The sequence below is a fragment of the Mytilus edulis genome, chromosome 5, assembly GCF_963676685.1.
Source record: "Mytilus edulis chromosome 5, xbMytEdul2.2, whole genome shotgun sequence".
Lineage (NCBI taxonomy): Eukaryota > Metazoa > Mollusca > Bivalvia > Mytilida > Mytilidae > Mytilus > Mytilus edulis.
In genome coordinates, this window is record NC_092348.1 from 65,488,170 (window position 1) to 65,549,117 (window position 60,948).

The 60,948-nt window shown below is 32.9% G+C and overlaps 3 protein-coding genes across 7 annotated transcripts; 1 reads left to right on the top strand and 2 right to left on the bottom strand.

Moving 5' to 3' along the window:
- Positions 1-2,790: 2,790 nt before the first annotated feature.
- LOC139524308 (uncharacterized) lies at positions 2,791-14,131 on the top strand. Its single transcript, XM_071319048.1, has 7 exons — positions 2,791-2,931; positions 3,941-3,997; positions 4,105-4,171; positions 4,664-4,807; positions 12,100-12,275; positions 12,654-12,717; positions 13,616-14,131. The coding sequence occupies exons 2-7, from the start codon at positions 3,971-3,973 to the stop codon at positions 13,642-13,644; spliced, it is 507 nt and encodes a 168-aa protein (XP_071175149.1). The 5' UTR covers positions 2,791-2,931; positions 3,941-3,970; the 3' UTR covers positions 13,645-14,131.
- A 377-nt stretch (positions 14,132-14,508) lies between these two features.
- Positions 14,509-18,303, bottom strand: LOC139525193 (uncharacterized). The gene is made up of 2 exons (XM_071320384.1): positions 15,870-18,303; positions 14,509-14,528 (listed from the first exon to the last, which is right to left on the bottom strand). The coding sequence occupies exons 1-2, from the start codon at positions 18,301-18,303 to the stop codon at positions 14,509-14,511; spliced, it is 2,454 nt and encodes an 817-aa protein (XP_071176485.1).
- Positions 18,304-30,984: 12,681 nt separating this feature from the next.
- LOC139524310 (carbonic anhydrase 2-like) lies at positions 30,985-58,587 on the bottom strand. 5 transcript variants are annotated; one of them, XM_071319053.1, is made up of 8 exons: positions 56,697-56,860; positions 47,679-47,736; positions 40,640-40,834; positions 39,762-39,880; positions 39,124-39,216; positions 33,638-33,755; positions 32,143-32,252; positions 30,985-31,667 (listed from the first exon to the last, which is right to left on the bottom strand). In XM_071319053.1, exons 2-8 carry the CDS (start codon positions 47,704-47,706, stop codon positions 31,560-31,562), a joined length of 771 nt encoding a protein of 256 aa, XP_071175154.1. In that variant the 5' UTR covers positions 47,707-47,736; positions 56,697-56,860; the 3' UTR covers positions 30,985-31,559. The 5 variants fall into 5 exon arrangements, with proteins under 5 accessions (XP_071175154.1, XP_071175153.1, XP_071175156.1 ...); XM_071319052.1 differs by lacking the exon at positions 56,697-56,860 and adding an exon at positions 52,771-52,906; XM_071319055.1 differs by lacking the exon at positions 56,697-56,860 and adding an exon at positions 58,499-58,587 and having other exon boundaries at positions 31,396-31,667.
- Positions 58,588-60,948: the final 2,361 nt, after the last annotated feature.

Genomic DNA, 60,948 nt, shown 5'->3' on the forward strand with positions numbered 1-60,948 from the left:
TAGAATGGAAATGAGGAATGTGTCAAAGAAACAACAACCCGACCAGAGAGTAGAAAACAGCCCAAGGCAAACAAAAAAAAAGTTGTTAACACAGCGAAAAAATCTTGCAACAGGAGGCGGGCGGAAGCTGACTCCCAAGGAAGCAATAATTTAACTTCAAAAAAGGGGGTGGAGGTTAGAAGTTATATGACCATTTTCTGAACAAAAATGTGTACTAGTTCATATAAAATAAACGTGACAATACAATCCGAAACATATAAATGAACCAAAATTTAAAAAAAACAAGACTAGAGCAGAGGTTCCAGACTTGGTACAGGTGTAACAAATGTGGCAGTGTTAAGCATGTTTTGTGAGATCTCAACCCTCATCCTATACCTCTAACCAATGTAGTTCATTTCTGTCTCCTATTTATAGTGTATCCTAAAGTTAACAGCCAGCACTCCTCAACCAGCTAAATCCCTGTTTTATTTAAAAGTCATCCAAACCCACCCAAGCAGAAAGTATTGATTTATCTTCTATATTAATATGCTCATATGCACTGGTAATTTTAAAAGTATTTGTTTTGCTTTCCATATATATATGTTACAGTGAATTTGTATAATCAGGGATTATGTAGAATCCCTAAAACTTTCAGGGATTATGTATAATCATTGGTTAGTTTCGGTATTATACATTATCACTAAAGTTTTCAGGGATTATGTATAATCACTGGTTAGTTTAGGTATTATACATAATCACTAAAGTTTTCAGGGATTATGTATAATCACTGGTTAGTTTAGGGATTATATATAATCACTAAAACTTTTAGGGATTATGTATAATCACTAGAAAAAACGTCAGGGATTATACAGAATAACTGAAATGATACTAAAATATATAACATATTGAAATATCTTAAAAGTTAATCTTAATATATCATAATAATAACCTTAATATTGTAAAACGTTAGGCATAATTTATTAATATGAAAGACACAAAAATATTGAAATGTTATACACAAAGTAATTAAATGATAAGCACAATATATATAGAATAATTGATGTTTTGTTTTTAATGCTGACTTTATCAGTAATAATATCAAGCAAGCCCTTTTTGATATTGACTGTATTAGTATTAATAATATCAAGCGAGCCCACACGGGCGGGTTAATGAAGTCAGTATGAAAATATTAAATTGCATAATGATTATTCTTTTTATCGTATTGTTTTAGCAATTGTTTTTAGGTGGAGGATATGAAATAAAATAAAATTGTCATTAAAACTATTTTTATGCGTACAGTCGTTTTGATAAATGTTAATGTTATGTATAATATTTTAATATTAAACATTTTATTTACAAACTAAATTTGAATGGCATCGACTATTACACATTTGCCCTGATTTTCTACAGGCATATCTATCAAATTCACATCTGTTTTTACCACGATATCAAATTTAAAAAAATAAACCTTGTCCTCAACATCAAATCAAATTTTACGACACGTCTCAGAGAAATAGAGTTTTCAGCACAAACATCTGAAGGTACAAATTGTACCAATGAAGGGAAATCAGCAACCTCAAACTGATTTCTTGTATAAAGATCCGAGCAGGATTCCATGCTATATAGCAAGGTGAACCACTAGTGTAATTGGTTTGAGATATCATCTTTGAAGCTTTTAATTATTGATAATCCCTGAAATCATATTAGGGAATGTGTAGAATAATAATTAAAATTATCAGTGATTATATAAAATCACTGTCATTTTCAGGGAATCTATATAATCACTAATGTTTTTAGTGATTCTACATAATCCCTAAAAAATCAGGGATTCTACATAATCCCTGATTATACAAATTCACTGTAACATATATATGCTCATTAGCATTGATAATGTTTTTTGAAATGATCATAGATTTCAAAATTGAACCAATGAATATTTTGTTTACATTGTTTTTCAACAAAAATTCTTGTTCCTGTTTCTCATTAAAAAAAAGTTTGTTTTGGAATAGGTCAAAAAAGAAAGAAAAGAAAACAGATATTTAATAAAAATTCTGTTTAAGAATAGGTTTATTAACTTCCAAATTTCCTCTTTTGAAAAACCATACCATACTTCATACAATGGTATAATAATTTGTACCATGGTATAGTAATTTGTACCATACCATCATACCATACCATGGTACCATTCATGCATACCATGGTATCAGTGGCGGATCCAGGGTGGGGTTCCGGGGGTGCGCACCCCCCCTTTATTTTTGCCGATCAATGCATTTGTATCGGGACATATGTTTTGCACCCCCCCTGCACCCCCCCTTTGCCCTGGGTTAGCACCCCCCCTTTCGAAAATTCCTGCATCCGCCCCTGGGTATGATGGTATTCGTACCATACCATCATACCATAACACATACCATACCATCGTACCATACCATGTTTTACAGTATGCCCAAAAAAAATACAATAATAAACAAAATATTTTTAAAACAACAGCACGCAAATTGTAAGGTAACCCAGGTGCTTTGGATTCTTTGAAGGCTTTTAAAACAAGACAAAAGTAGAACTGAAGGTAACCCAGTGCTATGGATCAGAAAACAGTTCATATAATATAACTCTCCTGTTGAAATATATGATAAAGCGTATAAAACATCTACATATGTAATATAACGTAATCAGAGATCAATATTTTAATTAGATTGAGCTTTCCCATTGCGTTAATCAGTGTTGCAAAGTAATGTTATCATCTCTTTGAAGATCCACTGCATGTTCTTATTAATGATAAAAGAAGGCGAAGTTGAATAAACAGACAAGGAATCTGTTATCACATGTGTATTTTGTATAAGTAACCTGCTAACTGATTGATATATTTGATGTGTGTAGACAGCTAGATGAGTCAGGAATTCTTTACACGCGTGTATCCCATCACGCAAACGAGATGCATGTTGACCCAACAAAATGGTGAGTGTTTGTTTACTTTCTTAAAAACATTTGTGAAAAAAACCTCCAACTGTATATTTGTAATCGATCAATTCACTTTTATGCACATGTAAATGATATTTATATTGAATTGTGAATGACTAAAACCATTTGAAAAGAACAAAGTCATTTTGGGGGCTCTTAATTTATAGCTTGCTGTTATGTGTGAATTTGATGGAGAGTTGTTCATTGTGCCACATCTTCTTAAATCTATATCTCGAGATCTATATATAGGAAAGTCACATGGTGCAGATAGTGTCGATTCAAACAGTGAATTATCAAATCATGGTCACATCTTAAATTCATAACACTAGAACTAAATTAATAAAATCATCAAGATTACATTGTGTGATTTAGTAAGCCGAATATCTCTTTTTGTCAAATAGCATTCCAAACTAATATATATATGCCAAGGTGACAAGAGTATTACTAAATCTGTTATGTCATCTGTACCAATAAAATATGTTAAAGTTGAAATCTATATAATTACGTAATACAAAGATTAAGTTACTGCATAAAATTAATTTATATCGTTATTTTGGCACGAATTTCGGTTATTCATCACACGAATCTTGACGAATAATCTTTTTTAAGTTGGCTAATTATTTATACATTTATGTAGTATAATTTTGTACTTTTCTCTATAATTAAATTATTTGATTCGAGATTAGCTGTTTTAAATAATCCATCAACGTTTCTTTTTCATTTTCCATGCAGTCTTACGAAAACTGAATTTATTTTAAGGCATCTTGTAAAAGACATGAAGCAAAGCAAATTTTTTTTATCATCATTAATTTGTAATATGTATAAATACGTGCATCTCTTATTTCTTTTTTTTCTTTTTTCTTTGGGGGGGGGGGGGGGGGGGGGGGTTCATGTGCTTACCAAATGGTGAACTTTACAATTTCTACTTACATAATTTATATCGTTGTCAGACGACACACGTCTTTTTTCAAAGACGCACACATTTTATATTTATTTTTTTTTTCAGAGATAAATTAAAAAGACCACTACTGATAGTATGGACAGAAGAAACCGTGTTCATGGGGTGAGTTAATGACTTATCTATAGAGGTTACAAAACTTATTTCAAAGTTATGTATATCTATTGCACTGGTCTTTTGCATGTTTTAAAGCTTTGGCATTTTACTTTCAGGTTGTTTCACGGAAACAGGCGGAGATGGTTGCGAAGAAGGTTGGCATGACAACTGAAAAGGTGCAAGGTATATTTGATTTAAATAAACATTATGCGCGTTATTTTAAAATATTTCCGTACTTAAAAGTGTAATACTGACCACAAAACATGCACAAAAACTACACACATCTTACTATTTAGAAATGGAATTAAAGACCGTAATAATTACACATTACACTACCCAGACCATATTTGAAATTAAAAGAGTGATGTCGATATTCGTCTTTCCCTCTCAATTAATTCGAATTCATATTTTCACATATCCACATCTAAAAAAAAACCGAATAGTTTTCAGAGGGAGCCACCAAACACCGTTCTATAAAGGAGCTGTCCAATTATTATTTCCCAAGTGCATTTGTGCGAATAAGCTAAAGGGTCTTTGAAAATATAAACCAATCCGAAACATTTTATTTGTTGAACTGAATTTGTTTCTGGCTTTCCCCCCAAAAAAACTTGATTGACAAGTATCAAAGTAATAAATATAAGATTAACTATTCGTAATTCCTTGTATCACTTACAGAACTGCAAGATACATTTTACGTGTTTGATCAAAATGGCGACGGTATGATAACAACGGATGAGCTAGCCACCGTGCTCTTCAAACTTGGCCAGAGACCTACACTGAGAGAAGTACAGGCCATGATCAAGTCAGTGGATGCTGACAGTACGTAATTAGTATTAGTTTGCCACAATACACCAGTTTCCCAATAAACTGCGCATGTGTAACCTTATTAGCAAAACTATATACCATCTAACGCATGTATAGAAAATGTAGCTACACGCCACCTTGCGGTAATCAACCATATACGGATAAAGACATAAAAAAAAGTTATAAAACACTACATACAGCATCATAAGAACTGCGTCATGTATATTTGGAAAACCAAAAACGTAAAACTAAAAAAAAAAAAAAAAACAAAGTTGTCGAACTGGTTTTCCACTTGCACATACAGTTTGTGATCCGGATAAACATGTATGTTAGCGGCCTATCTTCTCACTAGAAGGGCAAACACATTCAAAGAAATGGCAAGGTACAAGTAGTTCGTATAGTACCGTATAGTATATTTGTATATATGCATATAAGTAAAGCTACTTACAATCCCAATTTTCGTTGATATTATATCACCATCTTCGTAAGGTTTAGATAACGAAAATATGTTATCGATACTTTTTTTATCATGTAACATTATTTTTTTTAATTATTTTTTTTCGACATGCTATACATTTATAAAAAAAACCATGTGGAAACACAGGTGTACAAACGAAATATCAGATATATAATAAATGTGAACCTGTTGTCATCTATCAATTTAAAAAATATTCGGTTTGACCTGTGAATTGTTTAGGCATACTATACTCGTCAACAAAAGAAACAAAACAAGTCAATGTAGTTTCCATTTATATTAAAAATTGGATATTCTGTTCCGAGGTAAATAATTACCAAATTTGTCTGTTATATTCTTGTCAAAATCATTGATTTAGGCAAAATGCGAATTTTTGTGTGTGCACTTTTTGTTATTTCAAAATTCGTATTTTCACTTAAAACGCACGGTATTAGAACTGAAAACTTTAGAATTAAACATGGTCTGCTTGAAATTTTGAATGCCTTTAGTTTGTAGATATTTTAATACTTAATTCTCATCTTCGAAACTAAGTAAAATAAATTTGACCCTTGTGTTCAATAATACGAATTTTGTCACTTTCCAAGTTGGTCAGATTCTTTTAATCATATGCATTTCATTTTCATTGGATAACTTAACAGTTTTTCCTATTAATCCTCATATTAATCATATGTTATGATAAATTGGAGTTCACACTTGTGTATCGTTACTTTTGTTGACAAGCATATAATCTATATTTAAGTACTAATACTAGTATTTGAAGTGACTTCCTTGTAAGAATAATATTTCTTATCTCATACTATACAGAAAGTGTAACGTAGAAAATAAATAATATGACATATTCATAAAGCTGTTGCATAATACATTTACAGAAAGTGTATTTCAGAAAATCAGAAAATAGATAAACTACATGTTTATAATCCTCGTACAGGTTTTTGGCATATTGCAATTAACAAATGTATCTGGTTGTTTATTTTATAAACATATGTCTCAGATATGCTCATACTTAATTGAGAATTTTGTAATAGGGTCTTTGCGCCAGATGATGTCGGTATGAATGAAATTTCACAAGAAGGATCAATACCACAAAAGGAAGGTTGGGATTGATTTTATGGGTTATGGTACCAACAGTTTAGGAATTAGGGGCAAAAAACAAGCATTTTTTTTTTGTTTCCGGACAATTATAACTTGTGTGTAAGTGTATGGATCTCTCTGACATTTTACCGCAAGGTTCCATATCACACAAGGAAAGCTGGGATTGAGCTTGGGGTAATTTCCCCCCAGTATGCAAGAATTAGCGGCAAAAAAGGGGACCTAAAACGAGCACTTTTCTAGTTTCCAGACAATAACTTGTGTGTAAGTGTATTGATCTCTCAAAAAATGTACTACAAGCACAGGAAAGGCTGGGATTCAGTTTGGGGGTACTTGCTCCAAGAAGGGGGGGGGGGGCAAAAAGTTTTGGTGGATTTATGTTTTTATCCAATTTTATGGGGGTGAATAATTTTTTTCAAAATTTTTCAATTTTCAAATTTTTTGAAAAGTTTCAAGAAGAAATCTTCAATTGCACACAATAAATGACCACAATGCACTATATATTTTAAAGATTATTGAACATATTTATTTTGTGTCAGAAACCTATATTATGTCAAAAATTTGATCACAACCCCCGTGTAGAGATTGTACAATCTACATTTTCCAATAGGACCAAGAACATTATACAATATTATGTACATTTCAAATTGTAAGTGTTGTCTTATTACAAATTGACTTACCATACAAACAAGCAGTATATTTTATGTAGATATCAAGTGTATGTACAAATGTGTGGTTTTCCTTGTTACATTGTATAGAAGAAGATTTTTATTTATATATGTATAGTTTACAATGCGTGTTTCCCGTTTTCTAGTGCTTACTGAATAATATGTGTATATTTGCGGAAACGATAATGTTATTTCATCAACATAGGGAACATGATTTAAGTTGCAAGTGGCCTTGAACTAGCATCAGCGCCTGAGAATACTCCTATATATAAAATAAATCAGTCCCTCCCTGTGATCGGCACTCCGACTAGCAATGTACCCTTGCATCGTAGAGCAGCGCAATATAAGTACTGGATTATTCGGATATAGATTATCGCTTTGTGTCTTTTGTTAATTTGTTAGGTGTTTTTGTGCTTTGTGGTAATCTGGTGAGTCAATTTTGGGTCAATGTACGGTCTTCGACACGGAGCCTTAACTCACTCAGTAATCCTGTTAACTGACTTTACAGCTTTTTATTATCTTGTCCTGCAACACTACCGTCTAAGGTTAGAAGAGGGCTAAGCCATCACACACATACTGAACCCCAGGTACATTATTTATGTACCTATCCAGGCCAGGGGCCTGTAGTTCCCTGATAGATAATTGTATCATAGGCAATCATACCACATATTATTATCTATGCAGATTGCTTCTTGTAATGCACGTGTCTTTGCTATGACTGCACTAATGTTTTAATGTAATGTGAAAGTAAAATACCTAAATAATTGACTGGCTACGAAGAGATTTTTTTATAATATAAATTTAGACAATGTGGTATGTATGCCAATAATATAACTCCCCACTAGAGACCAAAAGACCTAAAGTTTACACATACACGTCATCAGGCTTGTGACCTTCAACAATGAGCGAAACACATACCGCATAGTAAGTTATAAAAGCCACCCCGAAATGATAAATGTTAATCAATTCAAATGAGAAAACTATAACTGAGACTTTTATCTTGAAGCCAAACACATAGGAAAGCCGAAAAAAGCCAGCTGCATATAAGCAGTGGGCTACCTGAAAAGAACCTCCGCTCCCTCCAGTTGAACTTTTGCAAACGACGCTTTCTCTGACAGTTTACGTAAATACCGGTTCCACTTCCCTCATTCTAGAAGGGATAGATAAATTATGTGTTTCACGGCAAACTTCTGACAAGAGTCCACACGTAAGAAAATCCAATCCGCCTTCCTACCTTTCCGTATGGTCAATCAAACTTCAACCTTAATTTTTTTATTTTATTCCATTTTTAGCTCAAACGCCAAGTGATTTTTATCTCATTAATTGGCGTCCGTCGTCCTTCGTCGTCGTTACATTTTACAAAAATCTTCTCCTCTGAAAGTGTTGACAAAAATTTAATCAAACTCGGCCACAGTCATTAGTTGGGTATCTTATTTTTAAAAAAAAAATGTGTCCGATCCCCGCCTGTCAACCAAGATGGCTGACATGGCTAAAAATATAGCATAGGAATAAAAGGGATGTTTTGTCTATTATTTTGAAAATCGTTTTAAATAGAGAAAATCTGACGAAGCCAAAAATGTTCAAAATGTTGAGCTCTACCAATTGTCCATTATGTCAAAACAACGACTTCTTTAAGTATTATTGTCCTTAAATGACACATTTTACGATTTATGTTTATTTTTGCCTATTATCTTAATAGATGGAGAGTAACTTGAAAATGACAAAATGATCAGCATGATAAGTTCTACAAATAAGACATAGACAATTTATGATATACCAGATGAAAGGGATTATATAAGTAACAAATATACAAGGATCATCAGGTGACGTAATGTATTTGACGGATGATAGATTACAATACATGTAGATATAAGAAGATGTGGTATGAATACCAATGAGAAAACTCTCCAACCAAGTCAAAATTTATAAAAGTTAACCATTATAGGTTGTATTACAAGTTCACATAGAAGTAGTCCTATTACCAAATTGTTAATGTTGTAAAAATTCTTTTCCTCCGTAAAAACATAATGACGTATCTTTTTTAAATTTCTTCTTGGGCAACGACTGCCTTGATTCCTATGACCAACAACCATTACTAGCGGTACATCTGACGGTAGTGACAAATGATAGATGAGAAAAACAATAAATTCGATTCTTATACAAGTAAAATAAAAAGAGTATATTTTTTATTGTCCCTCTGGTATCCCTTGTCTTTTTCTCTGGTAAGACAGGATTTCACAGAAAAAAGCAGTCCGTTTAAATTTACAGAGGCATTGTCATTATCTATATAGTGTATACATCTTTCATCAACAAAGTCAAACGCAGTTATGTCACCTGTTTTGTTAATTCTAAACGTAATGACTTTAACACATTTTTACGATGTTCATCCCCAATACTATGTCATCTACACACATAACAGTTATTCATATTATTGTCATTATAAAAAGTTGTTTTATATATATAATGGTCACAAGAACAATTTCATAATCTCTGACAACGTCCCTTAATGAAATTTGCCAACTAGACACAGAATCTATGATCTTAAATATACCAGATTTTTTTTTCTTCATAATTTAGAAAGTTGGCTCATCAGCACGTATGGACTTCGCCTTAAGCATCGACTCTTAGGCGCTTACTGCAGATATGTCATACTATCCTTTATTCTATGAGTCAATGTCAACACAATACTAATTGAATTATATAACATTTTGCTTTTATTTTGTTATACGTATTGCCTGTTCTATTTTAATTTATTACACGTTACATATCTATTGGCTATGCATTGCTCAAGGGCGGATCAGGGGCGGATCCAGGATTTCCAGTTAGGGGGGGGGGGGCGCAAAGTTTTATTTTCGCCGAGCGGAGCGAGGCGAAAAATGTTTGTAGGTTTTTTTTTAGGTAAAACTATTGAAATATTCTTCTAAAGGGGTGAAATGTAGATATCTCGAACTATTGTGTGGTAAAATTAGCGAGAAATTAAAGTTTCAAGCTGAAACTGCCTTAATCCACACCTGACAACAATCTACAGATAGACGGGCGGACAGACGGACGCAAAGTGAGACGAGACAGATCACAATTGCTCACCTGACCAATATAATTTTCAAACGAAAATTTCTACTTTTACCAGCGATTTTTAATTGTCCTTTCATACTATCTGTTTTTTACTTTTATGATTTTCGGAGGTCGTGCCAGACTTCACTGTGTTCGCCACAAACAACTAAAACCAGAATGAGATGCATTTACGCAGTATATTTATTTTCTTGGGATCCCAAGCATACACTAATACGGTACAGAATTCGGCTAAATATTTAGGTTGCAAGTGAGAGATAAATATAGACACAGAGAAACAAATTAATAAACTAACCTTTCGCTTGAAACAGTATTTCTATCTTTCATTACGCCGGGATATTATAAAAGAATCTCACTGTTTTCTTGACCGTGTCATGATGAAATTGTGAAAGTGAGTAAGGGATGTTTTGAACTTCGATTATCAAACAAATTGATTATAAAAACCGCAAATGCAATGTAACATTTGTTTTTACTTTAACTGTTAAAAACCTATTATATTTGTCATCAAACGCAGCTCCGCGTTTGACACCTTCCTTTGAAGTTATTTATAGAACTTTAATAAAGCGCAGGTCAGTTGATTAGTAATAACGTTGATTCTGTTAAACTGACTGTTTTATATACTTTGAATGTTAAAAAAAAGATTGAATGGTCTCTTCTGATACTTAAATATGTTGAAGTCAACCCATGCTTTGCAAATTTTTTTTTGGGGGGGGGGGGGGGGGCGCACGCCCGCCACGCCCCCGCCTAAATCCGCCCCTGCGGATCCAGGATTTTGCAAGGGGGGGGGGGCGAAGTTTTTTAAATTTCGGACCTTTTTTTGGCTAAAAAACATAAAATAAGTGTAAAATGCGAATAAAACCAGGTTCAATCCATCATTTTCTACATTTGACAATGCCTGTACCAAATCAGGAATATGACAGTTGTTTTCCATTCGTTTGATGTGTTTTATCATTTGAATTTGCCATTTTGTGTGTCGCTTCTCTTCCTTCTACAATAAATTAATCATCATGCCTCTGTATTCTATATAGGTATGGTCGCATTTGTCATATTTTCTTATGATTATTCAGTTTTGGTTATTTTGGGAGGAAAACGAAAATAAAGGTGTCAGACCACCAATTAAAAATCCCAATCTGTTCAACCAAATCTTGCAGTTTTCACAGCTATCTAAATATTTTACCTTAAGTTTAACTTCAAGGAAACCAGGTATATCCTGAATTGTACATGTATCACCTTTCTACATGCCAATTTTCAACCAATGTTTAAAGTCTTACATGAAATTTCTGATCTTGAAAACACAGGTACTACCAAAATAACTCCCGGATTTCTGGAAATCTTAAATTAGTGTACTATGTAGCGCATTAATCCTGAATTTTTAACGCAAACTCATAGACAAGTGAATTTTGACTCAAAATGGTCTAAATATATTTCCCTTTCACTAAAAGTTGCATTTCTGCATATTTGTTGGTTAGTTTAAGTAAACAATGACATCAAAAGCACTATTTTTTGCCAGAGTAAATGCTATTAGTTTAAACATATTTATTTACTAGTATTGTGGATTTGGAAACAAGTTATTACAACCTGTATTAATCCCTTTCCACTTTGCTGGTGCGAGTGCTGCCTTGTAGCGGCATTGGTTGCTCTTTTCGAAATCAGTACAAGGGTGTCTTTAACGTTCAAGATATATTGCTGTATCTTAACACGGGTCCGCCATTTATCGTCCTCTTCCAACGTACTATCATCGTTTCTCAAAACCGAACTCGCAAATGGTGTCAAGGAACAGCCAAAAATTAAGTACCTGAAATTTTCTCCCCAAAACGGGGATCGACCCAGGAGCCTTTGTGTTTGTAGTCTGATGCACTAACCACTACACCACGGCTATTGTTTATACGGATATTGTGTATGTGCTATATGCCCTCCTGGGACCCTAATTTATTTTTTATGTTCAGTAGACCGTGAAAATGGGGTAAAAAATCTTATTTGGCACAAAAGTTTGTTTTTATTTTCAGAAAGTGGTACAATTGATTTTGATGAATTTGTCAAAATATTTGCCCAAAAAATGTCCATAGATCCAGAAAAAGAACTTCATGAAATATTTTGTGTTTTTGACAAAAATAAGGATGGATTTATATCTTCAGAGGAACTTTATGAAGTGTTGAGCAAACTTGGCGAATCAATAACCAAGGTATGTATTCAAAACATTTGCCCAACATTCAAATCAAAGAAACAACACTATTTTGTGGATTTTTCGTTTTAAATTGACATTCAGGCCTTCAACATCGAGCAAAGTATCACATCAACACGTTACCGTAGATCCAGTTTCAGTTGATAGTTAATTGTTAAATCTGACGGAAGCATACAATTATACATTGTTATCACAGAATGACAACATTTCAAGTTACAATATATTTATTGAAATCAAAGGTTGATGTCACTCTGATTTTTAACCGGCGCGTTTTGCACTTTTTCATAGGACATTTGCGCTTTTACAATATTTAAAAAAAGATTTTTATTGGTTTTAAGTTAATAATTTTCAAAATCTAATAGCATCAACTTATTGTAGGACGAGGCATATTTGATGATAAAAGAAGCTGATCTTGATCGAGATGGTAAAGTAAACTATACAGGTACATTTGTTAAAGAGAGGCAAAATATACTAAACAGATATTCAAACTACTTATGAAAGATGCCAAAAGAGGGACGAAAGATACCAAAGGGACAGTCAAACTCATAAATCTAAAACAAACTGACAACGCCATGGCTAAAAATGAAAAAGACAAACAAACAACAGCACACACGACACAACATAGAAAACTAAAGAATAAACAACACGAACCCCACCACAAAACTAGGGGTGATCTCAGGTGCTCCAGAAGGGTAAGCAGATCCTGCTCCACATGCGGCACCCGTCGTGTTGCTTATGTCAAATATTAAAGGGATATTCTAAATAATAAAAGTTACTCAACAGATCATCACAAGGAGAATAGAGATTTTATATACTAAACAGAGAATTGGGAGGATTTGCAGACTTAATACACACTCAAATGAAACCTACACACGGCGACTTCTACACTAATGTGTTGTTTTCCCAATCCTCCCCATTCCGCGGCGGTTGGGGAAAAGTTTTAACCCTTTCCATATGTTCGTCCCATAATAAGTTCCTATTCTATATAACTTCAGTTTTCCTAAACCAAATTGTTTGAAACTAATACACAATGTTTATGACCACCAAACACAGATCAAGTTCGAATTTGGGAGTCGTCACTTATGCCGTTTTAAGGGTTAATATGTCCGTTCGTATAAAATTGAAAAAATGTAGAATTTGCCGTATATTTACAAGCGTGCATATTTTCCCTATGAACGCATTTTTTATTTCTTTTTATGTTTTTGTTTCTTTCAAGTTTCTGTCGCGTTGACATATTCTCAAGATCTCAGTTTTTTTCTTTCAAAACCATTGTATATGCCCAAACCGCTAAGCACTGCTCAATCAACGATTCATTACGTTTAATTTATTTTATTTTTCAGATTTTAAAGCAATACTTAATTTTAGATGATACACCAAAGGCAAGTGAGAAAAATAATTCGTTGGAACCATTTTCATTACCTCGTAGGGTGTGTAAAAATAACAATATAAACATTAACCTTCTTGACCATTGGCCGTTTAAGAATCTAAAGAATCATGGGTAATTTCATTGTTCGTACCCCAAAATGAAAATAACGTCACGTCATTGGTTGAATTTCCATTGTTTATGACATTTTTAACCAATCACGACGTTTTGGTGTACACTTTTGAAAATATTACCCAGGATGCATTAGATTCTGAAACGGCGAAATGATGAACATCATCATTATTTGTTTCAATGTTATACTATATATATAATAGATTTAGTGTATAACGTTAACCATTTTTATTTTTATAATAATAACAAATTGTATTTTCATATCTCAACATTTTTTGTACTAATAACATACATATTTATATATGTAACTGTATTTTCTTAACCTAATTAGTTTTAAATAAATACTGTTTTGCACTGTTGTGATATGGAGTTATCTCTCTTGGAACATTTGTCATTCACTGTGAAACTGTTTACTTGCGCAGTGGTTTTGACCATATTGTTATGTGGATTCAAAAAGCTAAAGAACTTCTGGATAATTTTAAATCTCGGATCTTTTTCTGAAATTAGTTCTATCAAATATTTTCAGCCCTGTATACCACCATTCCTCATGCGAAAATAAAAAATCGTCAGAAGAAATAATCCACAATGCATTTCATAAAAAGGGTAGCATACGCTATAAATTTATCACTTAGGGATACCATACGACATATTTTGGAACAAAAAGGTAAAACATGCTACACAAAGGATCAATTGATCAGTATGCTGTAGTGTTTTATTGACAAACGAAGGAAAACTTTTTCAACAAATTGTCGGCATGCCTATAAGATAAGATAAGATAAGATATTTTTATTTCCAATTATGGGCCCAAAGGGCATAAACATTACAACATCAATATTTTTTTTCATAATACAATACAAACAATGAGATAAAAAAAAAAAAAAAAGTTAAACGAGAACTATTTAAGTTCTTAAAGAATACGTAGATAAAGAATCTATAGTATGTTGGTTTTTTTTAATACTAATGCATTTTATTACAAGTGTGGTTGATATAGATAACAAACAAGCAGCCCAAAAAGAAAAAAAAAGAAAAATAGATATCCACATATGTATAGTACACAAAAAGTTGGATCAATTAAATATATAATAATTAGCCAAAAAGAAAGTAGAAATTAAACATGTCCATGACTCATCCTGTGTCAGCAGCAAATAGGAAAGCATTATGGTTTCCTAAAGGCAGCTGACACCAGGGGACGATACCTTATGGGCCATAGGCATGTAAAATGTGTGTAAATGTCTCTTTCCTACCTGTATCAAAAGCAAACAAGGAAGCATCATAGGTAACTTGAATGCAGTTGATACCAGGGGACGATGCCTCAAGGATATAAGAGAACATTTGAATAAATAATATATCTTAACAATTATTTTTTTATACTAATCGGCTAGTATGTTTGTGATATTCAGATGAATATAATTTTCTATGTCCAATCAAATGTATATACACACATAGATTTCCTTTAACTAATCTTCACTAAGGAAGATGTTTGTATATAAAATTACATATTATTTTAAGTAACTCAACATTTTCTACACTAAATAACCAGATAATTTTGCTTTGACTGTTCATATGATTAAAATAAGAATTATATTGTGCAATACTAGCTAACATACAATTTCTATCATCCTCAAATTTGTTACAATTAAATAGAAAATGAGCCTCATCTTCGACAGTATTGGAAGAACATTTATTACATATTCTGTTAATTCGGGGAATACCCTGATATCTACCTAATTCTATTTGTAATCTATGAGAAGATACACGTAATTTAGTAAAACTTCTTCTAAGTTCAAAATTCTTGATCAATGTTAGATATTTTTCAAAACCAAAATTTGTTTTATATAAAAGGTAGGTTTTCAGTTTACTGTCTGAAAATTTATCTATTTGTTTTTTCCAACAGCTAATAAACAATATTGATAGCTTGGTTTGTATATATTTCTTAAATTTGTATAAGGATTCACAAAATGGAGCATTTATGGCATTTGTATAGTCAATACCAAGTATTTTAAAAACAACATTTATTGAACCATACCATGATGTTATATTCATGTGATGTAGTGTCTTTGATTGTGTATATGCCTCTTTTAATAGAGGAAAACTATTACCTAAATTCTCTAATCTATACCAGTACAATAACATTCCTTTTATAATATTAAAATATATTGGAAATCTTCCAAGTTCAGATAACACTGCAGCATTTGTTGTTTTCTTGTGTACCCCAAGTATAAATTTACAAAATTTTATATGAAGTTTCTCACAGGGTAAACCTGAATATAATTTTTCAAAAGATATATCTTCCTTCTTACATTTAGAGGAAAGAGAATTAAACATCCCCCATATTTCGCTACCATATAATAAAATAGGTTTTACAGTGTGGTCAAAAACATGAATACTTGTTTTTACATCAGGATTAAGTGATAAAAGATCTTTCCTTAATTTGAAATGAGCTTTCAGGGATTTTTTGTATAGTTCATTTTGAGCATAACTGAATGAACCAGATGAGCTTAAATATAAACCTAGGTATTTGTATTTTGAAACACATTCCAGATTTATATTCTGAAATGTGAATATCTGTTTTACATGTCTGCCTGCCTTGTTGAAAATCAGCACCTTTGTCTTATTAGTATTCACATTGAGACACCAATCTTTGCAAAATTTATCAAGCATTCCCAGCTTTTCTCGTAGTCCTTCAGCTGATGTAGATAATAAAACAATATCATCAGCATACATTAAACAATGTAGATCTTTGTCATTGACATTAACTGGGTCTCTAGTATCTGACAAATATCTGGGCAAATCATTTATGAATATCTTGAATAAATTCGGACTGAGGTTGTCACCTTGTTTGACTCCAATATCTAATGGGAAAAAATCACTTACTTGATTTTGAATTTTGACACATGATTTGCTAATTTCATACATACTTTTAATAATGTTATAAAAATAAGACCCAGCCCCAATATCTAGTAGTTTAATCTTGATCCCTGTATGTATAACAGTATCAAAAGCCTTCTGAAAATCAACAAAACAGGCAAACAGTCTACCTTCTTTTGAATTACAGTATTTGTTAATAAGACAGTTTAAAATAAACATATGATCTGCAGTTCTGGCTTTCCTTGTGAATCCAATTTGACTATCATGTATAATATTATGTTTCTGAAGAAATTTGTCCAGTCTTAGACTTAATATTCTATTAAAAAGCTTTCCAATTGCACTTGTTATTGTTATTCCTCTATAATTGTTAGGGTCACTTGTATCGTTGCTTTTAAAAATTGGTGTAATATAACCTTCAGCCCAAGATGTTGGGTATATACCTGAAGACAGACAAGTATTAAACATCTGTTGAAAACTTTTTAAAAGGAAAGTCTGTCCATTCTTTATCATATTATTACTAATGTTATCCAAGCCTGATGATTTATTGCATTTTAAGTGTGAAATGGCTTTGGATATTTCAGACTCAGTGATAAAGGAGTCCAACTCGTTGAAACATTTTGAGTTTTCTAACTGTTTCAGTTTTTCACATAGCTCTGTATATCTACTTTGAAATTCACCTTTCAGTTGTGACAACTTTTGGAAATGTGATATCAAAGTTGATGGTTGTACTCCACATTTTTTTTTAGTTTCATTTTTTTCCTGTAGTTCATTAATTAAGTTCCAATACAGTTTTGGATTCTCTTCGTGCAAGGAGTCCAGCTGACTAATCAATGATTGTTTGTATTGTTTGTATTTATATTTCCTTAGTTTGGAGTATTCACGATTCAGTTTATAAAAGTGATTTTTGATAATTGGATCATATGGAAATCTTGAATAAATTTTTCCATAATTAAGCAAGTTAGTTCGAGCTTGTTGTAAACTTGCGTCAAACCACTTTTTGTTTTTTTGTTTGTTTGTGTGATTTTTTAAAGGTCGTTTAAGTGATAGATTTGCTGCTGATAAAAAGATGTTTGAAAGTTTTGATGATGCGTCATCTACTGATGTCTGAGTAAATTGAATTGTGCTGTTGTTGAATTCTAGTATGTAGTTTTGTAGTGTATCTGAAGAAAGTGTTTCTTGAAATTTTATTGCTGAACAGTCAGTCCAGATATAATTAGGTGTCATATTTTTCAACTGGATTGGAATATCATTTTCTCCAGGAACACAATATTTTGCAGATAATTCCCACTCAAGTTTACAATGACAATCAGATAATGTGGGAATAAATCTGGATACTTTAAAATACAGTACATTTTCAAGAATTTCTTCCGACACAGCAACATAATCAACCACACTTGCACCATTGGGGGTATAGCAAGTAAAATTACCAAATGTATCACCAAGAACTCTGCCATTTAAAATTCTTATTTGTTTACTAATGCAAAAATCCAAAACTTCTTTGCCTCTTTGATCAATTTTTTGGTCTCGACTTTTTCTTGTCATAATGTTTTTGTCAGTAGGGTATGTATCAAAAATTGGAGTAAATTTTGAATCATCGTTTACTATAAAGTCATTTTCAGAGCCTATTCTGGCATTAAAATCTCCACATAACAAAATTTCACCCATTTTTTTATACTGAAAGATATCTTTTTCTATGCATTCAAAAACATCAGAAGAGAGTTCTTGGGTATATTTAGACGTAACAGGGGGGTTGTACAGTACACAAATAAATAGGTCACTTTTAAATCCAAAAAAGGATTTTTCTAATTTAATCCATTGATAATCTGGATTACTGTTAATCAATATTTTGACATGAGGTTTAACGTGACTTTTCTGTAGAATTGCTATACCCCCAAAATGACGGTTATTATTTGATAATTTTCTACATATTGGATGATAATGAAATTTGCCAATATTGTGTATTTGGGAATTATATCCCACATGAGTTTCGACTAAAAAAACAATGTCGTAATTCTCTATATGTTTCAGAAAAAGGGGATCCTCTGCTTTATTCATGCCCTTTGAAAATAAGCCACCTATATTCCAATAACCAAATTTTACAGATGATTGGTTTGATTTTGGCATTTTGGTTGATACAATTAAATCTGGTATAAATAATAGAATAGATTTTCTATCTATATAAAAAAAAAATAATAAAAATTTGTTTCTAAATAAAAGGAAGAGACAACAAGGAAAATATTCAGAAATGTAAATATTTGAAATAAGTAGATTTATTTAGAGGATAGTTTTTACAATGGTTTTCTAAATACAAATAGTCTATGATATAATGACAGATAATTTCTTTTCTATGTATCCTCTTTTAACTGAATAACTATTAAACTGATTTGGGTTGAATAACCTGATATCCTGGGTTAATTCAAGATCAAAAGTATGATTCAAATGTGAAAACTAAAAATAAAAATGAATAAAATAAAAAAAAAAAAAAAAAGAAAGGCGAACTTTTATACCTAGCAGAGGTTACATATATATGACCATGTAATAGTGTGACTTCTTCACATAATGGCTGTTTCATTTGAAAAATCTATTCAAATGAGAATATGAATTTATCAGCCCAAATAAAGTTGTACATGTATATATAAATTATATGTAAATGACTTTAAACATGTTAAAGGAAGTCAACATAATGATATGGTAATATGTATAATATTAAAAAGCAAGTTATTCATGATGACCTCTGCCACGTCCACGTCCACGTCCTCTTGTGTTGCGCGATTTGGATCTACCTCTTGAATTTGGCATGGGAATGTTTAAGGCAGTGTGTATTCCACGTTTTAAGTTTGCCGATAGCTGAGACACGCTAGAGTCAGAGAGATGAAATTTATCTTGACTTAGTAGCTCTGCAATTGGGTTTCCATTTCGCAACATATTGCCATGATCAACAAGTAGAACATCTTTATTGTCATCATATATTTGTTTCAACAAGGCATTTATGATTTGTCCATTTGTGTTAAAAATTACACTGTCGAGTCGAGGAGTAGTAAGAGAGATGATGCAACCACTATTTTGCCATTTTTGAAGTGCAAGCTTGACAATATCTTGTATTTCTTCTACACATTGCTGTGGTGATTTTATTTTCAAATCATTCGTCAGGGAATGAAACACTACTAGATTTGGAATTATATCCGATATCTCCAAAATAGCTTGTTTAGTTTCTTCTAAATTGAAAGCAGTAACCTTATTGGTTGTAAATGATGGCGATAGCTTCTCTGCATTGATACGTTTGGTATTGGATGTACCAATCAAAATAATTGTTGGTTTGTTATCAATGTCAAGTTTAGATTTGTCAATATATTTCGTGTCTGCATTAATAAGATGAAAATCTTCAAATCGAGAAATCATTTGGGAGCGGAGAGAGATATTTTCTTCTTGTAATTTCTCCAAGTGTTGAGTATGTCGTTTTAGAGTATCAGTTAGTTTGTCAATTTCTTCATTTTTGGTTTGTAGGCTTACCGATAGAAAGTCGATCTCAGAGTTTGAAGTAGTTAATACCTTTTTCATTTCTGCTCTAGTCTCCTCCAGTATTTGATTGTGACATTTCATTTGATCTTCATGTTGAGCTTTAATTAACATAATATTGCTTTGCTCGTGTTTTAATTTAACTTCCAAAGTCTGTTTTTCTGTTTGTACGGTTTTATATTTTAATTGTAATGTTGATATCTCATTGTCGTCTTTTCTACCTTTTCCCAAGACTAGAACATCATCATTGCATTGTTTAACAGCAGTTAATACTTTGCTGAAGTTTTCATTGTGACTGTGTTCTATTTTAGCCAGCGTGTCAACTAAATTTAATTCAAGCCTTTGAAAATCATCTTTTTGAGGTTGATCTTCTTGTACTAGTACTGATTTTAACCCAGTCTGGGAGTCAGGTAATACACAAGTGACCTTGTCAACAGGGCATAATTCATTAATGTGTGTATTGTTATTGTCATCATGACATTCGTGTGAAATACATGTATTAGTAGGACTGGTTTGTGATATGTTTGTAAGAACTTTATCAAGAATATCTTTCAGAATTGGAAAATGAATATCCACAAACTCATAATAATGACTGCCTTGTACTCTTATTGTTCCTGTTGTGACAAAAAATGTAATATTAAATTGAAGTTCCCCCTTTTTTAATACTTCAATCATCACAGAATTTCCACTGTTGTTTCGGTTTTCCCATATTTTGGGTTCGTCATACCATTCAATATCATAATCAGGTTCCTTTCCAAGATTGTCATAATAGTAAATATCTAGTGTTTTTATCCATGGTTGGATTCTGTCAAGGTTTGTGTAGAATGTGATGATTTTAGCATGTTCATCATACAAGTTTGGGTCAATTTGCTCGAAAAGGCTTAATTTTGCTTTACCAGTCCTCTTGTTTTGCTTTGATGGGAGAGATGAAAGAGGATAGTCATTAATGGTTTTGTCCATCGATAGGTCAATTTTCAATTTGCCTAAATCTACCATGATGACCGGCTTGTAGTCAACACGTGTTTATATAGTTATATGTGCACACACGTAAATCAGCGTAAATAAATGTTTGTAAATATAATTGATCGATCGGAAGTTATCTTAGTGTTTCTTCCTCTCTGATATAAATATTTGGTGTATTTTAAATGATGGAAACTGTTAAAAAACCCAGGATTCTCAGAATATTTTACCAGTGAATTTTTCCACCAACCGCCATTAATCAGGGGCGATAATTCTCTGGAACGATATGTGCGTCTCACCTTGCTGACCAATTCTTTTTTTCATACAAGTCAGAGATCCTTCAGACACTTGTCTAAACAAAAAGATCAAATTGAAAGAAGCCTTAAATCATGAACAAATCAGTATACTTACGATCAATCTTAGTCGTAAGCTTTTTTTGTGAAATCGACCCCTGGTCCTTTAATTTCACTGATGATGTCGTTGTCACTGGCCGTCAAGCAACCAGCAATCAATCAATCAATCTTTCTATTAACAATCCTAACATTTCTGATTGGACTCCATTACTATATCCCCAATAACTGTAAATAAAAGAAACAATAGACGTTGCTTCTTGTTCCTCATTTTCAGACTTAAACTTCGAATTTGACATTCACGGTCATTTCAGTACCAGATATGATAAACGAGCCGATTTTAGTTTTAAAATTATGATTGTCCTCCACCTTAACAATACATACCAACTTCACCTGCATATGGGATATACATATTTAAGACCTAGCAGCTGCTACTCAGGCTTTGTAAAAGGTCACCAGCGTCTGAGTAGAAAGTTTAGGAACCACGGGCATGTTGTGCACCATCTCATCTTTTTTTCTACAGAAATTCATCGGAAGGTACAAAGACCTTGTTGATAAATACTACACGATGGTTTTGAAATAAAGTTCCTGGGTACGGAAATTGTTTAATATCTTAAAAACATGTTATAAAATTCTTTTATTTGTCTTTTTTAATAATACTTTTACTGTTGAGTCTATTTTTGGTGATATCCATATGACGTTGCTCGGTACTTATATATCGCGACATTGTGCTATGGTAACATTTATATTTCGGTCTTTTATTTTTCTTATGTGCTTTCTCTATATGCCTTTTTTTTAATTCTTTTTTACTTTTTTTATATAGTGATAAAGATTATAACACAATGATGACTGTTGAAACCCTATTTTGGCTTTTTTACCTATTGTGTCCGTTTGTTTTGTTCAAACAACGTTGTCAATATAATGGAATTTGATGTGACTGTTATCCATTCGTTTGATGTGTTTGAGCTTTTGATTTTGCCATTTGGTTAGTTTCTGTTTTGAATTTTCCATAAAGGAAATGGTGGGTTAAACCTGTTTTTTAGAGGTTAAACACTTCACCCTCTTGTATGGCAGTCGCATAAAAATTTTTACAAACTAAAGACAATACAAAAAAATATCATAGAACGATAACGGGATGTCCAAGAACGGAGCCAAGTCAAATGGACATTTATTAATTACCGAACCTATAGACTAAACAGTAAAAGTAATACTTTACCAAGACAAATAAAAGAATACTATAACATGTTATTAAGATGATAAACAACGTCATATCTATAATCTATAATTTTTCAAGACCATCGATTATTATTTGCTAAGTTGATACGGAATATTAAAGAAACAACAGACAGTACTTCCACCGCCTCATGTTTAAACTTATACCTCGAATGTGACATACCCAGTCATCGCAGTACCAGAATATATGGCAAACGAGACGATTTTAATTTTGACAATATCAATAGCAACCACCTAATACCGCAGTCCCACTAGGCCACGATCGCACTACGATCTGTGAAAAAAATGCAAATTTTGATGATCGTAGTACGATCGTGTAGATCGCAGTAAGGTCGTATCACGGTCGTGGTGAGGTCTTCAAGATCGTGAAGAGCGTGGCCAACTTTGAACATGTTCAAAACAATCGTGGTGCGGTCGTGGCCAAATCAGGTCGTAGTAGAAGCGTAGTGAGAGCGCACTAAGATCGTAGTAAGATCGCAAAGGTCGCTGTACCATCGTAGTGAGAGCGTAGCGAAAGCGTGATTCTATCCGGAGAAACTGCGCTACGATCTCATTGCGACGTTATTACGACCTCACTACGATCATCACGTTCTCACCGCGACCAAACTACGCTTCCACTACGACTATACCACGCTGTTCACGACCATAGTACGATTCTAGCACGCCCTTGCCGTCCTCATCACGCTCTTCTCACGACCTGACTACGTTCATATTACGACCATTATTCTCATTGTCATTTTCCCATAAAATATATTAATTCTCTCCAGGTTTTGTTTGTCTGTATGTAATTGGGACTTGTCAATTTTCTCTAACGGCTCAACCATGCTTCTTGTTTTCATATAGATTAGACCGTTGATTTTCCCGTTTGAATGGTTTTACACTGGTAATTTTTGGGGCCTTTTATATCTTGCGGTTCGATGAAAGCCAAGGCTCCGTGTTGAAGGCCGTATCTTGGCCTATAATTGTTACTTTTAAAAATTGTTACTTGGATTGAGAGTTGTCTCATTGGCACTCATACCACATCTTCCTATATCTATTGACACATCTGTTTCATATCTGCTATCGTTCACTAAAATATCGTCATTTCAGCTTTATGGACCAGCAACAGGTTGTAATTTAGGTCGGATTGGTCGGTCCGACATCTCTACTTGATCAAGATTCGTTACTATCAGAGCTCCATTTGCCTTAAATCAACCCTAACACCACGCCCACCTGTTCTAGTAGATTTTGGTGGCTTGATTGTATTTTTGTCGAGAAATCTACGTATTAATTAGAAATAGAACTGAAGGAATGATACCGTATTGATATGGAACATGATGTTGACGTTATTGCTGAGGGCGTAGTAAGATCGCGGTTTGAACGTCGCGCGTAACGTCCTAGTATTTTTATATGAAGTAATCGTGGTAAGAACGTGCTATAATCGCAGTAGAAGCGTGGTAAGATCGTGTTGCAATCGGATAACTCGTGGTATGGTCGTAGTGAGAACGTGATGAGCGTAGAAAGATCTTGATAAGCGTAGTAAGGTCGCAGAATAAGCGCGGTGAGAACGTGTTATAATCGTAGCGGGATCGTTGTAGAAGCGTAATGAGGACGTAGTAGCATCGTGAAAGCAACGAAAATTTACATTTTCATGCCGCTCATACCGCGTCCTCACCACGATCTGAATTTAATTTAGATCGCGATGAGCGTGGTGCGATCGTGGTCTAGTGGGACTGGGGCTTAAGCCACGATCACACTACGATCTGTGAAAAAAAATGCACATTTTGATGATCGTAGTGCGATCGTGTAGATCGCAGTAAGGACGTATCACGGTCGTGGTGAGATCTTCAAGATCGCGAACATGTTCAAAACAATCGTGGTGCGATCGTGGCGAAATCAGGTCGCAGTAGAAGCGTAGTGAGAGCGCACTAAGATCGCAACGGTCGCTCTACAATCGTAGCGAGAGCGTAGCTAAAGCGAAAACCTATTCGGAGAGTTTGCGCTACGATCTCACAGTGACGTTATCACGACCTCACTACGACCATCATGTTTTCACTGCGACCCAACTACGCTTCCACTCCGACTATACCACGCTGTTCAAGAACATAGTACGATTCCAGCACGCTCTTGTCGTCCTCGTCACGCTCTTCTTACGACTTGACTACGTTCACACTATGACCACACCATTCTTATTGTCATTTTCACATAAAATATATAAAAAAGCTCCCTATATTTTTTTGTCTAATTGTAATTATCCATTTGTTCTAACGGCTCAACCATGCTTCTTGTTTTTATATAGATTAGACTGTTGGTTTTCCCTTTTAAATGTTTTTTACACTAGTATTGGATGGAGAGTTGTCTCATTGGCACTCAAACCACATCTTGCTATATCTATATACACATCTGTGTCATCTCTGCTATCGTTCACTAAAATATTGTCATTTGAGCTTTATGGACCAGCAATAGGTTGTAATTTAGGTTGGATAGGTCGGTCCGACATCAATGCTTGATCAGGATTTGTTACTTTGCTACTTCTGCCTCTACACCAACCCCTACAACCACGCCCACGTGTTTTAGTAGATTTTGGTGGCATGCCTGTATTGTTTGAACTTTGTTTTTTTTAAGGACGAGTTCTTTGACAAACTTCTAGTTCATCAACTTTCTACTCAGGCACATATGATGTTTAACAAAGTCTGAGTAGCAGCTGAAAGTTCAGGAATACCGAATGAATTAGGAATGTATATCCCATATGTTATATTGCTACTAAGGTGGGGCTATTGATAATTTCAAAATCAAAATCGTCTCGTTTGTGATATATTTTGGTACCGAGGGGACCGCTTATGTCAAATTCGAGGTATACGAGTCTAAAAATGAGGCAGATGAAGCCGTGTCTGTAGTTTCTTTAGTTTCTAGTAGTTCTAATAAGTTGAACATATTTGACTGACAGGTATCATTAAATTCCACGATAAGGACGTGTTGATGTATGCCATATTCAGAAAAACAGAAATGAATTGATGTATCTCATTGTTTTGGTTAATGCTGTTCATTAAACAATTGTATTCGTTACTTTTGAATCTAGAAATGTCCTGTGAATGTCCAATTTCCAAACGTCTTCTTCCAACAGGACAGACATAGTCGTATATGGTTCCTTAAATCTGCGACGTGTGAAAGACCTATAAGCGTCAACTTTTACAAATTGTGACTTTGATTGAGAGTTGTCTCATTGACATTCATACTACATCTTCGTATATCTTATTAGTCGAAAATAAAACGCAAAAACAAATTAGAAAAACAAAAAAACATAAAGACAAACCGCAGTATACAAAACACAACACAGAAAACTCATGACTAGGTAACACAAAAAAAAAAACAAAACCCGAGATGATCTCCAAAATAGGAAGCAGATTCTGCTCCACATTTGACACCCGTCGTGTTACTCCTATAAGCATATATCAAGTGTATGGCATAACTTAAACACGGATTAGTAAGAGACATTACCAAATTCAAACCATCCGTATTGTAAAATTAGCTTATCCTGAAACTTGACCGACGTTTAGGTGTCAGACCATCAATTACTCCCTCCAATTTAGAACGCATGTGAAAGTAGGCCTACTCGGACAAAAAATAGTGCATTTAACTTAAGTTAGTATACTATCGAGCCATTAATCTTCAATGTTGAATGCAAACTCATAGACATGTAAATGTTAGCTCAAAATAGTCTGAAAATATTTCTTTCACAAAATGTTTTATTTTTGTCAATTTGTTGGTTAGTTTAAAGGGGCACTAGCTGTCAAATTCATGGTCACCGATTTGACTCAAATTCTTATATTTGATTTATAACAAAATAAAACATTTATCCAAACTATCAAAAGTCTAAAATAAACAGTTTACAGAGCATGGGGTAGATAATAAATAGGTTCGTTTCGTGTGTATTTTAGTCCACCCGCCATCTAATTACCTAGCGATTTGACCTCAGATGACCATATAAGCGATGTAAACATAAATAAAGATATGAATAGATTAAACCAACACGTGCAATTTGATTTTTATAGGTCTGTTTGATTTTATTTTATAGATTAAAAATAGATGTTTCTCATTGATTTTAACCGTATAAGAATGATTTTATGTGCATCGAATTAGTAATCAAATGATTAACCGTAGTTTCACCTTCATTGTTGACCTTCTTTTTCTTTAAATAACCAGTACACGTACAATGCATGCGTTGTCAATCTCTAGCTAGGGGTTAAATTGAAGTTCACATGAATACGGATTTAAAGAGGTCGACTCATTCACTTGCAAGTGAATTACTAATTATTAATGTTTCTTAGCGTAATTTGACAAAATTGAACCTTTTTGACTGCAAAAAGCGAATTGTTATTTCACTATTTCACTTTCATTATTGATTGAACAGAAAAAAATTAAACTTTAGATTTTTCTTTTTCTCGTAGCTAGTGCCCCTTTAAGTAAACAATGACATCAAAAGCACTATTTTGTGTCAGAGTACTTTCTATGAAGTTAGACTTAAAGGTAAAATATTTAGAATGCTGTGAGACTTGCCAAATTGGTTGAACAGATTGGGACTTTTTAATTGGTGCGCTGACACCTTAATGAAAAACGTGTACATACATAGTCATATCATTAGAAGAATGAGGTTTAATCTAATCTATTCATGGGCAGGAATTTCCCCTACTGGATATTTATACGAGATCGTGAGACGGATGACTAGTACATTAAACAAATGATATTATTCACATGAGTAAAATAAAATGTTGCTTATTCAAAACAACAATTACACGACAATTATAACCAAAATAAATATACAGAGTAACATATTCTTCAATTATAGACAGTTATCTTTACAGTAAGTCAAGCTCTCAATCGTCCCGATTCATAAAAAGTAGGGGGAAATCAAACAGAAACCATTACCTATCTGCCATTAACATAGTACATATCGATTTCCGTGATTTTGTTTTTCATTCCGTTTTCATATATTTTGGACAGTGGGATAATCGTATTAGTCAAGATTCGCGAATATTTATATATTTGCACATATAATGTTATATATATGTCGTGTACATGTTATTATTTTGTACAGGTTATTACTATACAACATTTTCATACAAGTAATTACTTGTATGATGTCATCATACAGGTTATTATTTGTATAAATATAATTGTACAAGTAATTACCTGTACAAATTTTTTGGAGAAAAAGATAATAACTTGTACAAATCATTATTTTACCTGGGCCTATATGAAGTTAACAACAAATGGTTTCCTTTTAAACATACAATTCATTACTTTGCCTAAAGGTATAAACTTTCAATATGTGAGTACATTTTCTATATCAAGAATATGAACAAAACTGTTCATTTTAAGGTAGCACAATACAAAGATTTTATAATTCCAACTCCCAAGTTTTAAAATGCTGTAACTTTATTAATAAAACTTGCAAATTTATAAAAGTGGTAGTTTTGGATAGCTAACAGATTACTCTTTCGAAAAATGTAATGTTAGTACTATGCAACAATTATGTAACCAATTATAATTTTAACTGTGTCTAAAATATTTTTCACCAAATTTCCACTTTCAAATGAAATTAGCTTCTGCATAGGTATCCCTAGAGGGTTGATTTTATTATATGTTGTTCCTATGGCCATTATCTACAAAAGGTTGTCTCAGATTTCAGATAGAATGTATAGAACAAATTTCATACCTAATTAAACATTTATCTTCTTTTATATGGTTAGGATGTTTACACTTATTAGAGATTTATGAGAGAATGGAATACCATAGAGACAATCTGAGACACCCTTTTGAAGCCCAAAATGTGTTGATCAAGATTTCGTTAAAATTTTCTGTATGGTTAAAGAGATGATAGAGCTAACTTCATTCAAGTGAACTTACCCAGATTTTGCCACTAATTACATAATAATTGATTACATAATGATTGCATAATAAAAATATTGCATTCATTTAAAAGATTAATCTTTTATCTATCTATATATACCTCTTTTATTATTTTCTATGCATTCATAAGAAAGTTACAGCATTTCAAAGGTTAATGATTGGAAGTAAAAAAATCTTGGTATTGTGCTACCTTAAGTAGTCAAAACTAAAGTGTTAAGATGGAAAACAGTATAGAAAAGAAATTTCATGATAAAATAATTAAATAAACAATAAATCTTCTAATCATTCAATATTTATACGTATAGTTCCAAAAAGACTGCTCTTCAAAGATATTTCTTTAGGCAATATGATGTTTTGAGTGTAGCAGGCATTGAAAAACTCATTCGCAAAGGTGACGAAATTTTTTACTATTGTACAGTAGATGAACTTTATCCGTTGATTAGAACAGCACATTCTGGAGTTGGCCATGGAGGCATCCACAAGACATATAAGGAGTTATAAAAACAATTTGCCAATATCAGCAGAGAAATTATCAGAACTTTCATTCAGATGTGTGAACAGTGTATTTTGAAGAAAAGTCGTACTAACACAACAAAATTAGTTGTTCGTCCTATCACTTCTACATACTTTAATTCCTGTTGTCAAGTAGACCTTGTTGAATATCAGTCATGTCCAGATGGAGAATACAAGTGGATCATGCACTACCAGTACCACTTAACCGAAATCAGTGTACTGTGCCCTTTAAAGACTAAAAGAGCTGCTGAAGTGGCTTACCAACTCGCTGATATTTTTCTGCTTTTGGGAGCTCCACCTATACTGCAAAGTGATAATGGAAGGGAATTTACGGCTTATGTAATTTCAGAACTTAAACTCCTTTGGCCAGAGCATAAATTAGTGCATGGTAGACCACGTCACCCTTAAAGTCAGGGGTCTGTCGAAAGAGCAAACGCTGACATAAAGAGTATGATGATTTCTTGGACACACGAAAACAATAACACACACTGGTCGGAGGGATTAAGATTTGTGCAATTCCATAAAACAGGTATATATGTTCAGAACTTAGACTTACCTAGTACGCATAAAAACAAACTGATTGACACATTAAATTTGTTCAATTTAACCAACGTTATTGAATTACCTGCTAGAGTAACGGACCATAGTAGCACTCTGCTAGATCCGATTATTAATAGTGACTCTATGTCATGTTCCTTTTCAAATGTTCTAAAAACTCCATCCGCAATTAGTGATCATGATGCACCTATTGCATTTCTCGAATGTCCAATGTCCGACTTTAAATCTTTTAAAAGAGAAATATGGCTATACGATGGGGCTGATAAATCCAAATTTGCTGAAAAATTAGACGAAATAAACTTGAATAATGCTTCCCGAAAACAAAAAACCACAGTGACTAATGAGATGTGTGAATGTTTTACATTAGAATTTTTGAAAATAGCTAAAAAATGCATTCCTACTAAAATAGTAACTGTACGACATAATGACAAACACTGGTCAATAATGACATAAGACGTGAAATTCGAATCCGAGACAGATTAAGAAAAAAAAGCGATTAAATATAATTGTGAAAATAATATTATGAAGTACAAAAAAAACCCAGAGAAATAAAGTAAATAATATGAAAAACAAGAATGTGTCCCCAGTACACGGATGCCCCATCCGCACTATCATTTTCTATGTTCAGTGGACCGTGAAAATGGGGTTAAATCTCTAATTTGGAATTAAAATTAGAAAGATCATATCATACAGAACATATGTACTAAGTTTCAAGTTGATTAGACTTCAACTTCATCAAAAACTACCTCGACCAAAAACTTTAACCTGAAGCGGGACAGACGGACGAACGAACGAACGGACGGACGGACGAACGGACGGACGAACGGACGCACAGACCAGAAAACATAATGCCCATAAATGGGGCATAAAAATCGCCAAAGAAAATTTTGAAACAAATTTGGACTGTCAAAATTGTTTCAATGCAATACATTAATAAGCAACCAATTTGAATGTCATACCATTTGCAGTGTTCTAAAGAATTTGTTTATATTTGCAGATTAAATAATAAAATAAACACTTTTTTTAAATTAAAATATTACTTGTACAATTATATCTATACAAGTAATAACCCGTATGATGGCATCATACCAGTAATTACTTGTATGAAAATTTTGTACAAGTAATAACCTGTGCAAAATAATAATATGTACACGACATATACATATATTGAGCACAAAAGGTAAATAACAAACATACTGAAAAGGTCGCAATATGGCCTTTTGTAATAAGAATAGTTACCACTGAAAGCAAACATTAATCAATCAAAGGACTGTCTATTCCAGAGTCTGAGATTCAAACCAGGCCTAGTGTATTGAATAACGCAAAATTGCTCCGAATGTGTCTTTTATTAAGAATGTAATTTTGAATTTCTTCACATTATACATAATCATAAAAAGCATTTCTCGGCAAAACATGTAAATTACACAAATATTTGTATGGTGACATTATTTTATAACGATTGTAGAAAATTGACTATAAACAATTTATAATCTTTGTTATAATACTAAAATACATGCTGTTATAACAAATGTAAAAAATGTAAAACACACGTCACATAGCACTTTTTATGATAAAATTAAAATTGTTAGCACTTAAAAAACAGTAGAGTTATCTGTCTTCTTACAATGATCGTGGTTAATATAAAGTAAACTTTTTCAGATGTACGTGTACAAAAAAAATAACATTAAAGGCATCATAGATATAATGATATAATTGTAATAATTCTTTTATGATTGTATTAGTATTACTTAAAAGAGAAGTGAAAAGAATTCATTGCAATTGTACAGCAATTTTTAAAACACTTTATACTGCATGCTCTAAAACATCGGAGACAAAGGGACCCATATATTACACAAGTTCTTTGGATGAGATTCCCAATTTTGGATCTATTGTAATTTGTTATTAGTTTTTAAATGAGGCTCTGACTGTTCTGTCGCCAAGTGGTACAGGTGGCCTATAGTTGTCTACTATAAAGTTGCTGCCACATTTCAGGTTACGCAGTGCTTGTAACTACAAATATAAAAAATAAATACAGTTGCTATTACCAAAAAAAAATTAAAAAATACTTAAAACGCGTATATTAAGTAGAGAACGTAAACAAGTTATTAGTTAATACATTCTTAAAGTAACAGAGGCAGTCTGGATTGAAGGTCGGCATATTTGGACTGCCACTTGAAAATGAGTTCATTGAATTTTAAAACGGTAAAGATTCACAAAGGGTGTAACTCTAGCAAATTTTAGACATGAAATTGTCATATGAATAGTATACTGATACGTCAATATATTATGTCTAAGCTATTTCTGATTCCAATTTGATTTCTTCAATCAATTCTCAAACAGGCGAAGTACTTGTTTATATACTTATAACACCTATCGTATAAAACGTATACATATTGTTCTACAGTTGTTTTTTCTGCATAAATTAACGATTTCATTGATATACAGGTGCAATATACCCTTTTCACTTTTTGAATTAAATACTTACTTGGTCATTTGACATTTCAATTGGATCTTGAAAGACGATCCATGTCACGCTTTCATATAATGGTGGTGTTGTCAGAGAACCCAGGTAGGTCCAATATTTTGTCAGATCAGCTGTGGGAAACCATTATACAGGTATATTATTAAAATAGTATATAAAGCAATAGTTCAGATACGATATCAATGTGACTAAAATTTTGAAAGAAAACATATTTTTGTTTCTAAAAATCGTTAAAAATGGATTTACAGAATTGAATTAAAAAGAAGCACATCGGACTCCAAAATTAAAGATGACATTGCTATTCAAGATTATGAGATACAGTATAAAATTAACGGTACCAATTTTCTTGCACCAGATGCGCATTTCGACAATACATGTCTCTTCAGTGATGCTCGTGGCCAAAATATTTGAAATCCAAAGCTTATATAAAAGATGAAGAGCTATAATCCAAAAGGTCCAAAAAGTATAGCCAAATCCGTGAAAGGAATCAGAGTTTTGCATGCGGGTGATACATTCCTTAATTTATAATATTTTGTATAAACTGCACGTATGTAAAGATCACTTCAGGATCAGAGAAAACTGCACAGGCACTTGTCTCAGAAAAAAATTTCCTATATACCTTATTATAACACAAGGTACTTAACTTGCATTTTAGAAAAATGTCAGGTGGTGACGAAGTTCCGTTATATGCCGCTTTATAGGCTGTCAACCCCGCTAAAACTTGTTATATCGTAAATCTAAATTGATTTATCTTTACAATGGTGTATAACATGCCTACATTTGTTGTCGGAATCATCCGTAGCAATCCTACCAAAGTATGTCAAAGTATGTCAATCGTAATAATTTTGCAAACCGCTGAAGTGCCTGTGGAAAACTGGCAGCACAATTAAGTCATATGACCTTTGCATAAGACGGGTGCCACATGCGGAGCAGGGTTTGTTACCCTTTCGGAACACAGGAGATCACCCCCAGCTTTTGGTGGGGTTCGTGTTGCTTTGTCTTTAGTTTTCTATGTTGTGTCTTATGTGCCTTGTCATTTTCTTTTTTGGCGATGGCGTTGTCAGTCTATTTTCGATCTATGGGTTTGGAAAAACATTTGTTTTCACCGGCCCTAAGTCAAAAACCTGTTGTTCAGTGGTTGTCGCTTGTTGGTGTGCCTATTAGAGTTGTTTTAATCTACTCATTTTGGGGCCCTTTATAGCTTGCTGTTCGGTGTGAGCCAAGGCTCCGTGATGATAGCCATACTTTGACATACTATAGAATAATGGTTTACTTTTACAAATTGTGACTTGGATGGAGAGCGATCTCATTGGCACTACCTCTTCCTATATCTATTGAAGCATATATTACTACAGCGGGAAACTCCTAAGAGGGTGACATGACAACGTTTTTACATAAAAGAGATGACCTTTATTCAATAACAGATTTGACCGTGTGTCCCTTTTTCATATATTGTGATAATCCCATTTACAGTTCTATCATGTTAAAGAACACTTACAGTTGAGAAGACTGGCCATGTCTAAATCACAAGGCATATTGCATGTTTTCCCCTCTGCTGTTATACTACATAATGTGTTATCTGTCAATTCTTTCATACCAACATGCTTTGCCCCAGGCTGAAAATTTAAAATGCATTTTGTTGGAATTCAACGGTTAGTAACATCTTCGCTAGCCCAGCAGTGGCGTAGCTTGCATGTATGTTCAGATGCTCAAGCATCCACATCATTTTGACAGGAAAAAAACATATAAATAAAGATATGTTCGCAGCAGTTAAACTCGGAGGTATCCGTATGTAACAAAGGTTAGGATATGAGGATAGCATCAAGTTATTTCCGATGAAGTATGCGTGGTCTTTTATTAAGGATAATTTAGTTCATGTAATAAAACAAGATATCGCAGAAAAGTGTTCTCGATTTTTTTCGTAAAAAGACTACGTCGTCGGCTACGGCAAGTGCAGAAAATGATGCACATATCCTCGTACATGTTTCATCTGAAATTGAGCCTAGCGGAGCGATGGCTTCTACAACTGACTAACAACATAACTGACAACTAAACCACCATATCCTGATATCGTTTCCTGTGAAATGAACGACGACGTGAAAAAAACTAATCTGTAATAGAGTGTGATAATTCCTAGGCTTATCAGAAAATTCCAGTTCCTATCTAGGTCCACATATTAATTTTATTTTCAATAAAAGAACAAAGTTCCTATGTCCCCTGCGTTGCACATATTTTATGTAACCAAATGAACAAGAGCAATAACTAATAAAAATTAATGTTTTTCCTTTTCCTTTTATATTTAATGGAGAAATAAAAGCTTTAGAGAAAATGCAATGGGATTTCCATTTTAAATTTTTATTTCAAAAGGTCAAAGCTTAGGACTTATTTTCGAAATTGTCATTGCTGATAATATAAAAATCTGGCAAGAATTGTACACATGAGAGTGCAAACAAGACCGGATGAACGGACACCCGGTATTTAGATGATGTCCCCTGCGACGCGTTAATGGGGTCGCTTCAGTTCCTATATTCCGAAGTGCCGCTGTGATAGGGCCGTTTTTTGAGAAATGCTAGAAAAGGGGATCACTTCAGTTCCTTTATACAGAAGTGCCGCTGTGATAGGGCCATTTATGAGATGTCTAATATTAGGATTGGTGGGAAACTTTTTCATCAAATAAATAAATTATGAATTTCATTCAGTTTCGAGAATTTCGAGAAAACATTAGAATTATGTTTGAAATATAATTATATGAATTGGTGGGTATTTTGAAATTAAACAAAAATCTATATAACCAGTGTCGGATTCTATGGGAGCAAATGTGCCTACAGGAACAATGTCTGAAAAAATATAATTTTCTGCATAAAATAGTCCAAAAAAAAATTCGGGCATCCACATCATTTCAACCCTGGCTACGCCACTGCCCAGATCGAAATCCTGGGCTAGCGAAGATGGGTTGGCAAATAGTACTCAAACTCATTTAAATTTGTTCTTCGATGATAATTTTCGCTCTGTTTTCAGTATAAGTATGATATATACTTCATTGTTAAGTTTAGATAATACTATTGCAGTAAACTAGTCCAGACGAAATACCAGCACGAATTCTTAAACAATTTGCACCAGAATTTGCACCACATCTCGCTTTCATCTTTAACACATCTTTTTTGAAAGGAGATGTACCAACAGACTGGAGACAGGCAAATGTGATCCCTATTTTTAAAAAAGGCGAAAAATACCTAGCCAGTAATTACAGACCTGTCTCTCTAACATGCATTTGCTGCAAACTGCTCGAACACATTGTTGTAAGTAACATACTAAAACATCTGGACACACATAACATCCTTGTGGACAATCAGCATGGCTTCAGATCAAAACGCAGCTGTGAAACACAGCTACTTACTTTAAGTCATGAACTACTTAGTAACCTCCATAATGGTGTACAAATTGATCTTATTATTTTAGACTTCTCCAAGGCATTTGACAAGGTACCTCACAAAAAGTTATTAAGGAAGATGGATAATTATGGCATAAGGGGAAATACCTGGAATTGGGTATCAGCCTTCCTTAGTAACAGAACGCAACAGGTTGCCCTTGACGGAGAGGTATCTAGTCAAATGCCTGTGGTAAGTGGGGTGCCCCAAGGCTCGGTTTTGGGTCCACTACTTTTTCTCATCTTCATTAATGACCTACCTGCAGCAGTAACATCAAAAACACGCTTGTTTGCAGATGATTGTATCTTATACAGAAACATAACAAACCAACAAGATTGTACCATACTACAAAATGATCTAAACTGCCTAGCCAATTGGGAAAAAACTTGGGGTATGCAATTCCATCCTGAAAAATGCAACTCCCTCACTGTAACAAGATCACAGTCACCATTCAAACATGATTATGTATTAAAAGGCCACATCTTAGAATCCGTCAGCACTGCAAAATATCTTGGTATCACCCTTTCTCACAACATGTCTTGGGATACACACATAAATAATATTACTTCAAAAGCAAATAAGATCTTAGGCTTTCTAAAAAGAAACTTGAAAATAAACCAGGAAGAAACTAAAAGTTTGGCATACAAATCCATGGTACGTTCTAATTTAGAATACTGCTCTTCAGTTTGGTCACCTCACACCCAAAAACAAAAAAACAACATTGAAAAAGTACAAAGAAGGGCAGCACGCTATGTCACCAACAGATACCACAACACCAGTAGTGTTACTTCCATGATTGACCATCTTCAATGGAAGTCACTTGAAACTCGCAGAAACATCAATCGAGTCACTATGCTTTACAAAATCTCTCACCATCTCATTGCAGTAGACCCAAACCTTTACCTTGTACCACAGCCAGTCAAAAACACCAGATTCACTAATCCATTACAATACCAGACATTTAGCACAAGAACAGACTATTTCAAGTACAGCTTTTTTCCATTCACTGTTGTACTGTGGAACTCACTCCCACAGAACATCATCAGCGTTAACTCCCTGGATCAGTTTAAAATACTGATCCAGAGTCAGTATATTTAGATATCTAACCTGTTTATAAATAATGTAAATGCGTTAATTTTTGTTTTGTTTTTGCACAAAATTATTTTTGAATTATTGCACAAAATTATTTTTGAATTATTGCACAAAATTAGTTATTATATTTTATTAAGTGTCTGTTTGCGATGCGCCGACGTATAGTCATCAATGTGCTGATGGATCGTCGTATGATGTAGATGTAGATGTAGATGTAGATACAAGTCATTCAGATATAGCTGAACAGATACGATCTTCGTCATTTTGCTTTGATTGGCCTTTTTGTGGTTTTAGTCCGCTAAACATTTGATTTAACTAAAGTTAAGAATGTGCAAGACATGAATATGACAGTTTTTGTCGAGCCTGCAACTTTTGTTGCAGAAAGCTCGACATAGGGATAGTGATCCGGCGGCGGCTACGGCGGCGGCAACGGCGGCGGCTACGGCGGCGGCGTTAGCTCACTTCTTAAAAGCTTTATATTTTAGAAGGTGGAAGACCTGGATGCTTCATACTTTGTATATAGATGCTTCATGTTACGAAGTTTCCGTCAGTCACATGTCCAATGTCCTTGACCTCATTTTCATGGTTCAGTGACCACTTGAAAAAAAAGTTCAAATTTTTTGTAATGTTGAATTCTCTCTTATTATAAGTAATAGGATAACTATATTTGATGTGTGCGTACCTTGCAAGGTCCTCATGCCCGTCAGACAGTTTTCACTTGACCTCGACCTCATTTCATGGATCAGTGAACAAGGTTAAGTTTTGGTGGTCAAGTCCATATCTCAGATACTATAAGCAATAGGGCTAGTATATTCGGTGTATGGATGGACTGTAAGGTGTACATGTCCAACTGGCAGGTGTCATCTGACCTTGACCTCATTTTCATGGTTCAGTGGTTATAGTTAAATTTTTGTGTTTTGGTCTGTTTTTCTCATACCATATGCAATAGGTCTACTATATTTGTTGTATGGAATGATTGTTAAGTGTACATGTCTAGCGGGCAGATGTCATGTGACCTTGACCTCATTTTCATGGTTCAGTGGTCAAAGTTAAGTTTTTGAGTTTTGGTCTTTTTATCTAATGCTATATGCCATAGGTCAACTATATTTGGTGTATGGAAATATTTTATGATCTTTATGTCAGTCGAGCAGGTTTTATTTAACCGTGACCTCATTTTCACGGTTCATTGCACAGTGTTAAGTTTTTGTGTTTTGGTCTATTTTTCTTAAACTATAAGTAATGTGTCAACTATATATGTTGTATAGAAGCATTGTTAGCTGTACCTGTCTGCCTGGCATGGTTCATCTGACCTGGACCTCTTTTTCAAGGTTCATTGGTCTTTGTTTAGTTATCTTGGTTAATGTAAAGTTTATGTGACAGTTGTAATAAAGCTTAGATTTATACTTAAAGACTATCAACATAATATCAATGATTAGTATAGAAGGCGAGACATTTCAGCGTGTGCACTCTTGTTTCCCATTCGTTTGAGGTGTGTTTCGGGCTTCCATTTCATAAGGGACTTTTCGATTTAGAATGTTCTTGGGAGTTTGTTACTTTTATTATTTTACTCTATATGATCTTGGCCGTACGTTTAAAGTTATCGTAAAGGAATACGTATTGCACTCACTAAAATCTGTCTTAAACTTATATTTTGTAGGCCAGTTGGATGTCTGAGAAATATCTCACTAACTTGTGACGAAAAATTGAAGTGACTTGTTAGCGGAAGACAAGTGACACATAATTAATATTCATCTCTAAATGAGAAATTATTCAGCAATGTAAAAATATCTGGTTAGGTTTTGGAAGATAACAGACCGAGATATAATGAAATTAAACTGCATATAATAAAAAAATTTGTTAGACGAACAGATTAGAGTTTGTTTCCAATTAATTTGTATGAAATTCAAGATTTTTTCTTCAAACTATGTTTGGCTTTTAAATCATATAAAATACAAGATTCTTCGGATAATGTTTACACAATACAGACGAACAATTTGGACAAGAGGCAGGATTAATTCCAATTGAGACGTTTGCTAATGTAACTGTATACACACCCATTATGTATTATTCATTGTGTGGTACTACATACCACACAATGAATAAGTAATAAGGGGTGTTAACATGTGCCATGAGCACAACGACAGAGGCTCATATGGAACATGATCTTTGCACCCTTTTAAAGCACATGTAACTTAATTCATTACCCGTTTTTGGTTAGACTCTTGTCTTTAGTTTTTGTCTCTTGGTCGTCATTTGTTTTGTTTTTTGCTATGGTATTTTTGGTTTTTATTCGTCTTACGATTTTGTATCCTCCTTTGAGTATCTTCAGCCTGTTCAAAACTACTCGCATATCGAATATACTCGTATCAATACACAGTTATATTAGAGGTCAATGAATATCCTTCTACTCTCCACTACATATAGATATAAGAAGATGAATATTATTGTCAATGAGACAACATACCTTGATAAAAAATCCGAACACTGCAAGGCCATCTGGTTTGTCTACGGCCTCTCCAAAATTAGCATATTTGGTATTGTAATGTACTAAATGTAGCTGCAATACAAAATATTTTCATTGTCATAGATGCACTTTTATTACAACAAACATCGATTTATCTTTTTATTGTCTAAACTGAATTAGGTCTTAAAAGTAATATGCGCTTATAGAATAAGTATTTTCAAGACTATACCAGACATAACAGAAGATCAAACGAAATTTTATATTTAAATAGGCAATTAAAATTATACCCTCATTTTTAAATTAAAGGTACTGTATATAATAGTTAATAAAACTGTGGCTTTAAGATGAAAAACACAATCAGTTTCGTTTTTACATTTCAGGTACTGTTGTATATATACTAGTCATTGGTACTGTTGCTTCAAGATAACGAACAATTATCTACGTTTATTTAGTTATTCTCTTCATATGACTGGTACAGTTACGAAATCATGTTTTACATGTCTGTTTCTCTGTTTTTATCCATCTCCATGGAAAACACAAAACAAGAAAATGCATAAACGATCTCTTATTCGTAGATCTTTGCACCTTGTTACAAAATAATTCTGTAGTCTTTGTTTCCTTTTTAATTGCTATATTACCTCTGCAGCGTACATCTTGCCATCGATTGTGTGTTCAGAACCTTTGTTGTCGTCTGCTCCCCAGTGAAAATGAAACTGTTCTAATCTGTATGTCCCAGTTAAAGGCCCTCCTGATATTTCTGAAATGACAAAAACACTTTTGAATGTTTTCAAAGTTTAGAAAATACAATTGCACATTTGGGGTTCGTGTGGCTTATTCTTTAGTTTTCTATGTTGTGTCATGTGTACTATTGAGTGTCTGTTTGTCTTCATTTTTAGCCATGGCGTTGTCAGTTTATTTTCGATTTATGGATTTGACTGTCCCTCTGGTATCTTTCGTCTCTCTTTGAAAAAGTTAAATTGATGAAAAAACTCAAAAGGTTAGGAAGTATGATTTTATACTTATAACTGGCAAATACCCAACAAACACGTTCAATTTCAATAGATTGGTTATTCATTTAGGAGATGTAATAAAATGTAGGGTTGGAAAAAAATATACAATGTTTTAAATTTTGAGATGAAATATATCAAATTGGGATTTGATTTCTGGCATCCTCTTTTATAAAGGCAGCAAACAGTCGTGAATGAAGACATTTTGCTATTTGTTTTTTATTACATACATTTAGATTCTTTTTCGACAATTCACATGCAAGATCAATTGGGGATCGCCAATGTTTAAATGTGTATACTCAATAACTCAATGAGGTAAAGATTACCAGTGTAGAGTTACAGTGGTATGTCTTGTGTACTAATATGCTTTGTCGGTTTGTCTTGTCTTTTTTAGCCATGGCGTTGTTAGTTTATTTTCGATGTATGAGTGTGAATGTCCCTTTGGTATCTGTCGCCCTCTGGTATCTGTCGCCCCTCTTGTTACAATAACTGGTTATAATCTTAAGTACCTGATGCTTTGGTTGCTTGTACTTTTACTGATTTTCCTGTATTCATTGCCTCGGCTTTTGGTTCTTTTTCATATTTGACAACCAATGGAGAATTAGCTAGTTGTTGGTCACAGGTTATCTTGTCTGGGCAAATATCGATTGGCGACTGTCTTTTTCCATTGGCTATAGGGAACTGATTACACCAAGTACAAGGTCCTATAAAGAAAAGGGTTTGCATAGTTAATTTATCTCGTCTTTCAACTCCACACGTTGTAACATGAACAATTAAGATATAGTTTCTAATAGTATTGCAGTACTATAAACAGCTTTAAAAAGTATTAAGAATGATAAAAGTAGTATTTAGAATTATAAAAAAAACACAAAATGCTCTTAGGACCCGAACACCATTGATCAGTTCTTTACTTTTCTTGGGGGTAAAACAAATTTATTTATTTTTAATTTTTAAACCAATTTTGTTTTCGATATCATACTAAAACAAAATATTTTTTTTTTTAACATATCCGTTTTTTTAACTAGTTTTCAGTAGAATTAAGCAATTGTTTCACTTTCTATTCAGTAACAAGATATTTTTGATAAAAAGTACTGCATTTAATTTGCATTGGTGGGATGTTAGATGTTGAATGTGTGTCATAATCTTTATATTATTAAAGTTTGCATTTACCAAAAGACTATTTGGATTTTTTTTGGGGGGGGATGTTTAAATACGCTGCCACGCCTGATAAAAAAGATGCCATTAAATCCGATGCATTGTATGGTGAAATTGTCAAACTGTTTAAAACAGTCGCGTACATGAACGATGCAACAACTTTTTGAGATGTTCATAATCTATTGGTTGTTGTAAGACAAAAACAAATCCCCGTATCTGTTTTGTCCTCTTTTTCCAGTGATAGTCAATTATAGATTCTTGCCCCTTAATTAATTATGTATACACTTTGGTAAACAAACCAACTATTTGATCTACACTTGAATATCCACTAACGTCTGGGAACTTGACGTTTAGAAAAGAATAATTTTTATCAATAACTGTTTAAAATGCGGCCTGTTTCTAAAGGGATTTTTGAAAATCTCGTCCAAACGCGTCACTTGTAATAAACTTATTCTTTGAAAGCATCTTCTATTGATACATCCTGAACTTTAGTCTTCTCTTTAAATTTATGATATCTATAGTTTTTTTCAGGCGCCAAGGATGTGCATGTTGTTTAATTTGTAAAAAGATAAATAGCATGCATTAAATGTATTTCATTAGTTGTTTATATCTAGAAGCAATAACACGTTATCTATTTTAAAATAGATCTATTTACTTAAACTTTTATATCTTTACTCTTCCCTGACTTAACCCAATTATTTTAGTATAGTGTCCTTATTCCAGGCCGCGCAGATTAAATGTCTCAAGTATTTTAAGGTGTTTGCATTTATTCCTAATAGCATTACTGTATATGAGTGAAGTAGTTTTAAGAAGTCCGGTTTATTACCCCGCGCAAAATGATTTTTTTTTATCAAATTGAGTGATGGCTATTGTTTTTATCGTGTTTTGCTGTGATAAACAAACTAATAAATAAATCATAAAATTATGATTGTTTGAAGTACGCGTATACTCGTTTATGATAATATATTTCTAGAGGTGTATGTTGATGAATAGTTATTTGCAGAATTCCGTTTTTCAGATACTAAAATATTTTAATTCATTATTAGGAATAAAATAGAAAAAAAAATTGAATGTTATTATAATTTCGACAACAGATCTAAACTGCGAATGGCAATACAGTCACTTGTCTTACAGGGCGCAATATATTTAAATTTGGGTTGAAAAAATAAATAAATACGCAGTCGTGACCTGTCGAAATGAATAAATTGATACAATGTCTCGTGGAAGGAACTTTTTGGTGCGTAAAATAAACCTTACAACAATTATATCGGGTTCGTAGTTGGCAGTCCCGCGTCCCTCAGTACCTATCAGTGTATCAGCTTAAATAGCTTTCGTCTCAACTGTTTGCCACTGGATGTTAAGGAACAAACTCAGATCTAACAATATGTGTATTCAGCAGCTTTATCAGACCGTGATTTATCAATTATTCACTTATGTAGTGGTATTATTCTGTTGTACATGTGTATATGCTGGACTGGTATTTCATACTTCATAAATAATCATTTAGTATAATTCTATTACAATCGTATATATATAGTTATTTCACTCATGAATATTTCACCTCATTTTGTTTAAAACTTACGCCTTTGCAAATCGGCGACAGAAAAAATATTTATTGATTTTTATAGTAAAAAAACGAAAGCAGCTATTAAACAATAGTTATCTATTATCTCGGGCCACACATGTGAATTAAAAATGAAACAGGCTTTGTAGTTTTTGAACTTGAAAAAAGACACTCGCACTTAAAAATGTCAAACGTTCTGCTGTTAAAGCGAAATTATCATCCTTTTGCTAGAAGCCATAAAAAAGTTATAAAGCATATTTGACATGGTATAGGAAATGTTAAACTGAGGTTGTGACTTTCACCTTATTAAATATTCATGATACACTCATAAAATATAATAAGGTCAATGTTATTCAATGTCATCGCTATTTTTTTTTTAAACTTTTTTTTGTTTTGTTTTATGACACGAGCTTGATATATCTATAACGTTATAAATATATTTAATAGTGTGACTATCTTTTCTTACTAATACGCAACTTAAAAGGGATACGAAAGACTGGCATTCTGTTGTTTAAATGTGTCATTGCAAAGATAAGGAAGTAAGTAATGTCAAGATGGTTTTAAGATACCCAACGGGTGCCGCTTGGGGAGCAGTATCTGCTCACCCTCCCGAAGCACCTTCTATCATTCCCAGTTATTGGTACGTTGGGGTTCTCCCTGTTCAAACTTTGTGTTGTGGTTTGTGTACTTAGTATGGCCCCGCAACGAAGTTGTCGGTTCCATATAGTTTTATCCTTTTCCGTAATACCGTCATTCCGCAACAAAACATTATACGGAGTTTTTTTTTCTAAACGCCTTCAGATATTGGGATGATTTTTGGCATGTGAGTTAACCTAGATGAGTTACAGATCAAGTTTAAATTTCGTCCCGCTCGGCTAATTTTTGCTGTATTTTCGGGCTTTGGACTCTGATAATTTTTTGAAAATCACAGTTATACGGACCTTTTTTCTAAATTCTTTCAGATATTGGGCTGATTTTTTATATGTGAGCTAACCATGATGCGTTACAGATCAAGTTTAAGTTCGTTCCGCTCAGCTAATTTTTGCCAAAATGAAGGGTATACAACTTTGAAAATTGTTGAAAATCACAGTTATATGGACATTTTTCTATACGCCTCCAGATTTTGAGCTAATTATTGATATGTGAGACTACCATCATGTTTGTGTCCTCATGTGTTATTGAAATTGCAGATTTTTCAACTTTTTGAGACGGGGGCCATTCGTGTCGCATTATAATCCTGGTACCTTTGATAACTATTTACACCACTGGGTCGATGCCACTGCTGGTGGACGTTTCGTCCCCGAGGGTATCACCAGCCCAGTAGTCAGTGCTTTGGTGTTGAAATGAATATCAATTATATGGTCATTTTTAACCGGATTTTTGTGTCAAAAATGTCGGTTATTGATTTGAGGATGTACGGTGGGCGGCCGGGCGGGCGGCAACCAAATGTTGTCCGTGCATTTACTCATGAAGCGTTCAACCAAACCTTTTAAAATTTTAATATGTTGTTACTGAGAACAAAATGGAGGTCAAGTTCAATAATGACGATTTTGACTTTTACCGTTCAGGAGTTACGGTTCTTGAAAGTTTAAAAAATGTTGTGTCCGTGCATTTACTCATGAACCGTTCAACCAAACCTTTTAAAATTTTAATATGTTGTTACTGACAACATAACGGAGGTCAAGTTCAATAATGACGATTTTTACTTTTACCGTTCAGGAGTTACGGTTCTTGAAAGTTTAAAAAATGTCGTGTCCGTGCATTTACTCACGAACCAGTCAACCTAACCTTTTGAAATTTTAATATGTTGTTACTGACAACAAAATGGAGGTCAAGTTCAATAATGACGATTTTGACTTTTACCGTTCAGGAGTTACGGTTCTTGAAAGTTTAAAAAATGTTGTGTCCGTGCATTTACTCATGAACCGTTCAACCAAACCTTTTAAAATTTCCTATTAGGAGTTTTGGTCCTTGTAATATTGATAAATGCCAGAACACAAATAAATGTTAAAGTATCCGGTTTACTGTCATTTTGACAGCTCTTGTTATAAATTTTCTGTTTACAAAACTTTGTGAATTTTTCGAAAAACTAAGGATTTTTTTACCCCAGGAAAAGATTACCTTAGCCGTATTCGGCACAACTATTTGGAATTTTGGGTCCTCAATGCTCTTCAACTTTGTATTTGTTTGGCTTTTTAACTGTTTTAATCTGAGCGTCACTGATGAGTTTTATGAAGACGAAACGCGCGTCTGGCGTATTAAATCATAATCCTGGTACCTTTGATAATTATTTGACACATATAGTTTTTATTTGACGTTGTCAATTTATTATCGACTGACGTCACGAGTTTAAAGGTCCCTAGCTTCTGTATCTTTTGCCTCTCTCTTGGAAGTGAGAAATTTTAAAATGACTTCATATTTGAATGTAAATGCCTACTTCAAAACCATGTTGCTGGATGTTGCTAACTACCACACAAGATTAACATGGTCCTAGTTACAGAAACTTCGTGTATTTCAGGAAACTACATGTGCCACCATCGACTTATCGGCGAGTAACATGACACGTAAATATATTGAAGGGGGAAATAACCTTAAATTAACCAGAGGGTGTTATACATACTATTCATATATGTGGAGCCAAAATTATGTCCCTGTTGACCACCTTTCTTCATAAGAAAAAAAAATGCCGAATGAAGATGTATATGACAATGATGTATTTCTTTAATCAAATTACATGTAACAGTTATATATCTATAGCTTTTTTTTGACATATTTTCCCTACCATATTAATCTATTATCTGGGGCGTTTTTCAGCTCACCTGGCCCGAAGGGCCAAGTGAGCTTTTCCCATCACTTTGCGTCCGTCGTCCGTCGTCGTTGTTAACTTTTACAAAAATCTTCTCCTCTGAAACTATTGGGCCAAATTTAACCAAACTTGGCCACAATCATCATTGGGGTATCTAGTTTAAAAAATGTGTGGCGTGACCCCGCCAACCAACCAAGATGGCTGCCATGGCTAAAAATAGAACATAAGGGTAAAATGCAGTTTTTGGCTTATAACTCAAAAACCAAAGCATTTAGAGCAAATCTGACATGGGGGTGAAATTGTTTATCAGGTCAAGATCTCTCTGCCCTGAAATTTTCAGATGAATTGGACAACCGGTTGTTGGGTTGCTGCTCCTGAATTGGTAATTTTAAGGAAATTTTGCTGTTTTTGGTTATTATTCTGAATATTATTACAGATAGAGATTAACTGTAAACAGCAATAATGTTCAAAAAAGTAAGATTTACAAATAAGTCAACATGACCGAAAGGGTCAGTTGACCCTTTTGGAAGTTATTGCTCTTTATAGTCAATTTTTAACCATTTTTCGTAAATCTTAGTAATCTATTACAAAAATCTTCTCCTCTGAAACTACTGGGCCAAATTAATCCAAACTTGGCCACAATCACCTTTGGGGTATATAGTTTAAAAAATGTGTGGCGTGACCCGGCCAACCAACCAAGATGGCTGCCATGGCTAAAAATAGAACATAGGGGTGAAATGTAGATTTTGACTTATATCTCTGAAACCAATGCATTTAGAGCAAATCTGACATGGAGTAAAATCGTTCATCAAGTGAAAATCTATCTGCCCTGAAACTTTCAAATGAATCGGACAACGGGTTGTTGGGTTGCTGCCCCGAAATCAGTAATTTGAAGGAAATTTTGCAGATTGTGGTTATTATCTTGAATATTATTATAGAAAGAGATAAAATGTAATCAGCAATAAGGATCAGCAAAGTAAGATTTACAAATAAGTTAATATGACTAAAATGGTCAGTTGACCCCTTAAGGAGTTATTGCCCTTTATAGTCAATTTTGACCAATTTTTCGTACATTTTTGTAATCTTTTACAAAAATCTTCTCCTCTAAAACTACTGGGCCAAATTAAACCAAACTTGTCCACAATAATCATTGGGGTATATTGTTAAAAAAGTTTGTGGCGTGACCCCGCCAATCAACCAAGATGGCTGCCATAGCTAAAAATAGAACATAGGGGTAAAATGCAGTTTTGGCTTATAACTCAAAAACCAAAGCATTTAGAGCAATCTGACATGGGATAAAATTAATTATCAGGTAAAGATCTATCTGCCCTAAATTTTTCAGACAAATCGGACAACCTGTTGTTGGGTTGCTGCCCCTGAATTAGTAATTTTAAGGAAATTTTTCAGATTTTGGTTATTATCTTGAATATTATAATAGATAGAGATAAACTGTAAACAGCAATAATGTTCAGCAAAATAAGATCTACAAATAAGTCAACAAGACCAAAATTGTCAATTAACCCCTTAAGGAGTTATTGCTCTTTATAGTCAATTGTTAACAATTTTCATAAATTTTTGTTAATTTTTGTATATTTTTAGGAAATATTTTCCACTTCAATTACTGGGCCAAGTTCATTATAGATAGAGATAATTGTAGCAACAAGAATATTCAGTAAAGAAAGATCTACAAACATCACCATCACCAAAACTCAATTTTGTCATGAATTTATCTGTGTTTATTGTTAATGTGCACATAGACCAAGGTGAGCGACACAGGCTCTTGAGAGCCTCTAGTTTCTGTATTTTTTTTTTAAACTTATCTGCAATTGGCTAAGTATATATGAAAATATATATATAAAAAAAGTCCTTCGGATGCACTAAAAAAATCGTCTCCACTGGTCTACACAGTTGTGCAAATTTTATTTTGTCTATCGTGCGTTTGAATTGCAATTTGTCCTGTGCTACACATGTTATGTGTCTGAGTGAAGATAATAAATCTACCTTATTACTGGCAAATACTAACCATTATCGTTTCCATATCCCCACGACATTTTGTTAGATGATTGTCTTAAAATCTGAAACTAAACAAAAAATAATTTTGAAAATCTTGTTTTTTTTTTAAATTCGTGTATAATTATATTGAATCTTGCATATATATGCAGAAAACATTATGTTATGAAAAATTTCAGTAACACATTATTAACTTATTATATTATGTTTTCTGGTCTGTGCCTCCGTTCGTTCGTCCGTCTGTGCGTCCGTCTGTGCGTCCGTCCGTCTGTGCGTCCGTTCGCTTCAGGTTAAAGTTTTTGTTCGAGGTAGTTTTTGATGAAGCTGAAGTCCAATCAACTTGAAACTTGATACACATGTTCCCCATGATATGATCTTTCTAATTTTAATGCCAAATTATAGTTTTGACCCCAATTTCATGGTTCACTGAACATAGAAAATGATAGTGCAAAGTTCAGGTTAAAGTTTTTGGTCAAGGTAGTTTTTGATGAAGTTAAAGTTACATCAACTTGAAACTTAATACACATGTTCCCTATGATATGATCTTTCTAATTTTAATTCCAAATTAAAGTTTTGACCCCAATTTCATGGTCCACTGAACATAGAAAATGATAGTGCGAGTGGGGCATCCGTGTACTATGGACACATTCTTGTTTTTTTATGTATTTGTATTTTATGAAGAAAGCATTAGTAAATAAAACACAAGGAGCATGGCCCAAGTAAAACAAATACGAAATCTGTTAAAACCGAGGAAGCTGGGAGAAAAAATTCAAAACAATGAATCAATACTTAAAATTTTACACCAATCAAGAGTTTCGTCTACAAACGATTTGAATCATAAATTGACACAAACATCAAGCATAAGCATCTCACTGAACATGTTTAACCCCGCCGCGTTTTTGCGCCCGTCCCAAGTTAGGAGCCTCAGACCTTATAGTCTTGTAAGATTTTTAATTTTTTGTTTATTTATATGTTTTGGAGTTTAGTATGGCATCAGTTTTTACTGAACTAGTACATATTTTTGTTTAGGGGCTACTGAAGACCACCTCCGGGTGCGGGATTTTCTTGCTGTGTAGAAGACCCATTGGTGGTCTTCTGCTGGTGTTTACTCTTTGATCGGGTTGTTATTTCTTTGGCACGTTCATGTTTTTCTTAGACTAGTACTGTTTATGACATATTTACATCAATTCCGTGGGGTTTGTTTGCACTGATTGATATTTTGGGATGGGAGACGTTATTAATTTATTCTTTTAAAATGGCTTTTCTTGCGTCGTATAACATTTTGGTAAACTAGCGGCAGGTTAATTTCAATACCGATGAAATTTCTGTTCCTCAAATTCAGAATTTGATATTAGGGGGCGTCCTTAAAATAAAGAATAAGAGGACCTTATTTTGGTGCAAAATTTGCTTTATTTTTGCCTTTTTTGTAAGGGAAGGGTTGCGCCACGCCTGAATCCGCACCTGTATATAGGGCATATAATTTGAATTTCGAAGTCTAGATAAAACCGCTTGTGATACCTTGTCAATAACATTTTAATTTGTTTTTAAAAGATTTTATTTAAAATGTGTCACGTGTTTAGTATCTTTATTGTCTTCCTTTGAATTAGCTAAGAATTATCTCCCCATTATCCGTTAAATAAAATACATGACAATAGCACATTGTTATTTGATATTCTCAAAGAATAAATTATTATAAAAAAAGAGTATTTTCAAAAGTATCAAAGCTTGAATTTAAATCAGTTTGGTAACTGGGATATTTTTGAAAATTAAATCTTTCAGCAGGAAATTTTAGTGCTACCTCCATAACAACTTAATCCTTAATATCAATTTTCCTTCCAATGCATACAATATTTGAGAAATTATTATCAAATACTATGCCTAACCTGCTTTTGTATGTAAAAAAAAAGCATGTCAAAAGTAACATAAAACATATATTATTATGTCAACATGTCATAAAGTCATAATAAAGTCTACGGCTGAAACAAAAAATGAAAATAACCGAAAGGATACTAAATTAATCGATTTATGGTACAGTGGTTTAAAGTACATTCTTTCTTTGTTTGTTTTTATAAATCCTTAAAAAACAACATAATATTCGTCAATTGAACATTCTTCCGTCGTATTTGGTTCAATATTAAGCTATTTTGTCTTGTGTTGTGGGCCATATAACGCACTCCTTGGAGTGGCGAAAAATAAGGCCCACCCACATTTGTCAATTATCTATATACTTAATTATATAATTAATATAAACTTGGCTTGATTTGATTTTTTTCATGTATTGTGTTTTTTACGTCATGTGGCAAATATGTTATGCCTAAAGGCAATATTTTATGCATTTTCAGTGCGATCATGACTAGATTTGATTGTCAGTTGCTTAACGTCCAAATACAAATATTTCATGCATGTTCAGGACGATCATTAATATAGATTGATTGTTGGTTGTTTGACGTTCAGTAGCAAATAGTTCATGTATGTGCAGGACAATCATGACTAGATTGTTTGATAGTTGCTTAATGTCCAGTGACAAATATTTCATGCATGTTCAGGACAATTATAACTATAATTTGGTTGTTTTGTTTGCTTAAGATATTTTGTCTAGTGTTTTGGGCAATATAACGCCCTCATTGGAGTGGCGAAAATAAGGTCCATCCACATTGTTAAATTATCTATATAAATATTTATGATATTAATATCAACTTGTTTCGATTTTTTTCATGTATTGTATGTTTCTTGTTTACATGTCTATTTAATATGTTTGCATTTTAACCTGTCATTGTTTTATTTTTTGCAATAAGTAGTTATAATACTATCCTGTTTGCGGTTACTGCCTTACGAGGTACAGTTAAAAGTCTTCGCAATGTTTATATTGTTCGCGTTTCGTATCAAGTCATACAATGAAAATAAATGAACAGTGAAATGTACGTGAAAATAGACATCGCGGTGAAAAATATACACGCCGTGAAAATCAGACACAAGCGAAAAAGGTATTTATTTCATACATCTGCTTGTAGACTGTGCAATGTCTTTAAATGTAATTGAATATTCATCATGTTTATCTAATAAAATAGGATTTAATCCTGAAAGTCATTTCAACCTTACGGTGGTGACCCACAAATGACACCAAGTATCATTAAAATCTTTCAAGACATTTAAAGTTTTGAACCGGTTGTACGACTTACATGAACAGACCGACAGACAGTGAATCCTACATACCCCCGATGTTCGGCCTGGAGGGTATGATTATTGAAAAAAAAAACTGTCACCGTGCATTCACCATAAAATCAGGTTTAAAATTATAATTATATACCAGCTCGAAAACTGTCACCGTGCATTCACCATAAAATCGGTTTTCGAATTATAATTGTATATCAACTCAGACTAGTAACTCCTTCAGGAGTATTCTTTATAACACACAAGAGTAAAACAGCCCACCAACAGTTAAAAAGTCCGACACTAATTATATTAGTTAAATCTTATTATAATGTTTAAAAATTAAGGAGTATATTTGTAGCAGTTTACTTGCAAACTACCTCGGTCATAGGTTACCTTTTAACTAGTGGCAGTTTTGTTAAGGTCATGCAAGGATTTTGTCCTGTAACGCGTTCTCAGACATAGTTACTAACAGTACCAATCACTGAAAATACAAACGACATACGCTTGACCACCATGAACTCTGTTGAAACTTTAATTGTAGGTTGTACATGATTTTGAATAGAACAACTGGCTATAGTTGATGACACAGTCAATGTATTCACTTAATAGTTATAACCTTTGAATTGCCCATCGTTAAACTAATGATAGACGGCTTTTTAATAACGTAAGCAAATTGACAATTTGTATTCCAAATACACAAATGTAGATAAATATGAACTGCAGGATAAATGAAGAACTTAAAAAAAATTGTATTGTAAACTCAAGCAGGCTATTATGACTATAGTTTGTTAATTGCATAATGTCCAGCGACAAATATTTCATGCGTGTTCAGGACAATCATGAGAAATGTATTTATGTCCAGTGGCAAATATTTTTTGCATGTGCAGTACGATCATGACTTAATTAAACTGCTTGTTAGTTGCTTAACGTCCAAGTACAAAGATGTCATGCATGGTCAGGACGACCATTAATATAGATTGATTATTGGTTGTTTAACGTTCAGTAGCAAATAGTTCATTACAACGGATGACAAGAAACTAATCTGTTTATATGACGATGATGACTATATGTGTTGTTTAAATTTTGAGATATTTAACTTTAAGATGTGAAAAAAGAACTTGCTGTGGGTTTGAAATGAATTGACTCAAAATTTTTAATAATCCCCCAGGGTAAACTTGGGTAAAGAACTATGACAATTTCTAGGTTTTTCGACCAGTGTTAAATGTCCATTAAAACACAAATGTTTTTATGCAAAAAAGTGCAAAGGTTCTGCGTCACATATGATGACGGCTCTGACTTGTAAAATTAAAAGTTTAAATTAATTCCATGAGAAATGAAATAATTTAAAGGATGTTATGTAACTATGGGAAACAGTCTGAGAAACTGTCTAAGACATTGATTGTTGTAACTTCCTGATAGATATAAGTAGTGAAACCTCAGATTTGTTACAGTTTCCGTTTCTTTATTTATTTGAACTAAAATATTCTCAAGTATTGCAACCATAAAGATCATCAGTTATCGACCTTTTTCCTGTTCCCACGAAAGTCGTGTGAATATCAATGTATGTTTAAAATTTAAAAAACCTGAAAGATTATATTTTGGTTGTCGAGATAATTTAATTTCCACTGCAATAATAATAATATATGATATTAGCTTATTTTTATTTCTTAAAAAAGTGATGTATAGTTGAAATCACTACATATGTGTATCGGAAATGTTGTACATGACATGGTATTGAAAAAAAAAACGACTAACATTTTAATTATAAAAAAGATGTGGTAAGATTGCCAATGAGACAACTGCCCACAAGAGACCAAAATTACACAGAAATTCTTAAATTTAAACTCTATCTTTATTTTAATTTTAGATACATTACATTCTCTTTCCAAATCCAAGAAGTATTTTATTTGCCGAAGAGTATTATTCCAAAAATTACAAAAATAAGTACTTACAGTAACTGCATATATCAGTTAATAAACCAGAACGACAATGCAATGATGATTCATTTACTACTAAACAAAAACTATCAACGTTTAAAAATCTATCTATACCATTGGATCTTTTGATATCTCTCAAGTTGAACAAACTTATACTAATATAACATGACTTTGAAGGAAGGTGATCTTCAACGATGTCAAGGCTTAATCTTAAATTTTGACAATATTTAAACACGACCACAATAAAACCGTACAAGACAATTCATTCAAATATCTTTAAAACAATTAATGGCAATTATTTAAAATCCAACGCCCAAAAAGTGCAACATCGACAATTTAAGTTGAATTTGAAAGTTCGCATTGACAAGTGTTTGATTTAACCATTTTTCTATGGGAATAGATTAAATAAAGAAATACAACACTACATGAAATCTTGTTACTGCATTTAAACTGGTGATGTAACGTTGAATCTAATTTCTGATGGCAAACTTCATGTTTATATAAATTCTTATCATTCGTCTGATATTAAGCCTAGAATGATATTAGATATATGGTAGTTAAATGTATTTCTCCCCTCAGCGAAATCGTTTACAGCTATCTAGACAACTTGAATTCATAAAATATAGCATTTGTTAGTCAAGTTACACCTCTCCTCATATGCCACGTTAAGGGTTGGAATACTGTCATTAGAATTCAGGAGGTTGTTTATGAGTTAGTTATAAAGGGAACCAAATACACCAAAGTTCAAGTTTGTCTGAGGGAGTTGGAAGCGATGTTACGGAATAGCCTCAGATTTAGCTTATGATACCCTGGGGGACCAGCTAGTTGTCTTCCAGCATCAGTATCGACATAGTGCTTATTTTTCATATATTTAAAAATGGGTATTAGATAAGATACGATATTTTTTATTCCAACTATAGGGCCCATAAAGAGCAAAGTAATTTATTACAAAGATTTTTATAATTGAAACAATATTAAATGTTGATATAAATCATATATAGAATATAACCATCTCAATTCTCAGATGTTATACCACAGCCAGATCAGAGCCACACACATATTAGAAAAAAAGGCATAACAATTATATCTATTATTAACAGGCAAATATTCTCAACGTTTTGAATAAAACAATATCTGTACTATATTGATAGTTTTCTCAATTCAAAACATTTATTAATATAAATTGAAATACTTTCAATACCTCTAGGTTTTCTTGAATAAAAAGCCAATTAAATTTGGCACTTGTGCTTAACTTTTCAAAAGTTTTACAACCTATTAAAATATTATCATAAAATTCTTTCCTTAAAAATTATAAAGGGGACACTGACATATAAAATGTTCTTTGTCTTCACCTTTATCTAAGGTGGGTTTTTTTTACATAATTTTTGTGATTATCTATATAGGTTTTTTAATATCTATCCGTCTCTACTTTTAGGGGGTGTGCACTTATTCTGATTTTGCACAGTGCTTGTCTATCGTTAAATTCTTTTAATTGCAGATATTTTTCTGTACCAAAAATATGTTTAATTGAAAAATAGGTCAAGAGTTTACCTCTACCTGATTCAACAGTATTTTCTCTAAATTCATTCCAATGATTACGAAAACTTGTACATAATTTACTCTCAATTATAGTACATAAACGGCCAACACTTACATTTAAGTTTGGTAAGTCTAGTTCTGTCATTAAATAGTCAATCCTAGAAACCATGTAGTGATATTGTTTGCATGTAACTTTTTATTACAAATATATGCATCATAATTAGCCATCCTTTGTGTTCTCTAACCTATGAGCATATTTTAACATTGCCAATAAAATCGAAAAATGTTCAGGAAATCTTCCTTATTCAGACATAACAGCAACATTACTTGCTTTTCTGTTAAACCCAAGAATATACTTCATGAATTTTGTGTGTGACTTTTCAGATATGTCTTTTGGATAAACCTATCGTTCTACTTCTTACATGCCACTGAAGTGGTTGAAAATATTCTCCATATTTCACTGCCATACATTAAAATAGGATTAATTGTATGGTCTTAAAGGTGCATTAAAATTGTGACACTAGGATTTGATGATGCTAGGCTTTGTTGTAATCCAAAACAAGCTTTCATAGATTTTTTGTATAGCTCATATTTACACTGTGTTAATTTACCACTAGATACAAAAGTATAATTCCTAGGTACAAATGTACTTATAACATTTTACACTTTAAATCTTTTGCCCATTCAAATACACTGCGGAATCAACATGTTTTCCAGGTTTGTTAAAAATTAAAACTTTTGTTTTATGAAGATTTTATTACATTTTTAAACACCATTTTGAGCATTAAAAAGTATAATAAGACAATTGACATGCATATATATTCGACAAAAAATTTGTGGTAGAATGCGGCCGTCTGAGGTCAAAACCCTTTCTGATTGTTTAAGTAATGAGGTATAGATTTCGTCTAGACTTTAGTTCATTTGAACTTAAATTGACATATATATACTTGTCTTATTATTGCTAATGATAGTATTATAATCTCGTTAAATCTCTTGAGCAGTTTGGGGTTGCGTTTTTTATTTGTGTTTGACCGATACCAAATTTGCCTGTTATTGAAATTAAAAAAAATTTCAAAATTACTTTTTGGTTCTGATTTTGAGCCAACCATTATCAGGTTTTTGTTAAAATAATTCCTAATGACTTTAGAAATTTCTACGAAAATGCATACTCTCAACTCGCATGCAATTGAATTAGTAAAAGATAAGAGTTGATAAAATCTAGAATTTTATTAATTAAAAAAAAAACATACCTTCAGCTAAAATAAAGTACGTTCACTAACTAAGATCACGCTTTCCTATGTTTCAAGTATCAATTGCATACATACTCTCTCACACTTAAACGATATGGTTATCTTACAATAGATAGAAAAGGGTTATGGCGTGTCTCTAAAGTAGATCTTAATTTACAGCATAAAAATTATAAAATGCAAGTTGGCAATAAAATAATAAAAATATACTCTAGAATCTTTAAAAAAAATATAATTAAATACTCAGATGAAATTTAAGATGCTACACAAGGTAAAGGGATATTTCATATTTATGTCTATTAAACGAATTTAAATTATTTTATTTAACATGCACTATAGGAAACCGGAAACGCGTATTTAACACCGTCTGAAGAATGATTTTGATTGTCTTTTAAAAGGACAAATTAATCATTTACTTTATGAAATTAGAGTTGTGATGTTTATCAAACAAGCATGTCTGCCTTTTATGCAAATTATATGTTCTAAATTTATTTATCTATTTTGGAAATTAATCATTTGCAGCCAGGTCGTAATATTGAAGCTAAAAGACGACACCAAAGGTACAAATAAAAGAACCAGTTAATTACAGAAAGAAGACACCATGTCAAAATCTATTCAAAACATATTCTTCATTCTTTATTTTGCCTTTTAACGTTTTTGATGCGAGCGTCACTGGTGAAGCTCACGTGCGTCTGGCGTACAAAAGTAGCCTGATATATATGATGAATTTATTAACAGAATACTTTACTTTTGAAAATCTTGAGATTGAAAAGCGCATTTTATTTTAAAGATATTCAAAGTTTATATAGATTTTAGTTTCGACTAAACGGTGGTTCCAACTTCCCAACAGAAACATGATAACTAAGCGTCTTGCACTTTAAAATGGTTTTAATTTGTTGATGCAATTTTTTAAAACTTTTATTAGTTGCGGCTTACTTTTAGACTACACCTTTCCAATTGAGGTAAAAGTGTTTTTTATCGTTTATTTTATTAATTATATACTTTTTTTAATGAAATGATCAGTTTAACTTTTAACTATATGATTACGTTATAAACAAAGTGTTAAAACTCATCTGAGCAAAGAAATAATATCTTTTTCGGCTTTTAAATTTTTAAATTTGTGTTAATTTAATTAATTTCTTCCAATATTCTTACCTTAGCTTTAAAATTGTTGACTTAAAGCTTTGAGCTTCCCCGGCGAAATAAAATCAAGAATATCTCTTTTTCACACCAGAAAACTTACAATTGATTTTCATACACTGAACAATCTGTTTGGTATGGCTATGAGCCAAATGTTCAGTGTATTGGTTTTTTAAAGGTCTGTGATAGTGGTTGTTACTCGGAAGATGTCGGTAACTTTCGCAAACAATTTCGCTTAATACGCTACATGTTAACCTCTTTTTAGCTGGTATATTCTAGCGTGTAAAAAGATCCTACAAAAGGAGTTTAAAATTGCGAGATTCTGATTAAGTTGATGACAATAGTTATGCAAATTCAGTGTGTGCCCATTCTGTTTGAGAACACTTAGCCAAACTAATAATAAAACAGAAAAGATACAAATTTTACTATGAGAACACATGCTTGTAAAAATACTGTCTTTAGAATTTAACAAATTTTACGATTTTTTTTAGTCAAATGGATTTTTTCCACGTATCATTATTGAAGAAATGTCAAATAAATTAGAATGTATATATAAAGCACTGTCTATCGAGGCTAATGATAACTTATGACACGCTATTGTTTTACAAATTGGATTATTAACAGGACAGACAGTTAACAACGAATTACAATTTTGTAAGCTTTACAGCCAATTCATCTTCAGTATACAAATGTAGATATGTTCTACGAAATAGTAAGATGTTACTATATACTATTAAACTGTAAAAAGACGTAAAAGATACCAAAGGGACAGGCAAACTTAAGTCGAAAACTAACGGACGATGGTATGGAAAAAAATTACCACAAGACAAATAGCCGTATACGAAACACAACATAGGCATTTAGGGGCCAGCTGAAGGACGCCTCCTGCTGTGGGAGTTTCTCGCTACATTGAAGACCCATTGATGGACTTCGGTTGTTGTTTGCTCTATGGTCGGGTTGTTGTCGCTTTGACACATTCCCCATTTCCATTCTCAATTTTGTCTAAAGACTTAGCAACAAAAGTCCACCAAAACTTTTGGGTGATATCTGGTGCTCCAGGAGGGTAAGCATATAAAACTTTACATGTAGCACATGTAATGCAACTCAAGTAGGTACAAACCAGGCGGTAAGTCGAATTCGGTAGGCTTAATTCGAGGAAAAAGCACGTTAGGCAAGTGTGAGAGACAAAACAATGTACCATTTTGGGTAAATTACCACAAGTGGGAATATCATCATTAATTTTACAACTGTTTGATAAAACAGAAATGTCCTAACTTTTAATTAATTAGAGAAGATCGACGGATACGCCTAATATCTATTATGTGGACATCCTGAAAGAGGTAAAAATTCATACCGACCCCCTCCCCCCCCTAAAAAAAATTTATTCTAAGTAATTTCAACATTGGAATTTTGCTGTTTTCTTCGTATTTTAGTATGATTTTGAAGGTTGCCCTCCCGGGTTCGGTTATCCGGTTTGCCCATTTCGGTTATATCTGTTCATCAACATTTGCATTAGGTTTTTGGTTTTCAATAGCTTCGACGATATTTTAATTGTCTCAATGTGCATCTTGTGCAGTACAATTTGGTACGTCTAATGTTATGTAATTGTGAAAATCCAAGACATTTTTTATGCACTTTGGGAAAAATTATTAAACTAGTTTATAGGCAACAGCAATTAAGATACTAAAATAAACAACTTCAGTCATTATTGTAACGTTCAATAGCCATTAAATCAGTTTAAACAAAAGTGAAAATAAACATTTCAGATAAAAAATATATAAATAAAACATCGATAAATTCTATAAAGATTTACATACCTACAGTGGCGAAAAATATCCGTAAACTTATCAAGGTAAGTTACGTATATTTAACTTTTATTTGACTAGATGATCGTGTATTCCTAGGCGTTCTTTAGATGTCCTGTGTGATTCAAGATTTACATTTGTTCTACATAAATGATAAATTTATTGTATAATGGATCAAAAATAGGGTTATTGGGACATCTTCTGATAACCGAACTGAAGATACTACGTACAAAGTATAGTATACATGTTAGGTTTCAAGTTAAAATAGCATTTCTCCCTCCATTTGTAATCATTATTCGATCGTTTACGTCTACAAGTATCAAAAATATAAATCGTCTATTGAAATTTGTTCTTTTAAATAAAATGTTATTCTAAAACACATGATTTATGAAAGAAAAAAATAATAATTTGCTCAATAAGTTAAAATTGATATACATAATTTGGTCGGTTTGTAGATTGACTGTTTGTTGGTTAACGTCCAGTGGCAAATATTTCATGCATGTTTAGAACGATAACAAATTGATAAATTAAATAGAAGGTTCGTAATAGAGACCATCCGGGATAAAGGTTGGGGACATTTGGAATGCCACTGGAAATGAGGATATATTGGATGGAGACACATTTTGCCTTGTAACAAGCAACATACGGACCCATGCAAATAGCGTTGAATTCCCCATGAGGCATTGGATTTAACGTCCCCATTAATCTCATCGGACGTGGCTATGTACTTGTACATCCTGTACAGCCATAACGGAAGCCCTTCTTTGGCAAGTTTTTTTTACTGTCGGTCGGGAGAAGACCTGAAGTGATCATAGTACTATTTCCGAATGAACTATGTAGAGAAAATGAAAATAACACTATTTATTGCATGTCTGAAGCGCTTTTCTTGATTTACCTTCATCAGGAACGCTCATACTCAAATATTTGGAAACCAAGAATATACAAGTTCTAAACACGTAAACAGCTACACATGTATATGACCAACAGGGACATTAACGAATAAACTTACATGAAGAGACAAAATGTTGCAAGCAAATAATGTATTCAAAGAGGATTTATGGAATCAATAAAGGAATACACAATTTCTAGGTTCTCTCTTCCATATTCTTATACTTGTGGTAGTGTAATTGAATAGGCAGCAGTTAATCGAGGTTCAAATCTCGTAAATCGATTAGGAATAGAACCCCTCCCCCTTTTCCCATAAAACGTCAGAAACTGAAGGAACGCTTGACCTCCAAATGGCATAAGACTGGATGTGTCGACAGAGTTTTGCGTCTTTCTGCTAATCATACTTCACCCGTCATGTGAATTAACACGGTGTAATACCATGGAAGCAATATTTAAATATTACTTCCATGGTAATACGTAAAATACAAAACGGACTATGTAATAAAGTGGTTGTCGTTTGTCACTGTTGTTGTTCATAAAGGTATCTTATTTCTCGGTTTTTTTTATATAGATTAGTCCGTTGGTTTTCCTGATTGAATGGTTTTATACTAGTCTTTTTGGGGTCCATTGAAGCTTGCTTGCTTTTCGGTTTGAGCAAAGGCTCTGTGTTGAAGAACGTATTTTGACCTATAATGGTTTATTTGTACAAATTGTGACTTGGATGGAGAGTTGTCTCATTGTCACTTATACCACATCTTCTTATATCTTTTTAAATAATATGCATAATTTGTAATAATTTACAATGTACTTTTATAATCAATTGAGGATCAGCTATGATAGTATCAATGAATAAAGCATTACTGAAACGCATGATATTATATTGTCAATCTGCAACATGTGCAAAACATATAAAACACATTTTCTTTCTTCTAAATGTATCCGTTTATATTCCTTTTCCAACAAAATCATCAAAATACATACTTCGTGGTAAAAAATATATCTCTTTATAAATATTTAGTATATATAATTCATGTAAATCCTTTATCCATGGTGTAAAGATGATAAATTTGTTGTTCAGTATAATAATTGAAAAAAAAAATTAGTCTGAAATTTATGGTTAAGCTTGCAGATATAAATTTGCATGGGTTCATTGAGTTGTATGTAAATATTGTAGTTAAGATATTTTTGAGATATTACATCTGTTAAATAATTATTTGTTTAATTTGAATTTACAATTATTTTATTTGCATAAAAACAAATGGGATTAGACACAAGTTAAACAGGCTAATGGGAGTATTCTCCATTTAACGAGCTTCACTGAAGAGACATGTATTGTCAAGAATCTGGTGCAAGAAAATTGGAACCGTTAATTTTATTAAATATCATTTCAACATATTAATATAAATTGGACAGAAATCAGTCGTTTATTTCGCATGTTCAGTCCATAAATGTTTATGATAAGGTTACTTGGGTTAAATTAAGTTACGATATGTGTCCAATAATTGTGTTAAAATATAATTAAAGTTCAACCGATGAAACTTAAAAAACGGACGTTTTATTTAGCTCAAGGACAA

Coding starts and splice junctions, on each gene's coding strand:
- LOC139524310 (XM_071319053.1), bottom strand. CDS start 47,706: ATGTCGTGGGGATATGGAAACGATAATG. Junction 39,881..40,639: donor ACAAGCAACCAAAGCATCAG/GTACTTAAGATT, acceptor TTGTCATTTCAG/AAATATCAGGAGGGCCTTTA. Junction 33,756..39,123: donor TGTTCGGATTTTTTATCAAG/GTATGTTGTCTC, acceptor TTAAATTTTCAG/CCTGGGGCAAAGCATGTTGG.
- LOC139525193 (XM_071320384.1), bottom strand. CDS start 18,303: ATGGGTGAAATTTTGTTATGTGGAGATTTTAATGCCAGAATAGGCTCT. Junction 14,529..15,869: donor GTATAGATTAGAGAATTTAG/GTAATAGTTTTC, acceptor CTTATCTTATAG/GCATGCCGACAATTTGTTGA.
- LOC139524308 (XM_071319048.1), top strand. CDS start 3,971: ATGGACAGAAGAAACCGTGTTCATGGG. Junction 3,998..4,104: donor GAAGAAACCGTGTTCATGGG/GTGAGTTAATGA, acceptor TTTTACTTTCAG/GTTGTTTCACGGAAACAGGC. Junction 4,172..4,663: donor GACAACTGAAAAGGTGCAAG/GTATATTTGATT, acceptor TATCACTTACAG/AACTGCAAGATACATTTTAC.